The sequence below is a fragment of the Aquarana catesbeiana genome, linkage group LG10 (genome assembly GCF_042186555.1).
Source record: "Aquarana catesbeiana isolate 2022-GZ linkage group LG10, ASM4218655v1, whole genome shotgun sequence".
Taxonomy (NCBI): Eukaryota; Metazoa; Chordata; class Amphibia; order Anura; family Ranidae; genus Aquarana; species Aquarana catesbeiana.
In genome coordinates, this window is record NC_133333.1 from 29,924,524 (window position 1) to 29,996,612 (window position 72,089).

General features: G+C 43.6%; 2 protein-coding genes and 1 pseudogene across 3 annotated transcripts; all 3 read left to right on the forward strand.

Annotated features, from left to right (window-relative positions):
• Positions 1-4,791: 4,791 nt before the first annotated feature.
• Positions 4,792-31,805, forward strand: LOC141109981 (chemerin-like receptor 1). 2 transcript variants are annotated; one of them, XM_073601231.1, is made up of 3 exons: positions 4,793-5,013; positions 10,406-10,532; positions 30,288-31,805. In XM_073601231.1, exon 3 carries the CDS (start codon positions 30,315-30,317, stop codon positions 31,185-31,187), a length of 873 nt encoding a protein of 290 aa, XP_073457332.1. In that variant the 5' UTR covers positions 4,793-5,013; positions 10,406-10,532; positions 30,288-30,314; the 3' UTR covers positions 31,188-31,805. The 2 variants fall into 2 exon arrangements, with proteins under 2 accessions (XP_073457333.1, XP_073457332.1); XM_073601232.1 differs by lacking the exon at positions 10,406-10,532 and having other exon boundaries at positions 4,792-5,013.
• A 7,648-nt stretch (positions 31,806-39,453) lies between these two features.
• LOC141109982 (chemerin-like receptor 1) lies at positions 39,454-47,402 on the forward strand (annotated as a pseudogene).
• A 5,973-nt stretch (positions 47,403-53,375) lies between these two features.
• Positions 53,376-54,434, forward strand: LOC141109824 (C3a anaphylatoxin chemotactic receptor-like). Its single transcript, XM_073601088.1, has one exon. The coding sequence runs from the start codon at positions 53,376-53,378 to the stop codon at positions 54,432-54,434; it is 1,059 nt and encodes a 352-aa protein (XP_073457189.1).
• The last annotated feature ends 17,655 nt before the right edge of the window (positions 54,435-72,089 follow it).

Consider the following 72,089-nt stretch of genomic DNA (forward strand, 5'->3'; position numbering starts at 1 on the left):
GATTTCTGCCAGGTGGTGGCAGTAAAGTATAAAAAGTTAGGCTCTCTTGGGTTTGGGGCTCTGCCCCTTTCTGAAGTCTTTAGATATGTTTCTCTCTGACTTTTTCCTTTGCAAGAGTAAAAGTGATACTAAAGGTTCAGATATATACATTCACTGGCCACTTTATTGGGTACACTGTGCTAGTACCGGGTTGGACCCCCTTTAGCCTTCAGACCTGCCTTCATTCTTGGTGGCATAGATTTATCAAGATGTAGGAAACATTCCTCAGAGATCTTGGTCCATAGTGACATGATAGCATCAGGCAGTTGCTACAGATTTGTCGTGTGCACATCAATGATGCGAATCTCCTGTCCCACCACATCCCAAAGTTGCTTTATTGGATGAGATGTGGTGACTGCAGAGGCCATTGCAGTACAGGGACCTAATTGTCCAGTGGTGAGATGATTTGATCTTTTTGACATGGTGCATTATCCTGCTGGAAGGAGACATCAGAAGATGGGGACACTGTAGTCATAAAGGGATGGACATGGTCAGCAACAATACTCTGGAAGGCCGTGGAGTTTACACAATGCTTCTTTTGTCCAATTTTGATGAGAATTGTAGCTTCAGTTTCCTGTTCTTAGCTGACAGGAGTGGCAGCTAAGTGCTGCTGTAGTCTATCTGCTTCAAAGTTCGAGGTGTTGTGCATTCAGAGATGGTATTCTGCATACCTTGGATGTAACGAGTGGTTATTTGACTTACTGTTGCCTTTCTATCACCTGGAACCAGTCTGCCCATTCTTTTCTGATCTCTGACATCAATAAGGCATTTTCCTCCACACAACTGCAGCTCACTGGATATTTTCTATTTTCTGGACCATTCTCTGTAAACCCGAGAGATGGTTGTGTGTGAAAATCCCAGTAGATCAGCAGTTTTTGAAATACTCAGACCAGCCCGTTTGTCACCAACAACCATGCCACGTTCAAAGTCACTTAAATGCCCTTTCTTCTCCATTCTGATGCTCGGTTTGAACTTCAGCAAGTCGTCTTCACCACGTCTAGATGACTAACTGCATAGGAGTTGATTTACTAATGGCAAATAGACTGTGCACTTTGCAATGTGCAGTTGCTCCAGAGCTTAGTAAATGAGCAGACGTTCTGCTGAATTCCATCATCCAATCATATGCCAGCAAAAATGCATTTTTTAAAAATTTTCTTTGCAAATGATTGGGTATTCTTTGCAAAGTGAAGCTTTACCTCATTTACTAATCACTGGAGCAACTGCACTTTGCAAAGTACACAGTCTATTTGCCTTTAGTAAATCAACCCCATCGAGTTGCTGCCATGTGATTGGCTGATTAGCAATTTGTGTTACCAAGCAATTGAACAGGTGTACCTAATAAAGTGGCCGTGAGTGTATATATTTTTAAAATAACAAACATGTCATATTTGCAGATTCTGTGTAGTGGCTTTGTTCAGAGCAGCCCCGATCCTCCTCTTCTCTGGTCCCCTGCCAGTGCTCCTGGCTCCTCCCCCCTGCTGAGTGCCCTCCGGACCGAGCTGCTTGCTCTGGGGGCACTCGAGCGTGTTCGCTCCAGAGCCGCCTGTATGTGTCTATAAGACACACAAAGCAAAGCTTGACCCCACCCCCAGCTCTCTCCTCACTGGCTGTGTCTCAGCCAATAAGGAGGGAGAGACCCAGGAGAGCTGCTGCTCCCATGTACATCACTGGATCGGGATCAATCAATCTGTTGGCTAATCAAAAAATGCCTGAAGCTGTAAAACGCTTTAAAAAAGCTTGTAAAAAGCTGCAAAAAAGCTTAAGAAAACACCTGAAAAACACCAGTAAATGTATTTTTTTATGTGTAAATGGAGCCTTAAAGTGTTACTAAACCCCGGACCCTGCATTCACTATATCTGGTCTCCCACAGTACACAGAACATGAAATGCAATTATATTAATAAATATAAACTGCTAAATACATTTTCTCATCAGCAGTATGTAGCAGTCTTGTGACTTCTATCAGTGTCTGGTTAAAGCTTGTAAAAGGAGTTTTCATTCTACTCTGACTGTCCTATGAGGCTGCAGGACCCCTGACCCTCTGTCTGGACTGCGCTGATTGGCCCTGTGCTGATCACATGCACCCTCCCAAGAAAAAGAAAAACTCTCTAGCAATACACCAAACTGAGCATGTACAGAGTGACTCCAGTCACTCTGTCTCATCCAAGCATGTTATTTTATTTTATTTTTATTTATTTATTTCAGGTACTTATATAGCGCCGTCAATTTACGCAGCGCTTTACATATACCGTATTTATCGGCGTATAACACGCGCCGGCGTATAACACGCACCCCAAGTTTAGGAGGGAATTTTAAGGAAAAAAACTTTTAGGAGGGAAGTTTAAGGAAAAAAAACTTACATTTAAATGCCCATCAATGCAGCCTCATCAGTGTTCATCTGCAGCCTTTCCCCAGTGTCCAGTGCAGCCTTGTCAGTGCAGCTTTGCCCCAGTGCAGCCTTGTCCCCAGTGCAGCTTTGCCCCAGTTCAGCTTTGCCCCAGTTCAGCCTTGTCCCCAGTGGTCCGTGCAGCCTTGTCGCCGCCGACATACAAACGTTTAGTTTGTATTTTTAAACATGGCGCCGCGGAGTTCGGAGGGACTCGGGGGCGCTCGTTCAGCTGAACGAGCGCCGCCGAGGACACAGTGACTGGGCGGAGCCGAGATACACATATCCGAGGGTTCTCGGCTATTCTCGGCGCCGTTCACAGTCACGCCCAGTCCCTATGATTGACATAACACAGGTCCAATGGCGGGACTGGGCGTGACTGTGAACGGCGCCGAGAAAAGCCGAGAACCCTCGGCTATGTGTATCTCGGCTCCGCCCAGTCACTGTGTCCTCGGCGGCGCTCGTTCAGCTGAACGAGCGTCCCCGAGTCCCTCCGAACTCCGCAGCGCCATCTTTAAAAATACAAGCTATGTGAATGTCGGCGGCGATCGCGGCGATCGCTCCGACACATCACAAAATAGCGGGGATCGGCGTATAACACGCACCCACGATTTACCCCTTATTTTAAGGGGAAAAAAGTGCGTGTTATACGCCGATAAATACGGTACATTGTACATTCACATCAGTCCCTACACCCTCAAGGAGCTTACAATCTAAGGTCCCTAACTCACATTCATACATACTAGGGACAATTTAGACAGGATCCAATTAACCTACCAGCATGTCTTTGGAGTATGTTATGGGGACAATGCAAAAAGGAGAGGATCTGTGCATACAGGATCAAACAGCCTTTTTACACAATGCAGAGGATTAATGCAGAGGATTAAGCCCTTAAAGTGTTACTAAACCCAGAACCTGCATTTACTATATCTGGTCTCCAGGGCTGGGACAAGGGGGGGCAAGTGGGGCGGCTGCCCTGGGCACTGTGGTATCATGTGAGGTGTGGGGGCACCACAAGGAGGTTGGGGGGTGAGGGGATTTGTGTTGAGTAGGGAAGTTTGAGGAGCAGCAGGGGGTAAGAATTGTTCTAGGAGGGCAAATTTGGGGAGGTGTGCTAGGAGTGGTGATTTGGGGGGATTTGTGTTGGGAAGGAGGATGGGGGAAGAAGATTTGTGCAAGGAGGAGGGATTTGGGGGGGTTGTTCTATGAAACTAATGGTAGAGTGGGGATGATTGTGGGGTATTTGTGCTAGGAGGGGACATTTGTGGTGGGGGGGGGGGTTGGGGGGGAGAATTTATGCTGGAAGGGGGATTTGGGGGGGTTGTGCTTTAAAAGTAATATGGTATAGTGGAAATATTTTTTTTGGGGGGGGGAGTTGTGCTAGTAGGGATGATTGGAGGGTATTTGTTCTAGGAGGGGAAACTCATGGGGGGATGATTATGGGGGATTTGTGACAGCAGAGGTGTGGAGTTGGGGGGAGAGGATTTGTGCCTGGAGGGGAAAATTTGAGGAATATAGGATTTGTGCTAGGAGGGTGGAGTTTTTTTGGGGGGGTTGTGCTGGAGGCATATGGGAGAGATGATTTGAGCTGGGTGCTTATGGGATCAGCATGCAGATTAGTGTTTGATATTTTGGGGGTGGAGAGGGGATTTTCGCTGACATATAATGCTCATACATCTTGGGGGGGGCACAATTGGCAGGTTTGCCCTGGGCTCTAGATAACCTTGTCTTGGCACTGCTGGTCTCCCACAGTACACAGAACATGGAAATGCAAATATTTTAGTAACTATAAACTGCTAAATACCTTTTCTCATCAGCAGTATATAGCAGTCTTGTGACTTCTATCAGTTTCTAGCAAAGATTGTAGGAGGAGTTTTCATCCTCTCTTGACCCTCTGTCTGGACAGTGCTGATTGGCCCTGTGCTGACCCTCCCAGGAAAAAAAAAAAAAAACTCTCTAGCAATACACACCAAACTGAGCATGTGCAGCCTGTCCCCTGGCTCTGTAAAAATCATGTTATTTTTTGGGGACAGTAAAAGAAGACAGGATCAAACAGCCCTTTTTGCACCATGCAGAGGATTAACCCCTTCCACAGTGAGTATAGCAAGCACGCTTTACTGCATATACAGACTGATTTTACTGTCGTGGGTTTAGTAACACTTTAAGTGGTTAATGGTCATGCATTTTTCTTATGCTTTTTTTTAACACAAAAACAGAAGAAAAACTGATCAGTGTGAAAGCCACTTTAGCCTTCCGTTGTAGTTTGTGCATTTTTGTGTCATAAGTAACAAAATTATTGCTGAGTCGTCAGGCTCGGAGCTGAAAGCTTCTGGAGTTGAACTTGTTCAAGAAAGCTGTGTATGATGTCATCAGAGGAGTAGTAATGAAAGAAAGGCATCTGGAGGACAGGAAGAATTTGTGGGGGATTTCTGGTTATCATCATTTCCAGTGTCATATTACTGGGAATGCTGCCAGAGGAGACTGGGAGGAATACAAAGACTTCCTGTCCAGCAGCGAGGAGGTTCTGGGCGGTTTTATACTTAAGCTCAGTTTTATCTGCGTATCTCATGTGATGGTCATGAAAAGTTGGTGAGTCCTCGGGGGGGGCACTGGGGGGGGGGGGGGGGGGGGCATTACATTAATATCAATATTGCTTTGTGTAGATGAAATGTGTAATTAGATGAGAACTCTGTATCCATCAGAGAACATTATTACAGAATACAATGACAGAGGCTGATCTACTAAGAGGGTAAAGACTGCTAATGCTCACTGAGACATGATAAACAATCGCTCACTTTAACCACTTCCATACCGGGCCTATTCTGACACTCCTCTCCTACATGTAAAAATCATCATTTTTTTTGCTAGAAAATTACTCAGAATCCCCAAACATTATATATATATATATATATATATATATATATATATTTTTTAGCAGACACCCTAGGGAATAAAATGGCGGTCGTTTTTATCTTTTTATTTCGCACGGTATTTGCGCAACAATTTTTCAAACGCCTCTTTTTTTTTTTGGGAAAAAAAAAACAGTTTCCTGATTTAAAAAATAACAAAACAGTAAACCTAGCTAAATTTTTTGTATAATGTGAAAGATGATTTTACGCCGAGTAAATAGATACCCAACATGTCACGCTTTGGAAATGAAAATTTGGAATGACGGCAAACTTCGGTACTTAAAAATCTCCATAGGCGACGCATTAAATTTTTTTACAGAGGAAATAGGGAGTCCGCGCTAATGGGTGTAATTAGAAGCCTAGGTGGGAAGTATATTCCTAAATTGATAGACTGCTGCCCTCACATACGCTGACTCCACAGGGGGTGGAATGAGCGGAAAAAGTGAAAAAAGAAAAGTGTGTGAGTGTGGCGCTGTCCCAAAGTTGCAGAAGAAATGTCTGCATATATACAGTTTTATCAAACGTGTCACATGTGTATTCCTTTAAGTGAAATATGTATGGCAGTTATTACCACTCCTGTGGGTTAAAGTGACTGGTGATTTAAACATGAGAAGCATAATGAGTGCAATAAATCGCATCCAAGGTGTCTAGTGCTATATTCCCTCAAAAGGAAAAAACAGTATTAACCACTGCTAAGAGCATGAAGCGGTCTGTGTCTACACACTAGAAAACACAAAGTTGCAATAAATACATCACACGTGACATGCAAAAAATTCTAAAGTGTCTAGTGCTAAATAAATAAATATTAAAATGTTGTTCTACAAACGTTGCAAATAACAAAGTGACAAGTGCCCTATGAAGAGGTCACTCTGAAAAGTGCTAAACACACATGCCATGCAAATGGTTCTATGATAGTAAACAGTTCATATGGGTAAGTCCCCGGTGCACTATAAGTGAAAAAAGGCGTCCTTTGTGGGATTCCTCAAAGCATACAACAGGTGTTAATCCAGTGCTGGTGTCTCGCGTTGTGATTGTGCAGAGACTCACCAGCTGTATATCCCCTGCAGGGGTAACGAGTAGTCACAGTATGTGCCACTGTGCAGCAGTGCTTGGCAAGACCAGGACCAGGATGATATCATAAGGACATAAGAAGAAAGGATTCCATAGTGTGAAACCGTTTAAAACCACTATTTATTAGGTCAGATAAAAAGGGTACTCACATTGTAATGGAAAAAATGAGCGGTGTACAATGCTTACAAAGATGTTCCTAAGCGTCAGCTTTACAGGGAGATGTCAGCAAGGCATTCAGTCAAAGGCCACGCCCTACGTACGTTTCGTCACTCGGACTTCTACGGGAAGTCCGAGTGACGAAACGTACGTAGGGCGTGGCCTTTGACTGAATGCCTTGCTGACATCTCCCTGCAAAGCTGACGCTTAGGAACATCTTTGTAAGCATTGTACACCGCTCATTTTTTCCATTACAATGTGAGTACCCTTTTTATCTGACCTAATAAATAGTGGTTTTAAACGGTTTCACACTATGGAATCCTTTCTTCTTATGTCCTTATGATATCATCCTGGTCCTGGTCTTGCCAAGCACTGCTGCACAGTGGCACATACTGTGACTACTCGTTACCCCTGCAGGGGATATACAGCTGGTGAGTCTCTGCACAATCACAACGCGAGACACCAGCACTGGATTAACACCTGTTGTATGCTTTGAGGAATCCCACAAAGGACGCCTTTTTTCACTTATAGTGCACCGGGGACTTACCCATATGAACTGTTTACTATCATAGAACCATTTGCATGGCACGTGTGTTTAGCACTTTTCAGAGTGACCTCTTCATAGGGCACTTGTCACTTTGTTATTTGCAACGTTTGTAGAACAACATTTTAATATTTATTTATTTAGCACTAGACACTTTAGAATTTTTTGCATGTCACGTGTGATGTATTTATTGCAACTTTGTGTTTTCTAGTGTGTAGACACAGACCGCTTCATGCTCTTAGCAGTGGTTAATACTGTTTTTTCCTTTTGAGGGAATATAGCACTAGACACCTTGGATGCGATTTATTGCACTCATTATGCTTCTCATGTTTAAATCACCAGTCACTTTAACCCACAGGAGTGGTAATAACTGCCATACATATTTCACTTAAAGGAATACACATGTGACACGTTTGATAAAACTGTATATATGCAGACATTTCTTCTGCAACTTTGGGACAGCGCCACACTCACACACTTTTCTTTTTTCAAATTTTTTTACAGGTTACATGTTTGGAGCTACAGAGGAGGTCTAGTGCTAGAATTGTTGCTTGCGCTGTAACGCACGCGGCGATACCTCACATGTGTGGTTTGAACAGCGTTTACATATGTGGGCGGGACTTACATGTGCGTTCGCTTCTGAGCGTGAGCTACCGGGGACAGGGGCGTTTTAAATTATTTTTTTGATTTTTTTAATTTTACTTTATTTTTTTTTATTTTTACACTTTCTTTCACTTTTTTTTTTTTTTTTTGATCACTTTTATTTCTGTTACAAGGAATGTAAACATCCCTTGTAATAGGAATTGTTCATGACAGGTCCTCTTTATGGAGAGATGCGGGGTCAAAAAAACCCCACATCTCTCTTCCAGGCTGGAAAGCATGAGATCAGAAAAAAAATCCACGATCTCATGCTTACCAGCCGCGATCGCGGCTCTGTTTACATCCGTGACCTGGACGTGACGTCATAACGCCGCGCCCGGGCCTCCGACGGTCATAGAGATGACTGGTGACCATCTGGTCACCGGAAATCTCTATGGTCGTCATCCGGCGGCGGCCGATTCTTTCTCCGGGTCCCCGATGGCATGGCAGATGGCCCCCGATGACCTGTAAGAACGATCAAGTGGCGAAACTGCCGCTGTGATCGTTCTTATGGATGGTGCAAAGAATCACCGGCTGAAAACAAGGATATCTGAATGATGACTGTAGCTGCATCCATCATTCAGATATTCCCACTGAAAGTCAAGGACGTCATATGACGTCTTTGGGCGGGAAGTGGCTAAATTCTCAATTGTCAGCAAGAAGAATGAAAACAATATTAGGATGTTTTGTATCTTCAGCTGTGATGGTTACTTTATTTATTACAGTTGTTTATATATAGCGCCAACAATATGTACGCTTTCTATATATTGTACATATTGCACGTTTTTGTCACGTTTTTGCTCGACTTGCGCGTTTGAATGCAGCGTTTTTGGGCTTTGGCATTTTTTTATTAGCTGATAGAGAAAACGATTATTTGTTGCATCATTTGTTGCTAGATTTTTCAGCTATTTTTAGCTTTTCCATTAGCTTTTATTTCTTCTTTTATTATTATTATTCAATTATTATAATGGTTTTTTTTGTTAGAGTAAGGGGTTCGAGTTATTATTATTATTATTATTATTATACAATATTTATATAGCGCCAACAGTTTACGTAGCGCTTTACAACTTGAGGGTAGACAGTACAAATACAATACAATTTGATACAGTAGGAATCAGAGGGCCCTGCTCCTTAGAGCTTACAATCTAAGAGGGAAGGTCAAGAGATACAAGAGGTAATAACTGTGGGTGATGGGCTGATTGAGAAGATAAATGTACAGTTGTTAGGTGGGGGCCAGATAGGCTTCTCTGAAGAGATGAGTTTTCAGGGATCGTCTGAAAGTGGATAAGGTAGGAGAAAATCGGACGGAGTTCAGTTTAGGTTAGGGTTAGTATTAGGAGTTGGGGGTTAGGGTTATTTAGGATTATTTTATTTATTTCTATTTTATTTTATTTATTATTATTATAAAAATAAATACAATACATTAATACTAAGTAACAATAAATAAATAATTAACCCTTAACTTTAACCCTTACCCCTTAAAAAAAAAAAAAGAAAAAATAATAAATAACTAAACATCCTAACCCTAACACAAAATAAATTATTATTATTATTAAAGGGGTTGTAAACCCTCAAGGTTTTTCACCTTAAAACCTCCTATGCTGCAGCTGCCCCCACCCCCCGGGCTTTGGCATTTTTTTTTATTAGCCAATAGAGAAAATGATTATCTGTTGCATCATTTGTTGCTCGGTTTTTCAGCTATTTTTAGCTGTTCCATTAGCTTTTATTTCTTGCTTAATTATTAATCATTGTTATTATTATTTCAGGTACTTATACAGCGCCGTCAATTTACGCAGCGCTTTACATATACATTGTACATTCACATCGGTCTCTACTGTCAAGGAGCTTACAATCTAAGGTTTATTATAATGTTTTTTCGTTAGAGTAAGGGGTTCGAGTTCAATTTAGGTTAGGGTTAGGATTAGGAGTTGGGGGTTAGGGTTATTTAGGATAATTTTATTTAATTCTATTTTATTTATTATTATTATTATTATTATTATTATTATTATTATTAAAATAAATACAATAAATTAATACTATGTAAAAATAAATAAATAATTAACCCTTACCCCTTAAAAAAATAATAATAGTAAATAACTAAACATCCTAACCCTAAGGCTCGGTTCACACAGGGATGACTTGTCAGGCGACCTAGTCACCTGACAAGTCGCCTCCCGTTCTGTGCTATGGAACCGTTCTAAGGGGAGCGACGCAAGTCGCTCCGACTTAGAAAAAGGTTCCTGTACGACTTTGGGGGCAACTTGGGGCGACTTGCATAGACTTCTATACAGAAGTCGTTTTGCAAGTCGCACGGGCAGTCGGTGAGGCGACCTGCAAGTCGTGCCGCCTCTGGTATGAACCGAGGCTAACACAAAATAAATTATTATTATTATTATTATTATTATTATTATTTTTAAAGGGGTTGTAAACCCTTAAGGTTTTTCACCCTAATGCATTCTATGCATTAAGGTGAAAAACCTCCTGTGCTGAAGCAGCCCACCTCCCCCAGCCCCTATTTATTATTATTATTATTATAAAAATAAATACAATAAATTAATACTAAGTAACAATAAATAAATTATTAACCCTTACCCCTTAAAAAAATAATAAAAAAAAAATAACTAAACATCCTAACCCTTTTGACGTTGTTGCGTTGTCCTAGGAAGCGTACGATCAACCAGGAGGGCAGCAGGGCCGAGGACTTGCGGATGATTCTGTGACCCCAGGGATTGATCTGTATATGCCTAAGTTCATCACCTGTATGCACCAGGGCTAGTGCATTTTTAAATGTGAGTGGAACAGTTGTATGTTTTTTTTTAATTTTTTTATTATTAAACTACATTTACAGTACTACACTATGTTAATTCCTTCTTTACCCATATGTTGCCATCACCTATGAGAGACCATGCTTGCAGGAGCCCACTGATGGGAGCTTAAAAAGACACCTCTGATGGTGACCCCAAGAGGGGAAGGTGCTACTAAGCCTAATTGGGGGCCATTCTGGGGGGGGGGGGGGGAGCGCATAGTGTGACTGGTGGAGGGTCCACTTGATGTTTGCAACTTACTTGCTATCTGTCACTTACCTGTCATCTATTCATGGTTGAATACCTTGCGGATTAAACCTGTTTGTAAGAAGAATGCACTGATCATATGGACTTTGTTCTATTCATTTAAAGTTCTAAGTGTCATATTTATTACTCCCACTAGGGGCCACTGTTGTGCACTTATTGTTCATATTGCTAGGTAATCATTAGTACAGTGGAACCTTCTTTTACGAGTAACGCGGCTAACAAGCGTTTTGAAAGACAAGCAACTTTTTAAAAAGAATCCTGACTCAGTTTGCGAGTGTTGTCTCGCAAAACGAGCAGGATTCAAGCCAATGGGATGTGCAGTGCCGCATTTGGCCTGAGGTGCGAGGGCACCAGTGACACTCGGTTCGGAGCCGTTCAGAAATACGCGGAATCACTCGGAAATACTCGGAACCACTCGGAAATACTCGGAAACAATCAGAAATACTCCATTCCCGAGTGTTTCCGAGCCTCTCCGAGGGTTTCCGAGTTCAGCCGTGCTGTCCCTGAGTATTTACAAGGCTCTCCGGCGCCCCTCCCCCCACCTCTGGCCACATGCGGTATTGCATGCAATAGAAGTCAATGCGGAACTAATTATCTTCGTTTCCATTGACTTCTATGGGGAAACTCGCTATGATATGCGAGTGCTTTGGATTACAAGCATTCTCCTGGAGTGGATCATGTCCATAATCCAAGGTTCCACTGTATGTGTGTGATATAAAGTAGCGCTTCATCTTTTTAATTTTTTTTTTCACTTTTCCTGCTAATAACAGTTGGTGTCTAGTAGCAACTTTTAATTTAATTTAATCATACAGTTATTCATTAATAGTAGCAGAAGTACATTCTATTTATTTAATTATATGAATATATTATTTAATATACAGTGGGCCTGAATGTTGATGTGGCATCAGCTTCATGCAGTCCCTATACAGAAGAATTGGGAGAGAGAGAAGCAACACAAATAGCCACCAATCATTTGTATTGCGGTTTTCATGAGCTAGCAAAGAGCATGCTGATAGAAGGAGAGGGCAGAGTGATAGAGGAGAGATGCTGCTGTCATTCTGCTGCGTCTTCTTTCACTATCCATTAATAGACTGGGAGAAGGACACAGCCTGTAAGTGCTACTTGACTGTAGCAGAAAAAAAAAAAAAAAACACGTCTCCTGCCCTGCTAGACAGGGCTGTGCTGTGTGGCAGAGCTTTGTAAATCTCAGGCCTGGAGAAACATTTATTCCTCTGTGTATTTGGCTTATTTCTGAGAGTTCCGTTTTCAATTAAAAAAATGATGATGCAATGCTGGAACTTCTCCAATCTTGTTCTTGAGAAATAATTTCCATTTTAGGCAAAGCAGTAATGTCACTATGAGAAGCGCAGTGATGATGAGAAAATCATTGCATACAATTCATATACTGTACACAAAATACTGGCTTTTAGGACCCGGAGGACACAGATATGTTGGAGTTTCTCACTTTGCATTTTGATAATTTATGACATAACTCAGGGGCCCATTTTTTCCTGATATGGTAGACCCTGGGTTCTAACTTTATGACATTAAAAGCTGAACTCCAACAACATATAAAATCTTTTTAAAACCTCCCTTCCTTGCCCCCTTCAAAACCTCAAAAAGAAACTCCCACTCACTCTGCTCCTTCATTTAGATAACCATGGCTTTATACCAGGGGGCATCTAGACTTGATGGGAGGAGTCAGCAGGGCACCCTACACAACTTCCTGTGCCCTACAAGACTTGGTGGGAGGAGTCAGCAGGGCACCCTACACAACTTCCTGTGCCCTACAAGACTTGGTGGGAGGAGTCAGCAGGGCACCCTACATGACTTCCTGTGTCCTACAAGACTTGGTGGGAGGAGTCAGCATGGCACCCTACATGACTTCCTGTGCCCTACAAGACTTGGTGGGAGGAGTCAGCATGGCACCCTACATGACTTCCTGTGTCCTACAAGACTTGGTGGGAGGAGTCAGCATGGCACCCTACATGACTTCCTGTGCCCTACAAGACTTGGTGGGAGGAGTCAGCAGGGCACCCAACATGATTAATTGTGCCCTACTAGACTATGTGGGAGGAGTCAGCAGGGCACCCTATGTGGCTTCCTGTGCCCTATTACACTTGGTGGGAGAAGTCAGCAGGGCACCATATAGCTTCCTGTGCCCTACTAGACTTGGTGGGAGGAGTCAGCAGGACACACTATATGGCTTCCTGTGCCCTACTAGACTTGGTGGGAGGAGTAAGCAGGACACACTATATGGCTTCCTGTGCCCTACTAGACTTGGTGGGAGGAGTCAGCAGGGACCCTATATGGCTTCCTGTGTCCTACCAGACTTAGTGGGAGGAGTCAGCAGGGCACCCTATATGGCTTCTTTGACAACCAGACTAGGTGGGGGGGAGTCAGCAGGCCACCCTATGTGGCTTCCTGCGCCCTATCAGACTAGGTGGGAGGAGTCAGCAGGACACCCTATGTGGCTTCCTGTGCCCTATCAGACTAGGTGGGAGGAGTCATCAGGGCTCCCTATGTGGCTTCCTGTGCCCTATCAGACTAGGTGGGAGGAGTCAGTAGGACACCCTATGTGGCTTCCTGTGCCCTATCAGACTAGGTGGGAGGAGTCATCAGGACTCCCTATGTGGCTTCCTGTGGCCCTTTTTTCATGTAACACTGTTACTTTGTATCTTTCAACACATTCCCTCTCATAGCTTCTATTCCTTTACCTATATCTTTTTTTTACATTCACTGTATATCTATCTTGTATCTCTGTTCTCACACAACTTTATTTTGTATGTTTATATGAAGTGAGTTTGGATGGAAGCTGGTGATGGAGTGTTAGGCTGTCGGAGGCCTTTGAGAGTAGCCCCCTAGTCTGGCCTTGGGTGCAGAAGGGACCCCTCTTCATGATACATGGAGGGATCCTGACCAGGAGGTGTGGGAGCAAGGAGAGGACAGCAGGAGAACACTGCCAGGCAAATCTCCAGGGAGGAAGACAGCAAAGAGGGCTGGTGAGTGTTGCAGTCAGAAGACTGAGAGGCAGCCTTAGTGGACTGGATGCAAGCAGCCTGGGATGGATGCAAAGTCAGTCTGGGAGGTCTGTGGAGAAGTAGCCAGGAGGGTTAGTGAAAGGCGCAGCTGAAGCCAGGTGGGCTGGCAGTGCCTGAAGATGTGGTAGCAGTAGCCGCAGCAAAGGACAGCTAGCACCAAATACCTCTCTTTTTGCTACACTACCAATGGGGACCTCGGTCCCTGCCTGCAAAGGGCAATTGCTTTGGATCTGACTGAGTCAGTGTTGGATCACATTGTCAGGGGGAGATGTAGTTCTAAAAGCAAGTTAGTGCTGGAGGTAGAAGAGGAGAAGTGTATATACTGGATGTATATAGTTTGTGTCCCCGAAGATTTCTGTGCTGATCAAGCGGGCATCCCATAACAACCCTTACCCCAACCAAGTTCAATTCCCCTAATAAAAAAAACAAAAACAAAGCTGCATGGACTGCTTCTTGTCTACAGAGTGAGTGAAAAATTCATGTGCGGTGGGAGATACCCATATTCACGAGTGGCTTCTATGGGGGTAACACTACATTTATGCCTTTTATGACTAAGCCTATTTTTGACATTTGGTGTTTACAAGTTAAAATCCGTATTTTTTGCTAGAAAATTACTTAGAGCCCCAAAACATTATATATATATATTTTAGCAGAGAATCTAGAGAATAAAATGGCGATTGTTGAAATATTTTATATCACACAGTATTTGTGCAGCGGTGTTTTAACCACTTCAGCCCCGGAAGGATTTACCCTCTTCCTGACCAGAGCACTTTTTGCGATTCGGCACTGCGTTGCTTTAACTGACAATTGCGCGGTCGTGCGACGTGGTTCAGAAACAAAATTGACGTCCTTTTTTTCCCACAAATAGAGCTTTCTTTTGGTGGTATTTGATCACCTCTGTGATTTTTATTTTTTGCGCCATAAACAAAATAAGAGCGACAATTTTGAAAAAAAAACACATTATTGTTTACATTTTGCTATAATAATTATCCCCAAAAAATAAATAAAAAAACATTTTTTTTTCCTCAGTTTAGGCCGATCCGTATTCTTCTACATATTTTTGGTAAAAAAAAAATCGCAATAAGCGTTTATTGATTTGTTTGCGCAAAAGTTATAGCGTTTACAAAATAGGGGATAGTTTTATGGCATTTTTATTAATATTTTTTTTTTACTAGTAATGGCAGCGATCAGTGATTTTTATTGTGACTGCGACATTATGGCGGACATGTCGGACATTTTTGACACATTTTTTTGACCATTGCCATTTATACAGCAATCAGTGCTATAAAAATGCATTGATTCCTGTATAAATGACACTGGCATTGAAGGGGTTAACCACTAGGGGGCGGGGAGGGGTTAAGTGTGTCCTAGGGGAGTGATTTCTAACTGTCAGGGGGATGGGCTGGTGTGTGACGTCACTGATCTCTGCTCCAATGACAGGGAGCAGAGATCGAGTGACATGTGTCACTAGGCAGAACAGGGAGATGCTGTTTACAACGGCATCTCTCCATTTGTCCTCTCCATGAGGCGCTCGCGGGTATGCCCGCGGCGATGGAGTCCGTGAGACCCGCGACCTGACTCACGGAGATCGCGGCAGGCGCGCGTGCACACGGCGGCAAATTCAAAGTAACGTATGGGTACGTTACTTTGCGCAGCCCTGCCATTCTGCCGATGTAAATGTACAGGAGCCGGTCAGGAACCGGTTAAACGCAACTTTTTGGGAAAAGGGACACTTTCATGAATGAAAAAAAAAACAAACAGTAAAGTTAGCCCAATTTTTTTGTATAATGTGAAAGGTGATGTTACGCCGAGTAAATAGATACCAAACATGTCACACTTTATAATTGCACGCACTCGTGGAATGGCGACAAACTACAGTACCTAAAAATCTCCATAGGCGACGCTTTAAATTTTTTTACAGTTACCAGGTTAGAGTTACAGAGGAGGTCTAGTGCTAGAATTATTGCTCTCACTCTGACGATCGCGATGATACCTCACATGTGTAATTTGAACACCGTTTACATATGCGGGCGCGACTTCCGTATGCGTTTTCTTTGCTGCGCGAGCTCACGGGGACAGGGGCGCTTTAAATTTTTCTTTTCTTATTTATTTTATTTATTTTTATATTAATAAATTGTATTTAAAAAAAAAAAAAAAGATCACTTTTATTGCTGTCAAAAGGAATGTAAACATCCCTTGTGACAGTAATAGGTGGTGACAGGTACTCTTTATGGAGGGATCGGGGGTCTAAAAGACCCCCGATCCCTCCTTTGCACTTCAAAGTATTCAAATCGCCGATGGAACGGGAGGCTCAATAAGAGCGGCGGGAGGGGCCCGCTCCACCGGTATAACAGCCGAGCTGCTTTCAGCCGCATCGGTTGTTATACCAGGAAAGCTGATCTCTGGCTCTAAAAAAACAGTACAGGGATGATGCCTGCAGCTGTGGGCATCATCCCGGTATAACCCCGAAAGTCAAGTACACACATCTGCGTACGCTTGGCGGGAAGGGGTTATATTTATTTTTATTTTATAGTATATTATTATTATTTTAACTGTATAGGGCAGATGTCCAAAAACTGAGGCCCAGGGGCCAGATGTGGCCCTTTGCTTGCTTTTATCCGGCCCTTGAGGCATTATTCCCCCCCCCCCCCACTGTCAGCCTGGGGCATTGCTAGGTCAGCAAAAGATCTGGGGCTAGAGCCCATAGCAGCTGTCACCAATCTTTTTGCAGACCGGGGGGGAGGGGGGCAGAGGCGGCTCTAGGCTTTGTGAGGCCTTGGGCATAACTTAGACATGAGGCCCCACTCACGTCCATAAGGGAAAAAATAATTCAAGCAAAAAAAATTGAATTACATTAAGAGTACTGGTGTCAGTGCTGGCATGCTCTCAGTACTGGTGTTGGGGCACTCCATCTCAGTGCAGTGTGCTCTATCTCGGTGCTGGTGTCAGTGCTCTGTCTCTCTCGGTGCTGGTGTCAGTGCTCTGTCTCTCTCAGTGATGGTGTCAGTGCTCTGTCTCTCTCAGTGATGGTGTCAGCGCTCTGTCTCTCTCAGTGATGGTGTCAGCTCTCTGTCTCTCTCAATGCTGGTGTCAGTGCTCTGTCTCGGTGCTGGTGTCAGTGCTCTGTCTCTCTCAGTGCTGGTGTCAGTGCTCTGTCTCTCTCGGTGCTGGTGTCAGTGCTCTGTCTCTCTCGGTGCTGGTGTCAGTGCTCTGTCTCTCTCAGTGATAGTGTCAGTGCTCTGTCTCTCTCCTTGATGGTGTCAGTGCTCTGTCTCTCTCGGTGCTGGTGTCAGTGCTCTGTCTCTCTCGGTGCTGGTGTCAGTGCTCTGTCTCTCTCAGTGATAGTGTCAGTGCTCTGTCTCTCTCAGTGATGGTGTCAGTGCTCTGTCTCTCGGTGCTGGTGTCAGTGCTCTGTCTCTCTCGGTGCTGGTGTCAGTGCTCTGTCTCTCTCGGTGCTGGTGTCAGTGCTCTGTCTCTCTCGGTGCTGGTGTCAGTGCTCTGTCTCTCTCGGTGCTGGTGTCAGTGCTCTGTCTCTCTCAGTGATAGTGTCAGTGCTCTGTCTCTCTCATTGATGGTGTCAGTGCTCTGTCTCTCTCAGTGATAGTGTCAGTGCTCTGTCTCTCTCAGTGATGGTGTCAGTGCTCTGTCTCTCGGTGCTGGTGTCAGTGCTCTGTCTCTCTCGGTGCTGGTGTCAGTGCTCTGTCTCTCTCGGTGATGATGTCAGTGCTCTGTCTCTCTCGGTGATGATGTCAGTGCTCTGTCTCTCTCAGTGCTGGTGTCAGTGCTCTGTCTCTCTCAGTGATGGTGTTAGCTCTCTGTCTCTCTCAGTGATGGTGTCAGTGCTCTGTCTCTCTCGGTGATGGTGTCAGTGCTCTGTCTCTCTCGGTGATGGTGTCAGTGCTCTGTCTCTCGGTGATGGTGTCAGCTCTCTGTCTCTCTCAGTGCTGGTGTCAGTGCTCTGTCTCTCTCAGTGCTGGTGTCAGTGCTCTGTCTCTCTCGGTGCTGGTGTCAGTGCTCTGTCTCTCTCGGTGATGGTGTCAGTGCTCTGTCTCTCTCGGTGCTGGCGTCAGTGCTGGTGTCAGTGCTCTGTCTCTCTCAGTGCTGGTGTCAGTGCTCTGTCTCTCTCGGTGCTGGTGTCAGTGCTCTGTCTCTCTCAGTGATGATGTCAGTGCTCTGTCTCTCTCAGTGCTGGTGTCAGTGCTCTGTCTCTCTCGGTGATGGTGTCAGCTCTCTGTCTCTCGGTGCCGGTGTCAGTGCTCTGTCTCTCTTGGTGCTGGTGTCAGTGCTCTGTCTCTCTCGGTGCTGGTGTCAGTGCTGATGTCAGTGCCCTGTCTCTCTCAGTGCTGGTGTCAGTGCTCTGTCTCTCTCGGTGCTGGTGTCAGTGCTCTGTCTCTCTCGGTGCTGGTGTCAGTGCTCTGTCTCTCTCGGTGATGGTGTCAGTGCTCTGTCTCTCTCGCTGATGGTGTCAGTGCTCTGTCTCTCTCGCTGATGGTGTCAGTGCTCTGTCTCTCTCGGTGCTGGTGTCAGTGCTCTGTCTCTCGGTGCTGGTGTCAGTGCTCTGTCTCTCTCGGTGCTGGTGTCAGTGCTCTGTCTCTCTCGGTGCTGGTGTCAGTGCTCTGTCTCTCTCGGTGCTGGTGTCAGTGCTCTGTCTCTCTCGGTGCTGGTGTCAGTGCTCTGTCTCTCTCAGTGATAGTGTCAGTGCTCTGTCTCTCTCAGTGATGGTGTTAGCTCTCTGTCTCTCTCAGTGATGGTGTCAGTGCTCTGTCTCTCTCGGTGATGGTGTCAGTGCTCTGTCTCTCTCGGTGATGGTGTCAGTGCTCTGTCTCTCGGTGATGGTGTCAGCTCTCTGTCTCTCTCAGTGCTGGTGTCAGTGCTCTGTCTCTCTCAGTGCTGGTGTCCGTGCTCTGTCTCTCTCGGTGCTGGTGTCAGTGCTCTGTCTCTCTCGGTGATGGTGTCAGTGCTCTGTCTCTCTCGGTGCTGGCGTCAGTGCTGGTGTCAGTGCTCTGTCTCTCTCAGTGCTGGTGTCAGTGCTCTGTCTCTCTCGGTGCTGGTGTCAGTGCTCTGTCTCTCTCAGTGATGATGTCAGTGCTCTGTCTCTCTCAGTGCTGGTGTCAGTGCTCTGTCTCTCTCGGTGATGGTGTCAGCTCTCTGTCTCTCGGTGCCGGTGTCAGTGCTCTGTCTCTCTTGGTGCTGGTGTCAGTGCTCTGTCTCTCTCGGTGCTGGTGTCAGTGCTGATGTCAGTGCTCTGTCTCTCTCAGTGCTGGTGTCAGTGCTCTGTCTCTCTCGGTGCTGGTGTCAGTGCTCTGTCTCTCTCGGTGCTGGTGTCAGTGCTCTGTCTCTCTCGGTGATGGTGTCAGTGCTCTGTCTCTCTCGGTGATGGTGTCAGTGCTCTGTCTCTCTCGCTGATGGTGTCAGTGCTCGGTCTCTCGGTGCTGGTGTCAGTGCTCTGTCTCTCTCAGTGATGGTGTCAGTGCTCTGTCTCTCTCAGTGATGGTGTCAGTGCTCTGTCTCTCTCAGTGATGGTGTCAGTGCTCTGTCTCTCTCGGTGATGGTGTCAGTGCTCTGTCTCTCTCGGTGATGGTGTCAGTGCTCTGTCTCTCGGTGATGGTGTCAGCTCTCTGTCTCTCTCAGTGCTGGTGTCAGTGCTCTGTCTCTCTCAGTGCTGGTGTCAGTGCTCCGTCTCTCTCAGTGCTGGTGTCAGTGCTCTGTCTCTTAGTGATGGTGTCAGTGCTCTTTCTCTCTCAGTGATGGTGTCAGTGCTCTGTCTCTCTCAGTGATGGTGTCAGTGCTCTGTCTCTCGGTGCTGGTGTCAGTGCTCTGTCTCTCTCTGTGCTGGTGTCAGTGCTCTGTCTCTCTCGGTGCTGGTGTCAGTGCTCTGTCTCTCTCAGTGATGGTGTTAGCTCTCTGTCTCTCTCAGTGATGGTGTCAGTGCTCTGTCTCTCTCGGTGATGGTGTCAGTGCTCTGTCTCTCTCGGTGATGGTGTCAGTGCTCTGTCTTTCTCGGTGATGGTGTCAGCTCTCTGTCTCTCTCAGTGCTGGTGTCAGTGCTCTGTCTCTCTCAGTGCTGGTGTCAGTGCTCTGTCTCTCTCGGTGATGGTGTCAGTGCTCTGTCTCTCTCGGTGATGGTGTCAGTGCTCTGTCTCTCTCAGTGATGGTGTATGCTCTCTGTCTCTCTCAGTGATGGTGTCAGTGCTCTGTCTCTCTCGGTGCTGGTGTCAGTGCTCTGTCTCTCTCAGTGCTGGTGTCAGTGCTCTGTGTCTCTCAGTGATGGTGTCAGTGCTCTGTCTCTCTCGGTGATGGTGTCAGTGCTCTGTCTCTCTCAGTGATGGTGTCAGTGCTCTGTATCTCTCGGTGATGGTGTCAGTGCTCTGTCTCTCGGTGATGGTGTCAGCTCTCTGTCTCTCTCAGTGCTGGTGTCAGTGCTCTGTCTCTCTCAGTGCTGGTGTCAGTGCTCTGTCTCTCTCAGTGATGGTGTCAGTGCTCTGTCTCTCTCAGTGATGGTGTCAGTGCTCTGTTTCTTAGTGATGGTGTCAGTGCTCTGTCTCTCTCAGTGATGGTGTCAGTGCTCTGTCTCTCTCGGTGCTGGTGTCAGTGCTCTGTCTCTCTCAGTGATGGTGTATGCTCTCTGTCTCTCTCAGTGATGGTGTCAGTGCTCTGTCTCTCTCAGTGATGGTGTCAGTGCTCTGTCTCTCTCAGTGATGGTGTCAGTGCTCTGTCTCTCTCAGTGATGGTGTCAGTGCTCTGTTTCTCTGTGCTGGTGTCAGTGCTCTGTCTCTCTCGGTGCTGGTGTCAGTGCTCTGTCTCTCTCAGTGCTGGTGTTAGCTCTCTGTCTCTCTCAGTGCTGGTGTCAGCGCTCTGTCTCTCTCAGTGATGGTGTCAGTGCTCTGTCTCTCTCGGTGATGGTGTCAGTGCTCTGTCTCTCTCGGTGATGGTGTCAGTGCTCTGTCTCTCGGTGATGGTGTCAGTGCTCTGTCTCTCGGTGATGGTGTCAGTGCTCTGTCTCTCAGTGATGGTGTCAGTGCTCTGTCTCTCAGTGATGGTGTCAGTGCTCTGTCTCTCAGTGATGGTGTCAGTGCTCTGTCTCTCTCAGTGATGATGTCAGTGCTCTGTCTCTCTCAGTGCTGGTGTCAGTGCTCTGTCTCTCTCGGTGCTGGTGTCAGTGCTCTGTCTCTCTCGGTGATGGTGTCAGCTCTCTGTCTCTCGGTGCCGGTGTCAGTGCTCTGTCTCTCTTGGTGCTGGTGTCAGTGCTCTGTCTCTCTCGGTGCTGGTGTCAGTGCTGATGTCAGTGCTCTGTCTCTCTCAGTGCTGGTGTCAGTGCTCTGTCTCTCTCGGTGCTGGTGTCAGTGCTCTGTCTCTCTCGGTGCTGGTGTCAGTGCTCTGTCTCTCTCGGTGCTGGTGTCAGTGCTCTGTCTCTCTCGGTGATGGTGTCAGTGCTCTGTCTCTCTCGGTGATGGTGTCAGTGCTCGGTCTCTCGGTGCTGGTGTCAGTGCTCTGTCTCTCTCAGTGATGGTGTCAGTGCTCTGTCTCTCTCAGTGATGGTGTCAGTGCTCTGTCTCTCTCAGTGATGGTGTCAGTGCTCTGTCTCTCTCGGTGATGGTGTCAGTGCTCTGTCTCTCTCGGTGATGGTGTCAGTGCTCTGTCTCTCGGTGATGGTGTCAGCTCTCTGTCTCTCTCAGTGCTGGTGTCAGTGCTCTGTCTCTCTCAGTGCTGGTGTCAGTGCTCCGTCTCTCTCAGTGCTGGTGTCAGTGCTCTGTCTCTTAGTGATGGTGTCAGTGCTCTTTCTCTCTCAGTGATGGTGTCAGTGCTCTGTCTCTCTCAGTGATGGTGTCAGTGCTCTGTCTCTCGGTGCTGGTGTCAGTGCTCTGTCTCTCTCGGTGCTGGTGTCAGTGCTCTGTCTCTCTCGGTGCTGGTGTCAGTGCTCTGTCTCTCTCAGTGATGGTGTTAGCTCTCTGTCTCTCTCAGTGATGGTGTCAGTGCTCTGTCTCTCTCGGTGATGGTGTCAGTGCTCTGTCTCTCTCGGTGATGGTGTCAGTGCTCTGTCTCTCTCGGTGATGGTGTCAGCTCTCTGTCTCTCTCAGTGCTGGTGTCAGTGCTCTGTCTCTCTCAGTGCTGGTGTCAGTGCTCTGTCTCTCTCGGTGATGGTGTCAGTGCTCTGTCTCTCTCGGTGATGGTGTCAGTGCTCTGTCTCTCTCAGTGATGGTGTATGCTCTCTGTCTCTCTCAGTGATGGTGTCAGTGCTCTGTCTCTCTCGGTGCTGGTGTCAGTGCTCTGTCTCTCTCAGTGCTGGTGTCAGTGCTCTGTGTCTCTCAGTGATGGTGTCAGTGCTCTGTCTCTCTCGGTGATGGTGTCAGTGCTCTGTCTCTCTCAGTGATGGTGTCAGTGCTCTGTCTCTCTCGGTGATGGTGTCAGTGCTCTGTCTCTCGGTGATGGTGTCAGCTCTCTGTCTCTCTCAGTGCTGGTGTCAGTGCTCTGTCTCTCTCAGTGCTGGTGTCAGTGCTCTGTCTCTCTCAGTGATGGTGTCAGTGCTCTGTCTCTCTCAGTGATGGTGTCAGTGCTCTGTCTCTTAGTGATGGTGTCAGTGCTCTGTCTCTCTCAGTGATGGTGTCAGTGCTCTGTCTCTCTCGGTGCTGGTGTCAGTGCTCTGTCTCTCTCAGTGATGGTGTATGCTCTCTGTCTCTCTCAGTGATGGTGTCAGTGCACTGTCTCTCTCAGTGATGGTGTCAGTGCTCTGTCTCTCTCAGTGATGGTGTCAGTGCTCTGTCTCTCTCAGTGATGGTGTCAGTGCTCTGTCTCTCTCAGTGATGGTGTCAGTGCTCTGTCTCTCTCAGTGATGGTGTCAGTGCTCTGTCTCTCTCGGTGCTGGTGTCAGTGCTCTGTCTCTCTCAGTGATGGTGTTAGCTCTCTGTCTCTCTCAGTGCTGGTGTCAGCGCTCTGTCTCTCTCGGTGATGGTGTCAGTGCTCTGTCTCTCTCGGTGATGGTGTCAGTGCTCTGTCTCTCGGTGATGGTGTCAGTGCTCTGTCTCTCAGTGATGGTGTCAGTGCTCTGTCTCTCAGTGATGGTGTCAGTGCTCTGTCTCTCAGTGATGGTGTCAGTGCTCTGTCTCTCTCGGTGCTGGTGTCAGTGCTCTGTCTCTCTCAGTGATGGTGTATGCTCTCTGTCTCTCTCAGTGATGGTGTCAGTGCACTGTCTCTCTCAGTGATGGTGTCAGTGCTCTGTCTCTCTCAGTGATGGTGTCAGTGCTCTGTCTCTCTCAGTGATGGTGTCAGTGCTCTGTCTCTCTCAGTGATGGTGTCAGTGCTCTGTCTCTCTGTGCTGGTGTCAGTGCTCTGTCTCTCTCGGTGCTGGTGTCAGTGCTCTGTCTCTCTCAGTGATGGTGTTAGCTCTCTGTCTCTCTCAGTGCTGGTGTCAGTGCTCTGTCTCTCTCGGTGATGGTGTCAGTGCTCTGTCTCTCTCGGTGATGGTGTCAGTGCTCTGTCTCTCGGTGATGGTGTCAGTGCTCTGTCTCTCAGTGATGGTGTCAGTGCTCTGTCTCTCAGTGATGGTGTCAGTGCTCTGTCTCTCAGTGATGGTGTCAGTGCTCTGTCTCTCGGTGATGGTGTCAGTGCTCTGTCTCTCGGTGATGGTGTCAGCTCTCTGTCTCTCTCAGTGCTGGTGTCAGTGCTCTGTCTCTCTCAGTGATGGTGTCAGTGCTCTGTCTCTCTCGGTGCTGGTGTCAGTGCTCTGTCTCTCTCAGTGATGGTGTCAGTGCTCTGTCTCTCTCGGTGCTGGTGTCAGTGCTCTGTCTCTCAGTGCTGGTGTCAGTGCTCTGTCTCTCTCAGTGATGGTGTCAGTGCTCTGTCTCTCTCAGTGATGGTGTCAGTGCTCTGTCTCTCTCGGTGCTGTACTCACATAGAGCTTCTTGAACTCGGCCTCATAGAAGAGGAGGGGCTGTGCGAAAATTTCACCACCTCGGAGGTCTCATTATCCCTGTTGGGCAGCAGTAGGTTCCCTCGGACTCCTCATAGTGGAAGAGCTCCTCGTGGGAGATAGCCGCAGAGAAGCCGATCATGAGCAGTGCCAGCACAGAATGAAGAGCACCTTGCCCACCATGGCTGAGGAGCCCTGGGTGGCTGAAGATGAGGGTGGGTGGAGTCAGGTCAGGGGGACCCAGGTTGTCAATCACAGGCAGGCACACTGGGACACTGGCAGAGGACTGAGCAGACCTGACTGTAAACCCCAGTCACATGTACCCCCCAGTCACATTCGCACCCCCGTTGCATGCACACCCCTCTAGTCACATGCACACACACCCCCAGTCACATTCACACCCCCGTTGCATGCTCAACCCCTCGTCGCATATGCACACCCCCGTCGCATACACCCCCCCAGTCGCATGCACACACCCCCCTCAGTCACATGCACACACCCCCCTCAGTTACATGCACACACCCCCAGTCTCATGTACCCCCCCCAGTCACATACGCACCCCCCATCGGATGCACACACCCCCCTAGTCACATGCACACACCCCCCCAGTCACATGCACACACCCCCCTAGTCCCATACACACACACACCCCTAGTCCCATACACACGCACCCCCAGTCACATGCACACACCCCCCCAGTCACATGCACACACCTCCCCAGTCACATGCACACACCCCCCCAGTCACATGCACACACCCCCCCAGTCACATGCACACACCCCCAGTCACATGCACACACCCCCCTCAGTCACATGCACACACCCCCCTCAGTCACATGCACACACCCCCCTCAGTCACATGCACACACCCCCCTCAATCACATGCACACACCCCCCTCAGTCACATGTACCCCCCCAGTCACATACGCACCCCCATCGCATGCACACCACCCTAGTCACATGCACACACACCCCCAGTCACATGCACACACACCCCCGTCACATGCACACACACCCCCCGTTACATACGCACACACCCTCAGTCACATGCACACACCACCAGCCGCATGTACCCCCCCATCACATACGCACCCCCCATCGCATGCACACACCCCACTAATCACATGCACACACCCCTAGTCACATTCACACACCCCCCCAGTCACATTCACACACCCCCCGGTGACATGCACACCCCCCCAGTCACATGCACACATCCCCCCCAGTCATGCACACACCCCCCGGTGTCATGCGCACACACCCCCAGTCGCATTTACCCCCCTAGTCACATGCTCACACACCCCCAGTCACCAGCACACTCCCCCAATCACATGCACACCCCCCCAGTCACATGCACACCCCCCTGGTCACATGCACACCCCCCCGGTCACATGCACACCCCCCTGGTCACATGCACACACACCCCCAGTCGCATGTACCCCCCTAGTCACATGCACACACCACCAGTCGCATGTACCTCCCTACTCGCATGTACCCCCCCGTCACATGCACACACCACCCAGTCGCATGTACCCCCCCAGTCACATACACCCCCCCACTCGCATGTACCCCACCAGTCACATGCACACCCCCCAATCACATGTTCACTTCCCCTAGTGACATGCACACCCCCCAATCACATGTTCACTCCTCCTAATCACATGTTCACCCCCCCCAGTGACATGCACACCCCCCCAATCACATGTTCACCCCCCTAATCACATGCACACCCCCCTAGTGAAATGCACACCCCCCAATCACATGTTCACTCCCCCTAGTGACATGCACACCCCCCCTAGTGACATGCACACCCCCCCCCTAGTGACATGCACACCCCCCTAATCACACTTTCAACCCCCTAGTGACATGCACACACACCCCCAGTCACATGTACCTCACACATAGTGGCTCTGTCCCCTCACAGCTCAGTCAGCACATCCTCAGCTCAGCAGTCAGTAGGCTGCACACAGACAGGCTACAGCGAGTGAACTGGCATTGACTCCACCACAGAAGCCCCGACCTGGAAGGAGGGTGGACTCGCGATCCTACTGAGGTGCTAGGCTAGCTGTGCCCGGCCCTTGCAAAAGATATCGGCTCAAGGGACGGAGAGCATTTGCTGGTTGGGGGGTGAGGGGCAGGGCAGTTGTCATTCTCTGTGTGTGTCTCTGCCGGCTGTTCCAATGGACTTTTATTGACAGGAGTGGAAACTGGGCAGTGATCTGATGGGGCGTGGTGTTACAGAGCAGAGAGGAGGACTGTTTGTAAACTGAACAAGGGGGGCATGAAGCTCCGCTGCGCTGACTGTACTAGAATGATGCAGGAGGATAGCAGAGGCGGCTCTTTATGCAAACTAGACGACGGCGAGGCCCCTGAGAGGGCGAGGCCTTAGGCCATCGCCTAATTTGCCTAATTAGAGAGCCGCCTCTGGAGGGGGGCACGTGGGTGGTAATCTATTTTTTGCGGCAATGGCTGGCACCATGGTTGATATGGTGTCAGGCTGATTGAAGCACATTGTTTCTTTTGTTACATTGGTAATATATAATGAAGTGGTTCAACTCACCATAATGCTGAATTGGTGGGAGCCCTGGGCATGTCACTTGCCACATCTCCTGCCACCAGATGCAGCTTGTCACTTGCCACTTTCGCCTGGCACCAGATGTGGATTGTCACTTGCCACCAAATGTGGATTTGTCACTTGCCATGTCACCTGCCACCAGATGTGGATTGTCACTTGCCATATCTCCTGCCACCAGATGTGGATTGCCACTGTCACCTGGCACCAGATGTGGATTGTCACTTGCCATATCTCCTGCCACCAGATGTGGATTGCCACTGTCACCTGGCACCAGATGTGGATTGTCACTTGCCACGTCATCTGCCACCATTTGCAAATTGCTACGTCATCTGCCACCATTTGCGGATTTTCACGTCACCTGCCACCCGATGTGGATTGTCGCTTACCACGTCACCTGCCACCAGATGTGGATTGTCACTTGCCACATCACCTACCAACATTTGCAGATTGTCACTTGCCACCATCACCTCCCAACTGATGAGGGTTGTCGCTTGCTATGTCACCTGCCACCAGATGTGGATTATCACTTGTCATGTTAACAGCCACCAGATGTGGATTGTCACTTGCCGTGTCGCCTGCCATCAGATGTGGATTGTCACTTGCCACGTCACCCTTACCAGATGTGGATGATCGCTTGCCACATCGCCTGCCACTATTTGTGGATTGTCACTTGCCACCGTCACCTCCTATCTGATGCGGATTGTCGATTGCCACGTCACCTGCCACCAGATGTGGATTATCACTTGCCACATTACCTGCCACCAGATGTGGATTGTCACTTGCCATGCCAGCCAGTGTCACCAAATGTGCATTGTCGCTGCATTGGTGGCAGGCTAGCAGCACTGATCCATTTAGTTCATGAGAGCGGTGATGTGGGCCAGACAGTGAGGAATGCTGCTCCCTGCCGCACCTCAGACAGTGAAGAGGCCTGCGCTGTGAGGGCGGAAGAGCAGTGATGCAGGGCAGGCAGTGAGAGATGATGTCATCTCTGCTCGTCCGCCCATTCTCTTCTCTCATTCACCTGCCCGGCTCTCTTATGCAGCCCGCCTGCCGCACCCACAGCCTTGCTGCAGAGAGGCCATGGCCCGCTGGTTAGGCGACAAGAGACTCAGGGCTATGGGCCCTAGATTCAGGGCTATAGCCCCAATAGCCACCACCTAGCAATGCCACTGCTGTCAGCAACAGTAGGGCATAGTTCCTGCCACTGACACTGACAATTGGGCACTATTCCTCCCATTTATACCAGTGATGAAGCACTATTCCTCCCACTGACACAAACAATATGGCATTTTTCCTCCCACTGATACCAATGATGGGGCACTATTCCTCCTATTAATACCAATGATGGGGCACTATTCCTCTTATTAATACCAATGATGGGGCACTATTCCTCCCATTTATACCAATGATGGGGCAATATTCCTCCCATTGACACCAATGATGGGGCACCTATACTCCCCCTAATACCAATGATAGAGCATTATTTTCTTACACTGACAACAGGACATTTTCTTCTCCCTCTGGCCACAACCCGGCTCCCTAGGGTTTGAAGAACAGCAATCTGGCCCTTTATTTATAAAGTTTGGAGACCCCTGGTTTAGGGTATAGTTTATTATAATTAACCACTTGTTGACCACCTGCCATCATTATATGGCAGCTGTTTGAAGAGGAATACCGTTGTTATGACAGCAGATAGCTGCCATAACCCCGGCATCCTCTTCTTCAGCGGGCGGTCGGCTTTCAGATAAAAGTGGTCTCTGCAAGATTACTCTTATTGGGAGACGATCGGGTCCTTTCTCCTCAACAGCCTGAAGCCAAGTGTGGGAAATATGGCCCCCACTCGGCTCCATAGCATTGGAGGGCAGAAGCAATGTCAAACGTCACTTCCACCTAATTCTCTTAAAGGGGAATTACATTTATTTATTTTTTTACTGCATTTTAGTGTAAATATGAGATCTGACGTCTTTTTGACCCCAGGTCTCACATTTAAGAGGTCCTGTCATGCTTTTTTTCTATTACAAGTGATGTTTTCATTCCTTGTAATAGGAATAAAAGTGACCCAAGTGACAGCATTAAAAAAAAAAGTTAAATCAATAAGGAAAAAAAATTTAAAATTTAATGTGCTCCGTCCCGCTGAGCTCGCGTGCAGAAGTGAACGCATACGTAAGTCGCGCCCACATCTGAAAAGGGTGTTCAAACTACACATGTGAGGTAGTGCCGCAGTTGTTAGAGCGAGAGCAATAATTCTAGCACTAGACCTCCTCTGTAAGTCAACTGGTAACCTGTAGTAATTTTTAAACGTCACCTATGGAGATTTTTAAGGGTCAAAGTTTGTCGCCATTTGACGAGCGGGCGCAATTTGGAAGTGTCACAAGTTGGGTATCAATTTACTCGGCGTAACATTATCTTTCATAATATAAACAAAATTGGGCTAACTTTACTGTTGTCTTATTTCTGTATTCAAAAAAGTGTATTTTTTCCCAAAAAATTGCGTTTGTGAGACCGCTGCGCAAATACGGTGTGGCATAAAGTATTGCAATGACCGCTATTTTATTCTCTAGGGTGTCTGAAAAAAAAAATATATTGTTTGGGGGTTTTCATTAATTTTCTAGCAACACCAAAAAACACCAAATCTCAAAACGAGGCTCGATTCTTAAGTGGTTAATATATATAATTTCAAGGTCCCAGCAGTACTGCTGGGACCAGGGGCAGCCCGTCAATTAAGGGCGCACGGGCGCCGCCCCCCCATCCCTGCCGCCACCCCCCATATCCATGCGTCTGTACCCTTGCAGGACGGACCTATGGATTCCAATGGGTGGGTGTTTTTTTAAAGCACTGATTAGAGCCAGGGGCTCTAATAGGCTTCAAAATAGGGTGGGCTCAGGGCACAGAGAATGCAGAGGAGTGTTTCAATAGTGAATGAATATTCACTATTGTAACACTGATCCTTCTCCCAAGCCAATCAGGAAGTGGGTCTGAAAACCGTCACCTGAAAGGACAGGCAATCCTAATGGACACCTGGGGGAGCCGATGCCTGATGCCCGATGTCCTCTGCCTGATGCCCGATGCTGCTGTCCACTGCCTAGATATGGTAAGTGCTGGAACTACCGGCAGACAACGTGTGGGTGGGAAGGGTTGAGATGTCGCCGGGGGGGGATGAATGTTTGCCACCCCCCCAAAAAAAAAAAAAACACCAGCCACCACTGCCTGGGACCATGAAGAAGGGGACATACCCGGAAAGTTTGTCCTGAAAAATTGTATGTTAGTGCAAAAAAAAGTATCATGAACAGTACTCAATTGTTTCTGTCGCAAGTGCACTAATAAGGCTACAATCACCTCAAGCTTACAGTTCCTTGCAAAAGTATTCACCCCCCTTGGCAATTTTCAGGTTTTGTTGCCTCACAACCTGGAATTAACATGGATTGTTTGAGGATTTGCATCATTTAATTTACAGAACGTGCCCACAACTTCGAAGAAACGCCCTTGAGATACAAGAATGTTAGATATTAAAATTAATCTTCAGTGCCTCCATAGCAATTGCCTTGCTTTGGGGGCACTAGGCAAGGGGGAGGAGTCCAGAGCGCCGGCGGGGGACCCGAGAAGAAGAAGATCTTGGCTGCTCTGTGCAAAACCATTACACAGAGCAGGTAAGTATAACATGTTTGTTATGTTTTTTTAAAAAAAATCCTTTAAATCCTGGTGAAGGGCTTATTAAAAAAAATTAATAAGGCCAATAAAACTCAGTTGGCTCTCTCACTTCTTTCTTGGCAAAAGTAGGACAGGAGATGTGTTTTACTTCTATGACAACAATTTCTAATACCCATCTTTACAGGTGGGTTGCAAAGTTTTTCGAGTTGCTTAAAAAGTTCATTTTATGTATTGAACGACTGATATTGAACCTGGGATCCTATCCATTTTTATTAATGAATAAAATATTTCTTCCTTTTTTAGAGCAAGTTGACGGTTCATGCAGAGATAATGGACAACATCTCGATTTCCAGCCTGACTTCCCTCATCAGTTCTAGTGATGGCTACCAAGGACATTGCATCAACATCTCCAAAGAAGATAGCCGCATTGCCCAAAACATTAACATTTCCTCAGCCACCATCTGCTCTTTGATATTACTAATTGGAACAATAGCCAATGGATATGTTATCTGGCTAAAAGTCTTCAGATTGGAGAAGACTTTCCGTTCAGTGTTGTCTCTTAATATTTACATCTCTGGATTTGCTTGGTCAATATTTTTGCTTCTAAACATTGTCTATTTTGCCCGCGGAGACAACTGGCCTTTTGGATCTTTTGTGTGTCAGCTGAACAAATTTTTGTTCCATTTCTACATGTTCATTCACGCTTTTATTCTTACCTTGTATAGCATTGACTATTTCTTAGTTGTGATCTACCCATTTCAGTACAATTACTACAGAAAACCCAAGTTGGCCTCCGTAGAATCCCTAGTTTCCTGCTGTATTGCTTTCGCTATCAGTGTACTTAACTTACAAAAGCCCATAGGTATGGCAACATTCTTTATAGGGTACTGCATTCCACTCCTAATCATGCTTTTGAGTTTCATCATTACGGCTGTCGTATATCACTGGAAAAAGACATCAAAATATTCCCCATCCTCAAAACTTATTTTTACCTTCCAGGTGTTGTTTGGGGTTTTCTGGTTGCCATATCACGTGTTCTCCTTAATACAATTATCCTTGCCCATTTCTGGAGGGAAAAACCTGGAAGGGATTGCAGAAATGGTGCAGCCAATTACAATAAGCGTGGCTTCTCTGAGTTGCTGTGTCAATCCTATTATTTTTCTTTTGACATCTCCAGATCTTAAAAAAGACAATGTACTTTAGTGCTTTTACAATTATTTGTTTTAACCTAATGCCCTTTGTATCAGTATTTATACTCACCTGTTCTTGATCTGACAAGATCTTGGCTGTACAACCTCTTTAGGGCTCTTTCACATGGGTGGCTGGGGGGGGGCAGTAAAACAGATGGGTTACCTGTTGTATTTTCTGCCCCCAGGCTGCCCATCTGAACTGCAACAATCAGTAGCGTAGCATTGGGGGGCTGTCAGTGCGGTTGCCCTTAGCACAACATTTAGAGGGGCCCAGAGAGGGGTGGCGCCACCATAAGGCAGCCCAGGAAGCAGGCAAACTAAGACCCTTATGCTGCGGCCTGTAGGAGAGAGGGCGAAGCGTCAAGGTTTTAGTTTAACAATAAAGTAAAAAGTGTACTAAAGCGCTGATATGAACTAGTCCCCTCTTGGGGGATCAGGAAGGAATTTTTTACCCTGCTGTAGCAAATTGGAACATGCTCTGCTGGGGTTTTTTGCCTTCCTCTGGATCAACTGTGGGTATAGTATTGGGTATATTGGATTGTACATTTGGACTTGTGTCTTTTTTCGACCTGACTAACTATGTAACTATGTAAATAAATAAATAAGTGACAAATACTAGAAGATGACCAAATGATATAGCTGCAATTATTGTGTATGTGAACTGATATCACACAAAAAGTGTTGTATATATTCAGAATGTATAATGCACTAATATTAACCTCCCAATATAACACGGTGTGATCTCCTAATGGTTAATCAGTGAATCACGTGCAAAATAATCAAATGGAGTCTATTATAAATAACATAACATCCTTCACCATAACAAAATCCTATAATTAAATATCAATGTGATAATAAATTATTGAACACAATAAAAAAAGAGAAAAAGAAAGATGAGATATATTAATGTGATGAGCCACAGTGCACAGATATCTCAATAGGACAGCATACTGCTGTGAAGAAATATAACGTCTTTGGTGATTGATGAATATAAACAGGTTTCAGTGAGTAATCCCCAGTGATAGATGGATTGCTCATATATTCAGCTGCTCATTGGCATGGGCTGGCTTCTGGCTTTCAAAGAACTTCCGCAGTATGAAACAACAAAAAAAGAGACCATTGCGCAGGTAGTGTAATATGTAATCCCTATAAACTAAGGATAAAACTTCACTCACACTTTTCAGCAGAGTAAATTGCATATGGTAAGGTCAGTTGCATACAGCTAACAGCTGGGATCTCCTCACACGTCAACAGTGTACACACAGCACTGCTCGTCACTGGCTCCTCTCGGGAGGAGCCAGTAATGAGCAGTGCTGTGTGTACAGTGTAGGCGTGTGAGGAGATCCCAGTTGTTAGCTGTATGCAACTGACCTTATCATATGCAATTTATCTAGGCTGGGCCTAGAGCTGGAGTGGCAGGCAGCACATGTGGGGTATCTGGAGATGTAATCAGGGTGGAGGGATAGGGGGATCTGGGGGTGTGGTCAGAGTGGGGGGGTATCTGGGGGCGTGATCAGAGTGGAGGGATTGGGGAGGTCCAGGGGTTTGATCAGAGTAGGGGGTATCTAGGGGTGTGATCAGAGTGGAGGTATCTGGTGGGGTATCTGGAGATGTAAACAGGGTGGAGGGATCTGGGGGGGTCTGGAGGTGTGATCAGAGTGGAGGGATAGGGGGATCTGGGGGTGTGGTCAGAGTGGGGGGGTATCTGGGGGCGTGATCAGAGTGGAGGGATTGGGGAGGTCCAGGGGTTTGATCAGAGTAGGGGGGTATCTGGGGGTGTGATCAGAGTGGAGATATCTGGTGGGGTATCTGGAGATGTAAACAGGGTGGAGGGATCTGGGGGGATCTGGAGGTGTGATCAGAGTGGAGGGATAGGGGGATCTGGGGGTGTGGTCAGAGTGGGGGGGTATCTGGGGGCATGATCAGAGTGGAGGGATTGGGGGGGTCCAGGGGTTTGATCAGAGTGGGGAGATTTGGTGGGGGATCTGGGGTGTAATCAAAATGGGGGGGGGTTCTGGGGGTGTGATCAGGATGGGGTTATCTAAAAGTCCACGGATTAGGAGGTGCAAATTTGCCTCGCCTCCAACCCCCCCCCCCGGGCACTGACAACCTATACTATGTCACTGGTAACAATACAACTGTACAAGGCAGTACACATGCTTTGCTTCATGGCCACAGCATTTTTAACATCGACTGTCAAACTTCCCCATTGAGTACAGTAAGGCCACTAAGTACTCATAGTTGTGCCATGGTCCAGCAAGATATAATTGCTTTTCACTGATTAAAAAATAAAATAATTGCTTTTCAGAGGGTGGTAAGCTTACCGCAAATGTGAAAGAAGTGCTGTGACTGTCAAAACCTACTAAACCAAACTTACGCAGTCTTCATTTAATCCACTGAATAGTTTGCCCTATTTGTTCAGATTTCTAAGATACAAACCTGGTACCGTTCTTAAATAAAGAAAAAAAATTGAGCAACTATCATGGGATGTACAAAATGAACCACACTATCTTTTAATTTTGCAAGTCATTTACTTACAAAGATTTATGGTTTGGGAGTTCTTTTGCAAACTTTGAAGGCAGTAACGTGTTTATGAAAAAAATTACCTCATTGTTCGTTTGTTCCAAAGTTTATTTTACACAATGTTCAGAACTGAATAAAAGTAAGTAAAGTGCAGCTTAGTATTCTTATTTTTATTATTGTGCCTTAAATTTTGTATACGCATATTAAATCCTTATTATGTTTTGGAAAATACCTATAATTTTTTAATCAATCTTAGAAAAAATGTAACAGCATATCAAGTATTGGCAATCCCTCTGAGTCTTGAATAATTTTGTACTTGAATACATTTCTTCTTAGGGCTCATTTAGGCTTGGTTCACACCTAATACTGATGTGGCTCCCAGGAGGGGTCCGGTGGGTCCAGGACCCACCGGTTCAGGTCCGATTTCAGTCCAAATTTTTGGCTGAATTCGGACCTGAAACGGACCAAAAGATGCACAGAGCTCCTGTGCAAATTCGCACCGGAGCCGCAGCGAAGATCTATGAGCTGGTCAAAATCTCTTGCTATGGCGAATTGGATGCGGGGAAGCATCCAATTCACAATGGTGTGAACTCATCCTTATGCCCCGTACACACGGTCGGATTTTCCGACGGAAAATGTGTGATAGGACCTTGTTGTCGGAAATTCTGACCGTGTGTGGGCTCCATCACACATTTTCCATCGGATTTTCCGACACACGATGTTTGAGAGCAGGCTATAAAATTTTCCGACAACAAAATCCGTTGTCGGAATTTCCGATCGTGTGTACACAAATCCGACGGACAAAGTGCCATGCATGCTCAGAATAAATAAAGAGATGAAAGCTATTGGCTACTGCCCCGTTTATAGTCCCGACGTACGTGTTTTACGTCACCGCGTTCAGAATGATCGGATTTTCCGACAACTTTGTGTGACCGTGTGTATGCAAGACAAGTTTGAGCCAACATCCGTCGGAAAAAATCCTAGGATTTTGTTGTCGGAATGTCCGATCAATGTCCGATTGCATAAAACTTGCTTCGACTTTAACACAAATTAAATAGTGTACCACTTCAACATGCTTTTTGATGTGTTTTTGATGCTTCTGTGATGCTTTTTGAAGCTTTAATGAAGCTTGACAAATGTCCTGCGTGCATTGATTTTAAACTTGCTTTAAAGGGGCTCAGTAGAACCCGGCTTAGCAATACCACCAGGTCATTGGTACCTCCATTGAGCAGATTCTTAGAGTATTAGTACCCCTGCTCAGCAGCAGATCCCCATCTTTTCTGATGCCCCACTCAGTAGTCACTTCAAGCTTTTCTGATCCCTTACTCATTAGTGGCTCCAACTCTGCTGATCTCCCATTAAGTAGTACCCCCAGCTCTGCTGATCCCCCACTCAGTATTAACCCCCAGCTCTGCTGATCCCCCACTCAGTATTAACCCCAAGCTCTGGTGATCCCCCACTCAGTATTAACCCCAAGCTCTGGTGATCCCCCACTCAGTAGTAACTTCAAGCTCTGCTGATCCTCTGGTTAGCTAATTCTTCTCTCTATCCAGTCCCAGCTCACCTCCCCTTATTTTGTTCCCATTCATTTTTTTTAAAGTCAGATCCCAGTTCCAATACTTAGAACAAGTGTTCAGATCAATACAGGCAGAAACCCCTAACTGCATACTTTGTTCTACTCAGTATGAAATATTGACTCGTTTGTTTAATGTAATTGCAGCTTCCTATCTGGTTATTAATTAATAGGCAGAAGGTTTTTTTACCCTAATGCATTCTAAGCATTAAGGTAAAGAAACCTTCTGCATGCAGCTCTTTCTCTTACCCCCCCCCCCCGTCTCCTCTAATACTTACCTGAGGCTGATCTCAATCTGCACAAGAACAGCAGCTCTCTCGGCTCTCTCTTTCGTCATTGGACAGAGAGACAGAAGTGGCTCCTGCTGCTATCAATCACAGCCAGTAAGGAGAGGGAGGAGGGTGGGGCCAAGCAGCTCTTTGTGGGTCTTACGGACAAGCAGAGCAGGGTTTGGGAGTGAGCCACTTGCTATGGGGGCACTCAGCAGAAGGGAGGGGCCAGAAGTGCTGATGGGGGGGCATGAAAAGGGGAGGATCGAGGCTGCTCTGTGCAAAACCATTGCACAGAGCAGGTAAGCATAACATGTTTGTTATCTTTAAAAAAAATTAAAAACCTCCCATTACAATCACTGTAATGAGGTGCTTTTGTCATATGTATGTGAGATTTCCCTCTGGCTTTTACTATCTCTATGACCCTTGGAGGCCGAAAGCGACGTCATGACGTCACTTCCGGCTCTGGCACATGTAAACACTGCCATTATTTTTGGGTTGGAAAGCCTGAGATCATTTTTTTTTTTTTTTATCTCAGGCTTTCCAGCATAGAGGAGAGATGTGGGGACTTATAGAACCCAGATCTCTCAGTAAAGAGGACCTGTCATGCCCTATTTCTTTTACAAGGTAAGTTTACATTCCTTGTAGAAGGAATAAAAGTGATCCAAAAATAAAGGGAAAGTGTAAAAATAAAAATAAAATAAACAATGTAAAAAGAAAAAATTTAAGAGCCCCATCTACTTGTGCTCGCTTGCAGAAATAAACGCATACGTAAGTCTCACCCGCATATGTAAATATTGTTCAAACCACACACGTGAGGTATCATTAGATCAATCTAATGATCATTAGAGTGAGAGCAATAATTCTAGTGCTAGACCTCCTCTGTAACTCTAAACTAGCAATCTGTAAAGATGTTTAAATATGTCGCCTATGGAGATTTTTAAGTACTGTAATTTGGCACCATTCTACAAGTGAGCGCAATTTTAAAGCGTGACATGTTTGGTATCTATTTACTCGGCGTAACATCATCTTTCACATTATACAAAAAATTGGGGATAAATATTGCATTTTGGTTTTTTTTAACCACCCTGGTGGTATGATTATGTCAGATTTTTGCGACTCAAAGCGGTACAATTGTTTTGCATAGAAATATGGCGTTTTATGTTGTAAGCCTGTAATTCTTAGTAATAACGCACTTAAATCTGTTCAAACAAGAGTCTAGTAGACATCCCGGGTTTGATAAAGTTTGAAACACGAAATCATAAATTATAATATAAAAAATAACTATAAATAATTATAAAAAATAATAATATAATAATAATAAAATGAATTTTCCCACAATTCACTATCGCTCAATTCTGCAAGTGTTCTAATTTACTATTGCTGTTTTCTAGCTGGTCTAAAACCATTTTTGATGTAAAGGGACACTTTTTGGTTGCCATTGACAATCTCAAGTTTCCAGGCAGAAAGAACAGTATATATAATATAAAAGTGCAGGCAGGGCACTTGACAAAGCACTGGGGACAAAAGGGATGTGAAATGATTTCATACAGTACTGTAATCTGTAAGATTAGAGTGTACTGCATGTATTATGAATGTTGTAAATTTTTAATTTGCCTCCGGGCTCCACCCCCGTGCGTCACAGCGCTCGCAGGGAACAGAGCCTGGCACACAGAGGCATCGGGCTGAGGACAGAGCCCGCAGACACCGCAGGGGGACATCGCAGGATCCTGGAGACAAGGTAAGTACACTGCACCAGGATCCTGAGATGCAATGGCTCGAGTTTACCGCTAATGGTACTGAAATTTAACCCCGAGTCACCAGGGAGGTTAATTCATAAAAGTGTTTTTTTTTCTTCCAAAAAACGCATTTTAAAAATTCGCTGCGCAAATAATGTGTGACATAACAATATCAACGACTGCCATTTTTATTACCTAGGGTCTTTGCTAAAATATATATATACCGTGTATATATATATATATATATATATATATATATATATACACCATATATATATATATATATATATATATATATATATATATATATATATATACACCGTGTATATATATAAGTGAGACGTGGAACCTCTGTCTCACTTCTCGACTTCTCTGGTGGGGTGAAGAAACATCAGGAAGGGCCGCCAACTGGATATCAGCCAATAGACCTCAAGGATGTGTTCCAAGGAGAAGCCGGGGACAGATTTGATCCAGACCCCGTGATGGAAGTAGGGCTACTGGAAGGCAGTTTCTTGCATCGGGATAATATGCAAATAAAAAATAAAAAGCTTCTGCATAGTGCAGGTAAACCAGGGATTTTTATTTCTAAAAATACCATACAAAAAATGGATAAAAGTGATCACAATTAAAATAAAATCTAAGCAGCGTAAGGAAGGGGAGATCGTCCGACGCGTTTCAACGAAGGGGGTCTTCAACAGGGGCATCTGATCCTTGAGGTCTATTGGCTGATATCCTTCCTGATGTTTCTTCACCCCACCAGAGAAGTCGAGAAGTGAGACAGAGGTTCCACCATTCCGGATATCGTTTTCCAGCCTAGGTTTGGCTCCATGCACCATTGACTCCATGTCATATGACAGTGGAGTCCACGTCATCTGGGCTTTCTGTCAATAAACGGGATTACGCTATGTGCACTTTTCTCTCCGTTCCTTGATTTAATATGAGCCCTGAAAATCTGTGACCCTGCATGAAGTGATGTTGACAACTGCTGGCAAAGAGTGATTATTCCCGAATGCTTTATTACTCCCCATTTCTGGTTAGTTTAACCCCCTAGGGCGAGAGTGTTTTGCACCGGGTGGAGTTCGTAGTGATCGGTGGAAGGTGCATGCGGAGGATTGATTTCATGATCACCTGATTTTTTATGTTTTGAACTACACCCTGAACTTTACATCACTACCCTATATAAGGGACTTTCTCCTAAGGGACTTTTCTGTTATATGATTTTCCTTTGCATGTGTTGTTGGCCACATATTTCAATTGCTCAACATTAGCGCTGTCTAGTGCGATGATTTAGTCCTATTTTGGATTACTTTATAACACAGTTTTTTACTTTGACGTATTTGATTTGAGACAGCTGCTTTGCACTTTCTTTCAGGTCTCCTCTCTGCTTAACAGGCAAAGTGGAGTTTAATTTCATTTATGTGTATATGAATGATTTTATAGTCGCATATCAATGTTTATTCACATGTATGCATTTTTGAATGTTCAATAAGATTTTTATATATATCTTTATTTATATCTACATTTTTGGATCAGTATAGTGACCTGGCGCTGAGTAGTGTTTCTGCAGGTCTGGTGAAACACTTCTATTTTTAGAATAATTTATGTAGTGCATTATAATATTAGGTTTGTACAATATATAATTATAATTACAAAATAATTACATTCGAATTTAGAAAGCTTAAAATAAATCAAGAAATATCTATCAAATGCCACACTAGTAAATCCAAAACATCAGAGAAAGCACCAGTACTGCAAAAAAAAATATATATATATAGTCTCACCTAAGTCATTTGATCCTAAAGAATTAATAAACAAACAAAAAAATTAAGAAATTTTGCAAATTTTAGCAAATAAGGTGAAGTGGTGTTCACTTTAAATACCTGATCATTTAAAGCGAAAAAAAATGGATTTTTGCTTCACTTGATTGGCACTCCACACACAGCTTTACCTTATTCACTTACATTGACTTTGTAAGTTGAAAAGTATCTATTGCTTTAGTATATCGACCCGTCAAAGCAGCTTTCAGTATAGTTAGTCGCAAAAAAAGAAAAATCTCTGGAGATTGCAAGATTACATTTTTAGTTCATATCTAATGTTATCAAACATAATGGAATTTAAAGATAGGCGTTTTACAGGAAATTCATCATCACCAAAATATCAGTAAAATGAACTTGTGATTCGGGAACTAGAAATCATCTTAACCGGTTGCAAAATTGCACAGCAACACAGAAGTGAAGATGAAGAAATAAAGAAAACAAAGTAAACGACAAGTAAGTGACTGACTTTTACAAATGCATAAACAAAAGAGTATATATATATATATATCTAACAAAAGTCTTACAATAATGACTACATATCATTGCTCTTCATCAATTGCAGCTTATCCACTTCAGCCTCCGGAAGGATTTTCACCCTTAATGACCAGGCCATTTTTTGCGATACGGCACTGCGTCCTTTTTTTCCTCACAAATAGAGCTTTCTTTTGGTGGTATTTGATCACCTCTGCGTTTTTTATTTTTTGCGCTATAAACAAAAAAAAAGCGACGATTTTGAAAAAAAAAAAAAAAAAACACACAATATTTTTTACTTTCTTTTTACTTTCTGGTATAATAAATATCCTAAAAAAAAAAAAAAAAAAATCTTCATCATTTTAGGCTGATATGTATTCTTCTACATATTTTTCGTAAAAAAAAATTGCAATGAGCGTATATTGATTGGTTTGCACAAAAGTTATAGTGTCTGTAAAATAGGGAATAGATTTATGGCATTTTTTTTTTAACTTTACCCATAGCTCCCAACTGTCCCTGATTTCAATGGACTGTCCCTGATTTGGAGCTATTTCCCTCTGTCCCTCATTCCTCCTCATTTGTCCCTCATTTTGGTCTGATTTATATAGATGTATATAAAATGCACTTTTTATCTATCAAAAAGTGTTTTCCAGTGCTAAACCTTTCATCTGATTTCTAAATTGCTGCATTTGTAAATTCCAAAAGCCAATATAAAGGAATAGTAGTGGTAAAAAAAAAGCACTTGTGGGTTTAACCAATTTTTTTACAATTCTCCTTTAAGGGGGCGTGGCAAGGGGTGTGTGTTATGCCTGCATACTTTTGCTGATAGGTGTCCCTCATTCCCATCTCAAAAAGTTGGGAGGTATGCTTTAGCTATACCTTAAGAAAAATCTTCCCATTGGGGCACAGATAGCACAAAAAAATTAAAAATAAAAATTGAAAAAAAAAATGTACAGGGTTTTATACCATTGCCTGCTTTATCCAATATTTAAAAAAAGGTTGGACTTTAGATATACTTTAACTCATTTTTTTTTTAAGTTTTTATTCAAGGATTTATAATCACAGCAGGCATAATGTCAGGCAAGGAAGGTTTTTACACATAATCAAGGTTCAATAGAACGGTGGCCTGGAAATAGACATACCATGACCACAATCCATCTTCACAATAGTCTCCGGTGAGAAATCTCATAAAACATCTTGATTGTGCTATAATGGCCAATTTGGAAAGGAACGATTTAAGAGAAGTGAAGAAAGGAAAGGGGGTAGACTGGGAAGGTAAACTAGGTAGAAGGTAGAGAAGGGAATGATAAATCCACCAGGGTGGACATAGATTGTTCTTTACCCGGGCAATGTCACCATACTAGCTCAAAAAAGCAGTCAGATAATCAAGAGAAAATGGTCAAAGTCCCTAAGTAAATAATGTTCATTTCAGGGGTTCCAAACTCATTCAAATTAATGTAACTTGTCCTTAAAGGAAAAGTTCATTAAAATAAATAAATGCACATTTTTTTTTTTTTTTGCAGGTAAAAAAATGTGCATTTATTATTTTTGTTGCAGGAGCCTGTAAAGCATTGCACCAGCAATCAGCAGACCTCTGATGCCATGATGCCATGCAGGTCTCCTGAGATCGGGTGGAGCATGAAACATGTTCCTAAAGGTGAACTTATCCTTTAATGCCGCGTACACACACGATCGGTAATTCGGCCAGCAAAAGACCGATGAGAGCTTTTGGTCAGGAAAATGCGATCACGTGTATGCTCCATCGGACTTTTGCTGACGGAATTCCCGCCAGCAAAAGATTGAGAGCAGGTTCTCAATTTTTCGATCGGAAAAAGTTCCTATCCGAAAATGCGATCGTCTGTACAAATTCCTACGCATGCTCGGAAACGATTTGGCGCATGCTCGGAAGCATTGAACTTCATTTTCTCGGCTCATCGTAGTGTTGTATGTCACCGCGTTCTTGGCGGTCGAAAGTTCAGAGAACGTTTGTGTGACCGTGTGTATGCAAGGCAAACGTGAGCGGAATTCCGTCGGAAAAACCATCCAAGTTTTTTCCGACGGAAAATCCGCTCATGTGTAGGCGGCATAAGTGTCATAGATTCCTTTTTATTCAGGAGGTACCATGCCATTTTACTCGTCACCTGTGTAGCTGTAAATTGGTAGTTTAGTGCTCTGCATTTTCTTCATATTGGGGTCCCCCAGGTGGGTTATGCCATAATGTACTAGTATGCCCAGCAGTGGCGGCTGGTGCTCAAATTTTTTGGGGGGGGCGCAAAAAAATTTGAAAAAAAATCATCAATTGCAGCCACTGTGCCATCAAACGCAACCACTATGCCCTCAGAAGCTGCCACTGTGCCCATCAAACGCTGCCACTGTGCCCTCAAATGCTGCCAGTGTGCCCATCAAACGCTGCCACTGTGTCATTAAACGCTGCCACTGTGCACATCAAACGCTGCCACTGTGCTATCAAACGCTAGCGCTGTGCCATCAAATGCTGCCACTGTGCCCATCAAACGCTGTCACTGTGTCATCAAACCCTGCCACTGTGCCCATTAAACACTGCCACTGTGCCATCAAACACTGCCACTGTGCCATCAAGCGGTGCCACTGTGCCCTCAAATGCTGCCACTGTGCCATCAATTGCAGCCACTGTGCCCAAATGCTGCCAGTGTGCCCATCAAATGCTGCCAGTGTCCCTCCCGGGACACCCCGCTCACACTCCCCCCCACAGATAGATCACGGGACACCCTACTCACACCCCCCACGCGTGTGGATCGCGGAACACCCCGTGCAGGAGGACCAGCGCTTACCGGGTGTCCTCTTCTCCAGCGTCTCCTCTCCAGTGAGCTTCCTCCGCTTCCGCCAAAGCGCTGAGCATCCGATAAGGATGCCTGGCGCTTTGGCCAATCAGGAAACAGGTCTCACTGACCTGCCTCCAGATTGGTGGGGAGGCAATGCGGTGTGAAAATAGTGAATATTCATTCGCTATGGTCACACAATTGGCTGGGATCAGGGCGCATTCTCTGCGTGCCGAGCCCACCCTTTTTTGAAGCCTATCAGCGCCTCTGACTCTTATCAGGTGCTTACATCCCCTCCTGTTCCCACCATAGGAGTCCATGCATCCGGCGGCCTGATAGGGGCCGGGCGCATGGATAGGGAGGCGGCAGCAGGAATGGGGGGGCAGCGCCCATGTGCCCACAATGCACGGGCCGCCACTGATGCGCAGCATATTAGCATATTATAAAATAAAATAAAACCGCTGCGCCAACTCCAAAAAATTCAAGGAGAGAGAGACCTGTTGGAATGCTGCACATGTGCTGGGAGCTGCCAAACAATCTGAGTTGGACTGGGCTAACCTTGGGTGAGCGACATCCGGTAGAGTATTCTGGGCGACTACGGGATTCCTTCCGGAAGGACGCGGCCCGATCCAGGAGAGTTCAGAGTGGTGGGATACATCTCAGCCACCCCCAAGAGAGGAGACATCTCGATACCGTTTATACGGTAAAAGCCTGCATGACTCACCGCCAACGGCCTGTGAGTCCACCAGTTCCGGTAAGGGCATTTTATGCACATCTCGCAGATTTGAATACAAGAGGAACCTCCATGTTTTTGAATATGTATCCAACAAGATGAGAGCCACACACATGTGTTTGAGATCACCTTGACATTTTATTGAATGGTTATAACCTGAGAGACTGATTCAATGATTTCTTTGTTTCCTACCCTTATATGAGGATAGTTGGATCCCATCCATGTTTATTGGTCACTTTTACATTAGAATAATTTATGAGGATACAAAGTTTTTGAGATTGTCACATCAGATCACAATAGCACATTTATACTAAGTCTATTTTGTTCACTTTTTTAAGAGTTGTCACTTACATGGATATACTCTCACATAGAGATACTTGTATGTTATATTTGTATATATATAAGCATTTTCTATTGTAAATATAGCGCTGCACTTTTTCACTTTTGATATTAGCATATTATGTCACACTTACCTGTCAAACCGAGCCCTCCAGCGATGTGCTGGGATCCATCCGGTGGCTCCTGGGGGCTCCCATCTTCTCCCTTTCTTCCTGTCCATGTTTTATGCCTTCGGCCGCTTGAATCGCTGGGCCACAATGATTTCACTCCCGCGCATGCGCACAGGAGTCACATCGCAGCGGCATGAATCGGGGGGCCTGGAAATTTTTGCTGACCTGCTTCCACAGGCGATCAAAGAGATAATACTCTTTGATTGACTCAATGGCCTTGGAGAACCGGAATGCGTTATGCATCACTTCCAGTCCAAGGGGGAAGTAAATCTTTTTTTTTTTTTTAAAGCGAAAGGATCAAAAATGTTTTATTTTGATCCTTTGCTTTTACAGCTAAAGAAGAGATTTGGGGTCTTTTTGACCCCAGATCACTCCATTTCTATTACAAGGGGTGTATACATTCCTTGTAATAGGAATAAAAGCGATCAACAAAAATTTAAAGGGACAGTGAAAAAATAAAAAGTAAACTAAATAAGTAAAAAAAAATGAAAGTGCCCCCATCCCTCCGTGCTTGCGCACAGAAGATAATGCATACATAAGTCGCACACTAATATGTAAACGGTACTTTCAACACGCATGTGAGGTATCGCCGTGAACGTTAGAGCAAGAGCAATAATACTAGTGCTAGACCTCCTCTGTAATGCTAAACAGGCAACCTGCAAAGGCATTTCAATCATCACCTATGGAGATTTTTAAGTACCATAGTTTGATGTCATTGCATGAGCGTGCACTATTTTAAAGCGTGACATGTTAGGTATCTTTTTACTCGGCATAACATAATTTTTCACAATATACAAACAAATTGGGGTAAATATTGTGTTGTGTTTTTTTTTTTTTTTAATTCATTAATCTGTATTTTTTTTTTTTAAATTGTGTTTGCAAAACCGCTGTGCAAATACCATGTGACAAATTGCAATAATCTCCATTTTATTCCCTAGGGTCTCTGCTAAAAAAAAAAATTATAATGTTTGGGGGTTACAAGTAATTTTCTAGTAAAATATATTGATTTAAACTTGTAGACAAATAGTGTCAGAAAATGGCTGGTCTGCAAGTGGCTTTCTTGGGATCAGTCAGGATACCTTTCCCCATTTATTTTCCTTCTAAACAAACATAAAGTGATTTTGTCTAGTTGGCTATGCTATCATTTCTGCTTGTCCTTCTTTCAAAATTGTACTGTAAATGTTTAGTTCAGTGCAGAGTGAGCAAAGTAAAAATTAGTTTAGATGCCATTTCTACTTTTTGGATTATTTAGAATAATAAACCTTGCTTATATTACATGTGATACAATACAATTATTATTATTATTTTTGCAGGGCATCGGAACTTTATATCTAATCCCTGACAACATGCCTTCGTATTATTCTGTTTATGTCAGTTATATTTTTCACATGGTGGCTCTTTCTTTGATATCTCTATTGGGAACAATTGGAAATGGTTTGGTCATCTGGTTCGCTGCCTTCAGGATGAAGAAGACGGTCAACTCAATTTGGCTTTTAAGTTTAGCTGTTGCCGATTTTACCTTCAGCTTATTCCTACCCTTAACCATCACATATTTGGCCCTTAACTATCAGTGGCCATTTGGAACCTTCATGTGCCACCTAAACCATCTTGTTTTATTCATCAATCTGTCTGCCAGTGTCCTACAACTCACCGTCATCAGCATTGATCGCTGCATCGCCACGGTTTTCCCCGTTTGGTGCCAGAACCATCGCACCGTGAGACTGGCTGTGAAAGTCGTTGTTGCAGTTTGAATTCTGTCTCTTATATTTAGCATACCTTACAGCATAGACACAAACTCAGCAGGCTTAACTTCACTTTTGATTTGCTATATACCCGAAAGTGATGCAAGTTTTATATACAAAGGTCAAGTCATCGTACGTTTCATTGGCTTTTTTCTTATACCTTTTCTGATCATTCTCTCGTGTTACACTGTGATCTTTTGGCGCATCCACAGAAATCGTATAGCCACATCCACCAAGCCCTTCAAAGTCATTGCAGCTGTTATATCATCCTTCTTTATTTGTTGGTTTCCTTATCACCTCTTTTCCATATGGATGCTCGTCGCACCAAATGATTTTGAACTCCATGTTAAGCTCCATGTTGGAACGGTAATATCTACCTGCTTGGCTTATGCAAACAGTTGTGTCAATCCAGTCCTCTATGTCTTCATGGGTCGAGACTTCAAAGAGACATTCTGGAGGTCCATCCAGTCTACTCTCGAGAAAGCATTCGGTGAGGAGGTCAACCAAGTCAAGACAAATAGAAATGTTGGTGACTATACATCCTCAGATACTTGTGCAATAAGCCAGTTATGAAAATTATTTACTAAATTATGGCATTACATCTAGGTCTGGAACCCAAATGCTTGGATTCAAAGGATATGCAGGCTGTCATTGCTGACTTTCTAATGGAAATCTTAGTTGGCTTCAGGACTTTCTAAGTCTTCAGCTTAGAACAATTATGCAGATCAGAATAGTCAAAGTGAAGTCATCGGCTATAACAGATTAGCTTTTGGTATTTTTTGGTGAAGGCTTCTTACTGGTCATTGCAACAACCCCTTTATTTTAACTCTGTCTGTCACCCCCCCAATCCTAAATGTAATACTCATTGTAACTAGAGTTGGGTCGAACACCCCACCCCCGGTTTGGTTCGTGTCAGAACTCTCGAACATCACAAAAGTTTGGACCCGAACTGCGAACCCTATTAACGTCTATAGGACCTGAACTTGAAAAAGTGCCCATTTTGAGGGCTTATATGCAAGTAATTGGCCATAAAAAAAGGTATGGGGATATGTATAAATGCATGCAGTGATTGTAATAATGCTTAAAGGGAAACTATAAAAATGAAAAATTATTTTAAATATAGTGACTGGGAGGTCCCCTTAGTCTACCTGTAAAGTGGCACATCTGTATCATGTATAGAACCTGCTGCAGCAAAGCTGACAAAAATAAAGAAAAAAAATGGCATTTATATTGCCGGCAACACAATACCATTGTGGGCAATACAAAAATGATAAAAAAAAGCGTCCCCCCCCAATCCAAACCAGGCCCTTTGGGTCTTCTTAAAATACTGAAAATATTGCTTAAAAACTGCTAAAATAAAATTAAGTGTAAGACAGACCCCATGGCGAGATATTGTCCTCAGTTAGTCCAAGCAGTCCTTTACTTGTACTAGATATATCACAGCAGGGAAATCACTGATAAACTGGAATGCGTTATGTTAAACGTTAAGCAACCTCCATCTACCAGTGAAAGGAAATCTACCCAAACTGACCAAGAGTCTGACCCTTCACCACTTCCACCATCTATTTTCTGGACTGAGATATGGTCCCATGATAGATTCACAGATTTATGTAAATCCTGGTAACTGTTCTTTTCTGTGCTCACAAATCTCTTACACAAATCAGCTGCAGCTTCTCAGTTTCTGACTTTTGACAAAGTTACATTGTTGCAGTCTAATTGCTGGTGGAGAGGTGAGGAAATGCTTTCTCCTTCCTGGTGGAGACTTAAAACCTTTTTAGCATCATTGCAATCATTGAGGAAAGGTGTAGGTTTTTTTCGTGGTACTGTCGCTGTACGTATATTGTCGGGAATACAGTAGATTCATGCAAATTGTTAAGCTATTGTAAGAACTAATTACTTACTTACTACTTTGCTTTTACTGCATATGAGCTACTATTAACTACTGAAAGTTTTTTTTTTTTTTTTTACTAAAATAGTGAATATAAAATGTTACAAATTATATAACATGTGCATTGTGTACAACCTAAATAAATTAAAATAAATCATTGTCCAAGGCGCCATCCTGAATGTTTTATAAATATATTTACTAGACATGAGTATCTAGAATAATGAACACAATAAACACAATATTTTTAACAAAATTTGTTTCATAAATAAAAAAAGAATTGTTTTATAAAAAATAATGCCATTTTAGTCTTATTATTTAAAGCTCAGCTCCAACATTTTTTTTTTTTGGATCCAGTGGGAAGGGAGGTGGAGGAGTTAGACCTTTAAGCAGAAATGTATTGTTCTCTGTAACATCAACAGGGGAAATGTAGACTCTCTTTGTGTACCGATGACACCCCAAGACACAAAATGGGAAACTTGAGTTCTCTGGGACATAATTACAATCTTATAGAAGTTCTAACCTTTTCCAGCTGTGCTAGAAATGTGTTGCTGTTGGTGTTTCTGGATTGATCAAAAATAATTTTCTTAACTTCCAGCCCTGGTCTCTTCTGTCATTGGAACAGGAAATGAGGAAAAAAACATCCTAATAGGGACACAGACAGCTAAAAAGGAACAGATTCTAACCCTTCGCTGTACCATTAAAAAAAGAAAAAAATTAAATTATTTGGGAAATAACAAAAAATAAATAATAATTATTGTGATAAACTGTAAATATAATATATTTGTTAAAGAATAGACATTTTATTTGTAGCATTGGTTTTTAGTATTATTCTTTAGTTGCTGTTAGACATGTGCAGAACAAAAAAAATTGTTTCATTTTGTTTTGATTCATTATTTACATAAATTTGTTTAGTTCAATTTGTTTAATTCGTTTTTGGAATTCGTTTCATTTATAAGTTTTCAAATCAATTTCGAAAGTTTTCGAACTCGAATAGTCTTCCAATTTCCAAAAACAATACAATAGAATAGAAAATAAAGTAATAGAGTAGAAAAATAAATAAATGTTTTGTTTTTTTTTTCGCTTCTATTCCTTTATTTTCTATTCTATTTTCTTCTCTTTGTAAATTGGAAAACTATTTGAATTTGAAAAGTTTTCTAATTAGAATTTGAAAACAATTCGAATTTGAAAAGTATTCAAAAACTATTGGAAAATTATTCAAATTTGAATTTCTGTCGATTTTTTTTTTTTATTGTAATTCGGAAATTTGTATACATCCGAATTTCAGAATAACGAAAATTCGTCTGAATTTTAATTCGGAACGAAAGGAACCACACATGACTAGTTGCAGTCTTTAAAATATATTTGAACCCTCATCTTGTAAAACAACCCATTCAGTTTAAAATAGAAATAAAAGGCAAAACACTTGTGCATTAAAAAAATGATAAATGCTTTTTTTCTTGTTTTATAAGTAATCACATACCCTCTGCTCTCAGCTGAATATGGGACTTAGAGAGGTGGGGATGAAGAAACATCAGCACACTGATCTTCCCAGTAAAGTGAATGGCTGTGCAGGGGGGCATGTCAGTACAAGTCTAACCATTGGTGGACAGGCAGGCTGTTCTCCCAGCACAGCTAGAAAACTGACCACACTGGGATGGATGTACTCTCATGCCTAGGTTAACATGGTCTGTTTGAAATAGGAAAGCAGAGGGACTGGCAGTAATTTCACACAATACAAGCAATACAAGTAATGCAATTAGAACAGGAAACTTTTTCATACAAGTACATGGTACAGCAGGCACATATCAGAAATATGAAATGTTGGGGTAACATATTCTTTAATATACTATATCAGGGACTCTCAACCAGAGTTCCATGGAATCCTGGGGTTCCTCCAGATGTTGCTAGGGGTTCCTTGAGCAATGAGAAATTTCTATCTCTCAGATAAGTTCCCAGTGACACCATTGATCTTTTTAGCTATCTGTAAGTGGGTAATTCTTCCCAATCACTACAAGTGTATGGAGCGTTCTTCCAACTGACCATCACAAGAATGTATCATGAGTTGTAGATATAGTCATTTTTAGCAGAGGTTCCCTGAGACCAGAAAGTTATTTTAAGTGTTCCTCTGTGTTGAAAAGGTTGAGAAAGGCTGTACTATATTATATACTATATATATATATATATATATATATATATATATATATATATATATATATATATATATATATATATATATATATATATATATATATATATACATACATTGTATATTGCAATTCACTTTCTATGTAACCTTTTTTTTTTTTTTTAATGACAGAACCACAGTAAATTTTTTTTTTTTTTTTTTTTACATTTTCTCTTAATTTTTTCTTATTTTTTTTTCTTCTGTAAATTAAACTCTGGCTGAAAGAAAAAGAAAATTTACTTTCTCTTTACTTAAATCTGAACATAAAAAAAAAATATACAAACCGATGCGCTCATCCTTTAGCACCAAAAATATAATAATTCCAATAACTCTAAAAGCTCTGTAGAAAACAGATACTTTATCTTATCACACAAAGATCACACAAAGTTCTAACCGTATTTCATTTTTCAAATGCTCAGTTTTAGAAGTCTCATTCTTATCTCCTTATCTTCATGAGAAATAATTTTTTCAAAGTGTCAGAGTCAACTCTTAGTCAGTCCCAAAAAAGAGGAGCAACATAACTGATCCAGGATATCTGCTGAATGGTCCGGAGCTTAAGACTCAGAGAAAATTTCCCAGAAATAAACTGATTTCAGGTAAGGGATGCCAAATCATAAAATGAATAATGGGCATAAAATAATTCAATGAATATAACATCACATTGATTGCTGACTGCTATTTTGGTAGTATAGTGGGGAAAGGTAAAGGTAACTTTTTGCAGCAATATGCAAAGGAGGGTACCGCGCTAGAAAGAAATCAATTGAATGGATAGACTTATAGACCAGCAGCAGCATACAGTGAGATAACACAGAAAGTCCAATAAAATTTAAAAAACTGCGCTAGGACATTGGCTGTATATGTCTACAAAAATGATATGGGAACAAGAAAGATCCTTAAAAATGATTGTATCCTTAATATCACCGCAGTTCTCACACACAAATGTAAAAAGTGCCCGACCACCGTAGCTGTAGATTCTGCTTACCAGACAGCAAGCTTAAAAGGCAGATGGCTATAACCCAGCCTAGGCCTCCAAGCTTGCAGATGAACACAATAGGGATGGTGATTCAAATGGTACAGATCGCTCCCTCTGCCCCGCTATAGTGTTCGTTCACTCAATTGGGTACTTTTAAACAGCCTAACATCCAGATGGCCACACAGCAATGCTCAGAATGAGACTGAACTTTTTGCAGCACTTCATTGTGTGATATGGGGAATGTTACAGTATTACACAGTACAATATATAAACATATAAATAATAATAATGAATATACTCTCTCTTTCTCTCTCTCTCATATATATATATATATATATATATATATATATATATATATATATATATATAAAATGTATTAAACTGCATATACAGTATATCAATGAGTGGACTGCACTCCTATATATAGGGTGCTGAGGACAGGCAGGCTCCAATCTGCCAATACTATACTGTTCAAATGAGTCACCGCACCGCCAAAAGATTCTAACTCAATAATCACTTCCTTTATTTATAGTAATCATCTTTCGACATGCACAACAGTTCCAAGCCTCCTAGCTCTTCATCAGGTACACTGGAATGGTATATGTATATACTATTCCAGTGCACCTGATGCACCAGTATATATCTATATATCTATATATACTGTATTCATTGGCATATAACACACACGTTTTCACCCTGAAAATTGGGTGCAAATAGTGTGTGCGTGTTATACGCCGATACTGCAATTTGGGCTGCTTAGGAGGGAACGGGGAGGGGGGTGGGACGAGCGCCGTCCGAATTACATACAACGAGAATCTCCTGTTTACTCGGCGGCCTCTTTAATAGGAAGTCCCGTCTCCTGCATTGGACCAGTGTTCTGTCTATCATAGAATTCGGTCCAGGAGGCGGCACTTTGTATTAAAGAGGCCGCCGAGTAAACAGGAGATTCTTGCTGTATGTAATCTTATGGCGCTTGTCCCGCCCCCCACCCTGTCCCCTCCAAGTCAGCAGTAATCTGAGGTGAGGCTGCAGATGGGCACTGATCAGGCTGCATTCATAGCAATGGTGAGGCTGCATATTGACATCGATCAGGCTGCATTGATGGGCAATTGTGAGGCTGCAGATGGGCACTGATCAAGCTGCATTGATGGGCAATTGTGAGGCTGCAGATGGGCACTGATCAAGCTGCATTGATGGGCAATTGTGAGGCTGCAGATGACATTGATCAGGCTGCAGATGGGTAATGGTGAGGTTGCAGAAGGGCAATGATGAGGATGCATTGATGGGCACTGACCCTTATTTTGCTTCAAAGTTCTTTATTTAAAATTTGAGTTTTTTTCTGAAACTTCCCTCCTAAAATGAAGGAGTGTGTTATATGCCAATAAATATGGTATGTATTATTTATTATATTTGAACTGAGCTACTGAGCACATATTCTATATATATATATATATATATATATATATATATACAGTATCTCACAAAAGTGAGTATACCCCTCACATTTTTGTAAATATTTTATTATATCTTTTCATGTGACAACACTGAAGAAATTATACTCTGCTACAATGTAAAGTAGTGAGTGTACAGCTTGTATAACAGTGTAAATTTGATGTCCCCTCAAAATAACTCAACACAGCCATTAATGTCTAAACCGCTGGCAACAAAAGTGAGTAGACCCCTAAGTGAAAATGTCCAATTTGGGCCCAATTAGCCATTTTCCCTCCCCGGTGTCATGTGACTTATTAGTGTTACAAGATCTAAAGTGTGAATGGGGAGCAGGTGTGTTAAATGTGGTGTTTTTGCTCTCACTCTCTCATACTGGTCACTGGAAGTTCAACATGCCACCTCATGGCAAAGAACTCTCCGAGGATCTGAAAAAACAATTGTTGCTCTACATAAAGATGGCCTAGGCTTTTAAGAAGATTGCCAAGACCCTAAAACTGACCTGCAGCACACTGCATCAAATTGGTCTCCATGGCTGTCATCCCAGAAGGAAGCCTCTTCTAAAGATGATGCACAAGAAAGCCCGCAAACAGTTAGAGGAAGACAAGCAGACTAAGGACATGGATTACTGGAACCATGTACTGTGGTCTGATGAGACAAAGATAAACGTATTTGGTTCCGATGATGTCACCCGTGTGTGGCTGCAACCAGGTGAGGAGTACAAAGACAAGTGCGTCTTGCCTATAGTCAAGCATGTTGGTGGGAGTGTCTTGGTCTGGGGCTACATGAGTGCTGCTGGCACTGGGGAGCTACAGTTCATTGAGGGAACCATGAATGCCAACATGTATTGTGACATACTGAAGCAGAGCATGACCCCCTCCCTTCGGAGACTGGGCCGCAGGGCAGTATTCCAATATGATAACAACCCCAAACATACCTCCAAGACCACCACTGCCTTGCTAAAGAAGCTGAGGGTAAACGAAATGGACTGGTCAAGCATGTCTCCAGACCTAAACCCTATTGAGCATTTGTGGGGCATTCTCAAATGGAAGGTGGAGGAGCGCAAGGTCTCCAACATCCACTAGCTCTGTGATGTCATCATGGAGGAATGGAAGAGGACTCCAGTGGCAACCTGTGAATCTTTGGTGAACTCCATGCCCAAGAGGGTTAAGGCTGTGCTGGACAATAATGGTGGCCACACAAAATATTGACACTTTTGGTCCAAATTTGGACATTTTCACTTAGGGGTGTACTCACTTTTGTTGCTAGTGGTTTAGACATTAATGGCGTGTGTTGAGATATTTTGAGGGGACAGCAAATTTACACTGTTATACAAGCTGTACACTCACTACCTTACATTGTAGCAAAGTGTCATTTCTTCAATGTTGTCACATGAAAAGATAGAATAAAATATTTACAAAAATGTGAGGGGTGTACTCACTTTTGTGAAATACTGTATATGGGTTTGCAATCACTTCAATACCCATTCCTTTAGTCTATCCTATTAATTTTAGGTTTTCTTTTTACAGAAAAACATGGAAGTGGCAACGTTTAATCAATCTTTGGACAATGATACCACATGGAACCATTATTATTTCAATCAACCCACAGATAATGACACTGCATGGGACCATCACACTTTATTCTATGTTTCGCCAAATCTTTTTCCATTTCTTAAAGCTTTCTGCATTCTTTGCTACAGTATCACCTTTATTGTCGGAATTGTAGGAAATTCCTTAGTCATCTGGATTGCTGGTTTCAAGATGAAGACTGTCAATGCGTTGTGGTTCCTCAACCTGGCAATGGCTGACTTGATGTGTTCTTCTTTTCTACCTGTTCGGATTGCAGAATGGGCTTTGTTCAAAATATTTCATTATCCCCAGGAGCTGTGTCTTGTTAGCTCCATTGTATTGGTTCTTAGCATGTGCAGCAGTGTCTACTTCCTAACAGTCATCAGTGTTGATCGTTGTGTGTCTGCAATGTGGCCAATATGGACAAGAGTACACAGAACACTCAACATGGCCCGTGTGGTATCAGTTATTACTTGGGTGGTTGCTTTTATTCTGAGCACTCCCATTGGTATTTACTATTTTGAAATAGATTTTTCAGACTGTGCTCCAAAGGATGCTCAAATGGCTTATGCTACTAATCGCCTCGTAAAAAGTATACGGTTTATCAGACTTGCTTTTATGTTTGTGTTACCTTTTGCTATCATTCTTATTTCTTATGGTCTAATTTTTTATAAGATGAAGAAACTGATAAAAAGAAGATCTCGTCAGTCTTATCGCATGGTGATCACTGTTGTGGTCTGTTTCTTCATCTGTTGGTTTCCGTATTATACTTGGCCATTCATCTACATTGGTCATGGTAACTCCCAATTAGATAATCTGATAAATGAAATTGCTATATGTCTGGCTTACTTTAACAGTTGCATCAACCCTGTTCTTTATGTGTTGTTTTCCCAAGACTTTAAGGACAACTTTTTTAAGTCCATTCCAGTTAGGATGGAGACAGCCTTTTCTGATAGGTGCGAACCTCAGTGTGGTGAAGATATTGGTTCAGAAACTGTTCAAATTGATCTAAGAAGCTTATGAACAACAAAATGGTTTGTTGTAGTATTAAACCCTCAGCATTTTTTAGCCTAAAGTGACATTAAAGACTAATTAAAAAAAAAAAAGAACAAAACAAAACAAACATGTTATACTTACCTATTCTACGTAATAGTTTTGCACAGAGCAGCCTCCATTCTCCTCTTTTTGGGCCTCCGCTAGCGCTCCTGGCTTCTCCTCTTCAGCCAGTACCACCAATAGCAAGCTGCTCGCTCTGTGGGCACTGGTGTGTGGTTGCTCCTAAGCCCCATGCTATGTGTCCATAAGACACATAGAGCCCTTGGCCCCACCTCCACTCTCTCCATATTGGTTCACTGGCTGTGATTGATAGTAGCAGGAGCCAATGGCTCCCGCTGCAATCTCAGCCAATGTGGAAAAAGAGACCCAGGAGAAGCTCAGCTTTCCTGCACTAGATCAAGAGAGAGAGCTCAGGTGAGCATAAGGGGAATGGGGGGGTGCTGCACTCAGAAGGTTTCTTCTTGATTTGAAAGCATGAAGGTATAAAATCTTGAGCCTTTAAAACTACTTTTAAGTTAAACTGCGGCAGGTTGGCTCCCCTGCGTGAATCAGCAGCAATAGCTATTGCGGGTGCGCGTCCACCGAAGGCCAGCGCGTGCACCCGCCGGGAGCTCCCGGGAGTTGGCAGGAGCGTTCGTGGGAAAGAGAGGCAGAACAGGGATCTGCCAGTGTAAAAAAGGAAGATTCCCGTTCCGACAGGAGGAGAGAGAGATCAGCTGTTCCTAGTGATCAGGAACAGCGATCTCTCTCTTCTCCGTCAGCTCGTCCCCCATACAGTTAGAAACACCTCCCTAGGGAAGACGAAACCCCTTGATCGCCCCTTAGTATTAGCCCCTTCCCTGCCAGTGCCATTTATACAGTAATCAGTGCATTTTTATAGCACTGATCACTGTATTGGTGTCACTTAGGGTCACATTTGTCCCGCTGCAATGTCGCAGTCCCACTAAAAATCGCAGATCGCCGCCATTGCTAGTAAAAACAATAAAAAAATTAAAAGTCCCTAAATCTTTCCCCTTTTTTGTAGACGCTATAACTTTTGCGCAAACCAATCAATATACGCTTATTGCGATTTTTTTTACCAAAAATATGTAGAAGATTATATATTGGCCTAAACTGATGAATACATTTGTTTTTTTATTATTTTATTTTTTTTGGATATGTAATGTAGCAGAAAGTAAAAAATTTTGTTTTTTTTCCAAAATAGCGCAAAAAATAAAAACCGCAGAGGTGATCAACTACCACAAAAAGAAATCTCTATTTGTGGGAAAAAAAGGACGTCAATTTTGTTTGGGTACAGCATCGCACGACCACGCAATTGTCAGTTAAAACGACGCAGTGCCGTATCGCAAAAAATGGCCTGGTCATTAAGGGTTAAATCCTTCCGGGGCTGAAGTGGTTAACACATTGGGGATGATTTACTAAAACTGGAGAATGCAAAATGTGGTGCAGCTGTGCATGGTAGCCAATCAGCTTCTAACTTCAGCCTGTTTAAAGCGGAGTTCCGGCAAAAACAGTTTTTTTTTAATTGATCGTAGAATTATTTTTAATTTAATAAAAAAAGGAGTATACAATGATCGTGATCGATTTCGGTAAAATTTAAATTTCTTACTGTAATATTCTCTTCCTCAATGTGTGGCCATTGCCATCATGAATGTGGGCATGTGAAACCCAATCCAGATCGCTTCCTGGATTAGCTTTGGAGAGGTGCATGCTGGGTACCCAGCATGCACCTCTCGATCTCACGCATGCGCGATTCACCGGCGGCCGTAGTGATTTTTAATCACAGTACTGTCCACAGACTCCTGGGAAATTATGTGTCATCATTTCCCAGGAGCATAGGTGAGGGAGGAAGTCACGAAGAGCTCCGCGGACCAGGAAGTGGAAGATTACGAGGACTACATAGCAACAGGGCATTTAGGGTAAGTATATAAAAAAAAATTCCTCCAAATGTTTGTTTATTAGGTTAAAAGGAGTCATTTAATGCAAACATTTTTTTTCAGGGTGGAACTCCGCTTTAATTAAGCTTTGACAAAAAAAAAATGTTTTAGTAAATAAACCCCATTGAGTGCAATAAAATAAACATAGCTAAGTAAACTAAATGTTAAAAATCTCACCCATGAACTTGCAGTTTTCAACTTCCAGCGCTGCTTCCCTGAACTTCCAGTCTTCACAAAGTTAACAGCGAACCGAGAAACCTGTTAGTTTGGAGAAGGGAGGAGCAAGGGTGAACCTTCCCATCCTAGACTATGTGGCTGTGGGATTCTATAGATGTACACAGTGTAGGGAGAAACAACGGAAGTCCCTGCATTTAAGGGTGGCTCCATAGAATGCTGCAAGAGAAAGGAGCCATCCTGAAACAGGAAATTTTGGGCTGCAGTCATGGCATCAGCTTAAAGGGAAAGAAAAGGTACAGCCTAACTAACGCATGGGACGCCGCTCTGTTGACCCAATGATTGAGATGATATGAATGGCCTCAGCCAGCCACGCCCCCTGCCACCTTTCGACCCGTCCACCGGGGCTTAGACTAAGTCTTAGTGGGAGGAGTGAAATGCATCAGGGGGCGTGGCAAGCAGAGTAGCACTGGCTGAGACCAGAGGGGAGCCATCACAAGGAACAATGCCCGCCTTATCAATACTGTTTATATTAATAAATAGCATATTTTTAACTCCAAAAAACAGATTGAATAGCTTGTAATGTTAGTACTTTTGTATTTGTGTAGAAGATATATATTTGTGCAGATCTTTACTTATGTAATTTGTGAGCTTAATTTCTTTTTCATGTAAATAAGCAACATTTCTGCAGATTATAAAGTCTTCACACTGAAGGAATTTTGCTGATAATTAAAATATTTAATAAAAGGTGATACAATTACAACCGTTATCGTTTTAAATGTATAATTAAAAATGTTTACTCTTTATTGTAAACACTAAAATGATTTTGGTTTATCTTATGTCATCCTAACACATAATGAATGAAGTGATTTTGCTTAAAGAGAAATCCTGGGATGTAAATATTAAAATAAATGCATATATGATAAAAAAATATATGCAAAATATGTCGATAGTTTAAAGCAATAGGATTTGAAATTTCTCTCTAACTTCATTAATCAGTAAACAAATAATGTTTATCTAATACAGACAGCTACTTTATCTATAGCATATTAGACATGTGCAATTCGTTTTGTTCCAAATTTTCAAAGTTTCTTAACAAATTTTGACAAGTTTGTTAATTCGGAAACATTTGAATAAACAAAAACCTGTTTAGTTAATTTTTTCCAAATAATCGTAAATTCGAATATTCATAAATTGTAAATTCTAAAATCCAAAAATTTGAAAATCTGAAATAATAACTAACTATTAAATTATAGGTATTGGAATTTCCTTTCAAATTTGGCTGTTATCTGAAAAATAACGAATGCTGTATCTAAACGAATGGAACGTAACAAATTAATAATAATAAACAATAATAAATAACAAAAACTTTTTATTATTATTAATTATTAATTTGTTCCGTTCCATTTGTTTAAATGCAGCATTCATTATTTTGGGTTAATTTGTAACTTCCGATAAATTTGTATTTGTTACGTTCACTAACAGCCAAATTTGAAAGGAAATTCCAATACCTATCATTTAAAAGTTAGTTATTATTAGTAATTAGTTAGTTAATAATTATTTAGAATTTTCTGATTTTCTTTCTTATTTTCGGATTTTACGAATTTACAAATTTACAAATTGTGATCATAACTAATGACCTGAAAAATGAAAAAATAAATAAACAAATGAAATGAAAATGAACAAATTTTTCGGCAGTGCACATGTCTATAGCATATCTACTCATATCATGTTCTAAAAAGCCCAGTGGGAAGGCTGCCCAACCGGGGACACTCACAGTTTCCAGTAATGTGAAGAGAGCAGGTATCAGCTAAACTGACTGCATCTGTAAAGAGATCAAAGTGCGGCCTGATCGTCTCATGCTCAAGGAGAAAAATTTCCAAGAAGTAGCGACCCATTGCTTTCCCTCCTCATCAGGAACCTTTCCCTTACTTAGTACTGTCCCCATCATGCGGAGTACCTGTCTCTGCTTGCAAAATGTGTGACACCAATGATGGGGCACAATTCCTCCCACTGACAGCAAAGGTGGGACATTGTTTTTCCCACTGATGTCAGGGCCTTTTCTACTCCCAATTTCCACAATCTGACCCCCCTAAAGTCTGAAGGACAGTAAACTTGCCCTTTGTTTAGAAAGTTTGTAGAGCCCTGGTGTAGAGATTAATATTTAAAATGTATTCTGTACCATGTGGTAGTAGACTGCGGTGGGAAGTAATTTATTTGGGAGATGCTATATCAGGCAATTGGACTCCACTGGAAATAACTAATGCTTTTTTAAAAAAAAAAAAAGTATCCTTATTCTGGTTCACCTCGGGAACTCAGCCTAATAAGTCTACTGTAATAAATAAGAAAACAGATACATATTCCTAAGAAACAGAAACGTTGCGGCAAACAGACATGTTGAAACATCCTTCTTACTTTATTATCGTGTGTGTAGAAAGGAAGACATAAACACGAAGGTTAAAGGCTTCCATTAGATAACTCCAATTCATACCATCTCTTCTCTGCATGAAAAGGTAATCAGGTAAAATATCATCAACTGTTTTTTATTTGTATAGATAAATAGAAGGTTGGCATTGCTAATATCTTTGTTCACAATGGTCTTCTATCAGAAATTATTTTATTTTTTAGTAGTTTGTCCACATACAAGATTTGATATGCTGGCCAGTGCTACATATAAATAATGCTTTCTTTCTTTATCTCTTTCTTTTTCTCTCTCTCTTTCTTCCTCGCTTCTTTTTCTCTCTCTTTCTTCCTCGCTCTTTTTTCTCTCTCTTTCTTTCTTGCTCTTTCTTTTTCTTTCTTTCTCTTTCTTTCCTTTTGCATTTGATTTGCAAGTCATATGTTTGCGTCACGTTCAAATTCGCTTGTCAGACACCCCACACTTGTCTGCTGTCAGAAATAATGCTTTCTTTCTTTATCGCTCTTTCTTTCTCTCTCTCTTTATATCTTTATTTCTTTTTTCCCTCTCTTTCTTTTTCTCTCTCTCTCTCTTTTCTATTGTATGAATTTTTGTTATTTTTTTATTATCTCGGCTAGTAACACTTTCTAAACACATCTCACACGGGCTGTAAACACCATAGGGGCGTTGGTAATGCAATTGGCAGCGTGTTTATATTGACATCAGTGGAAGCATTTGGGGAGCTGCAAACCCTGGCAAACAACACGATAGGTACATTTTGACGTGAAGCAACATGATCCGACGCTGACACAACCATGTAAACAGCATTGGGGGTCATTTACTATAGTGCCAAAAAATTATCCTGCAGTGCCAAAAAAATAACACTCAAATAAGGCCAAAAAGACTTCAACTCTCAGAAACTGAGCGCTAATGCAAATGGAAAGCAGCGCTATTGCCAGTCGGATCACATATGCTGGAATAGTGGAAGTCAATGGGGCTCGAACCTGCAAAATCCAAAGTTCTCACTGAAGGCTTATATGCAAGTTCTTTGCCATAAAAAGTGTATGGGGACCTGGGTCCTGCACCAAGGGGACATGTATCAATTGGAAAAAATGTTTTTAAAACGGCCATTTTTTCGGGAGCAGTGATTTAAATAATGCTTAAAGTGAAACAATAAAAATTAAAAATTCCTTTGAATATCATGCCTGGGGGGTGTCTATAGTATGCCTGTAGTGTAGAGCACCTTTCCCGTGTTTATTACTGTACTGCAGCAAAATGACATTTCTAAAGGAAAAATTGGCATCTAAAATTGCTTGCGGCTGTAATGAATTGCCGTTTCCCAGCAATATAGAGTAAAAATCCCCCCCAAAAAACGGCGTAGGTTCCCCCCACCAGTCCATACCAGGTCCCAGGTCCCAGGTCCTTCGAGTCTGGTATGGACATTAGGGGAATTCCACACCAAAATCTAAAAAAAAAAAAAAAATTGGCGTAGCCCCCCCCCCCCCAAAATGTATACCAGACCCTTCAGGTCTGGTATGGATATTAGGGGGAACCGTGCGCCAAAATTTAAAAAAACAATGGCGTTAATTAAGGGGAACTCCACGCCAATTTTTTATTTATTTATTTATTTTTTTAAACTGGCATGGGTTCCCCCTTCAAGAGCATACAGGGCCCTTCGGTCTGGTATGGATTTTAAGGGGAACCCCCACACTGAAAAAATGGCATGGGCGTCCCCCCAAAATCCATACCAGACCCTTATCCGAGCACGCAGCCCGGTAGGTCAGGAAAGGGGGTGGGGACGAGCGAGCACCCCCCTCCTAAACTGGCCCCTTCCCAACAACCCTGGCCATTGGTTGTCAGGGTCTGCAGGCGGGGGGCTTATTGGAATCTGGGAGCCCCCTTTAATAAGGTTGCCCCCAGATCCCAATGACACCCCAAATAAGTTCGCAGATTGAACTGCAAATTCAGACAACACACATGCGATCCGATTCTGCTGTGGAATAAAAAAAGGGTCCTGTGCGGTTTGGTCCAAAATGCGATGCAAAATCAACCATACAATCTGTATGGCTGAGTTTGCATTACACAGACATCGCATGTGATTTGCAGTGTGGGGCAAATCACATCTGATGTCGGCCAGCACAGCAGTGTGAACCGGCCCTAAGGCCCCTTTCCCACTTGTGCGACTTTTCCTGTGACTCCTGCGTCCATAGACCTCAAGAGTACACTGGCATTGCTTCAAATCAGATCACATTTGTGGCAAAAAGCGCTGCAAAATAGCTGGTCTTTTAGATCGCACAAGTGTGAAAGGGACCTCAAGTTGTAGGAAAAGTCGGCCAAGTGTGAAAGGAACCTAATGAAATTCATTGACAAAACCTTTGAATTAGGCCCCATTTGCACTTGTGCGACCAATGCCTGGGTAATCTTGCGGTATATGGACCTCAAGTCACATCAAAGTCAAACCAATGTAGTGCAGGGACAAATTCAACCCACTTGCAGGATGCACAAGTGAGAATAGTGCCGAATGCAAAGGTATTATCCATTAATCTCATTCACACTGCTGCGACCTGAAAGTCACATTATTTTGCTGCCACTTTGCTACTGCAACTTGGCCCCAACTTCTGAGAATGCTTGTGTAATATTGCCCCCCATGTACCACAAGTCACATGAAAGTCACACCAAAGTAGTACAGGGACTACTTTGAAGTTGCTGCATTTTGAAGTAGCACAGATGTGAATGGTTATTGAGAATCATGGGGTACAACTTGTCAAGCAACTCGGAGGTCCAAAGTTGCCCAACTGTGAAACAAGTCATATATATTTTAATAGAAAGGAGCTCTCATTTATACTTGCATAGTCCTTACTGATTTACATCAGCAGAACAAATGCAGGAAGTGATGTGTGCACATGGGCCAGAAGCATATGTGTGGGGATGCCAAACAAATCAATGAACCCCACCCACACCAAATCTAACTACCACATCCACCCCCACATTGAGTAAGCACAAGTGCATATCCTACACTTACCCGGCAAATGAGCAGCACCTTCTCTTTGCTAAAGAGGGACCTCTCCATGTCCACCTAGATGGAGATCCTGACCAGCACAGGAACTTCCGGGTGATTACAATGACTTATTTCTGAGTCAGAAGGCGAAACCACGCTCTTTTGATCGCTGCTGTGAATATTTGATCGCAACCACGATTAGAATTTTATTATTTTTGTTTATTTGCAGATATGCAAATTTGTATTTCTACTTATGATATTTAAAGGCGTTCGATAAGAAATGGTGTCCCTGGGTTAGCAGCAGGTGAATGACAAAAACAAAAGGCCCAGTTTGAGCCCTGGTTCACACTGACAGAGGGAGGAAATCGTTCAGCTGAACTCCCACAATTTCATTCCCCCATGTCAGTCCCGACTGCAGGGGGAATTTCGGAGACATCTGTGCAGGTCTCTGCACTGATATCAATACAAATTGCACCCCAAAGTCACACCAATTAAAACGGTGCAATTGCCACAGATTTGACATGTCAAATCGCACCAATGTGAACCAAAGCTGACACATACAACACTGCCTATCCACCACCTGAAGTCATTACCTGCAATTCTCCACAGCTGTTATATATAAAGATTCCACCTTTATCATTTACTTGCAGGTGTGCTGAAGCCTAGGTTTATATTGGAACGATTTGTCATGCGATTTGAGGGATCAAATCACATGACTATTGCCAGCAAGGGCACTGTTCCAAACAATGCAACACCAATTTTGTGGCGCCACACCAATTTGCAAAAGTAGTTCCCGCACTAGTTTTGCCGATTTCAGGTGTGACTTCATTAGACATCTGTGTATGAAGCCACACAGATGTCTATCAAGTAGCACCTGAAATCGCGCTGACCTTGCTACTTTGAAATTGTGCTACTTCAAAAGAAGTAGCGCGATTTCAAAGTAGCATCAAGGTGAACCAGGGCAAAGAGATTATTTTTTTGGTGCACAAATACATATAGAAATAAGATATAAAAGATATTGCACTTTTCCAAAACCACCACCCACAAAAACTAAAGAGAAAAAAAAAAAAAAAAAATGTACATTCATTTACTAGCTTCAAAAAAATTGGACAGGATACATGGTCCTACATTTAGCAATTGGAATTTAAGGGCCCTGCTCACAGGAGCTTACAATCTTAAATTTGACAAAACCTTAGAGTGGACACAGCTTTACTTTAAGTGTATAACAGGCAACACATCACATTTTTATCTGCAAGATTATAGAAACATACATAACAGTCATTATTCTCACAAAGCATTCCAACATAATAACAAAAAAGACACTTATGCAAAACACCCACCACCAGCCCACAATCCACACATACATACATTGGTGACCATGTTCTGCTGGAAGCTGCATTTCTCTGTACATGATTAAGCAATGAGATCAAAGAGTAGAAGGTCAGCAGATGCTCCAAAACCATGTTTGCATGGTCAGACAGGAACAATACACACACAACATTGACAGCATGGCCACATAAACCCACTTTTGATTGAAAAAATGCACAAGAATTTCAGCAAATATCCCTAGTTGGGCATTTGTTAATAGGCACAATATCATTCCTTTTCCCCCACAAATCACAGCAAAAAACCTGACCTTCTTAGACCAAACGAACCCCCCTACTGTAGCGCTTTATATAAGAGAGGTTGTATTGTTAGCACACTGACACACCCAATAGAAGTACACGCCCACCAGTATCTTTCAATCTATCTCTTCATGTATGCCTAAAGTGATTGCACCTGATGGGCAGGAACACATAATACTATTTGCAACTGTGTTAGCCCTTGGCTATGTGCATCAAATCTCCAACTACAGGCCAAAGATCGAAGTCCATTTGCATCCACATAAACAAAGCATCAGTTTTCTTAGCATATGTACCTGTGCAGTGTAAACCCTAAAATTTTAAATGTCCAAGTCCCTGGGCATTAATAGTGCAAACAAACATTGACATCAGTCCCTGGCTGCAATGAGCTTCCAATATAAAGTCCAAACTAACTTTGTTACATTAGAGACTATTTTGACAGGAGACAAATAAAATGCCAGCATGTCTTTGGATTATGGTGAGAAACCCACACAGGAAGAACATATAAACTTCAACACAAGCATTAGCATGTTGGTGAATTGAACCAGCAACCCCAGTGCTGCTAGACGGAACTGCTACCCACTTTGCCACCAGGCAGCCTCTCACATGTTCTCTGCATTTCTGTGGTGTGAACCAGCCCTAAGTCCATAGGCATGCTCAGTTTCACAAGCAATATACAATATATTTGCCTAAGTATTGAGACACCTGCCTTTAAACGCACATGAACTGCAATGGCATCCAAGTCTTAGTCCGTAGGATTCAATATTGAGTTCAGTGGCATCACTAGGGTTGGTGTCACCTGGTGCGGTATAATATGGTGTCACCCCCCCAATAATTTTTTTCTCCCTAATAACACTGCATATATTGGCAGCGGTGTGTGTACTGCTTCTCCACCGCTCCTGCCTATTGAAATAAAAGGGCACTGCGGCTATACCGCTGGAAAAGCGCTGCTGCAGCGGCGCTTTGCGGGTGATTTTAACCCTGTTTCAGCCACTAGTGGGGGTTAAAAGCTCCCCACTAGCGGCCGAATAGCGCAGTGAAATTGACGGTAAAGCGCGGCTAAAAATGGCGGCGCTTTACCGCTGACGCACCCACCTCCCCAGTGTGAAAGGGGCCTAACCGAGGGCTCCAACATGATGAGTGACATCATCGCAGCTCTGCCCCACACTTTTCATTATCTGCTGTCCCCAGGGAGAGATCCGATCCAGAGATCCCACTGTATGGTGATCTCTGGATCGGATCTGTCCCCGGGGACAGCAGATAATGGCATCATTGGCATCGATGATTTGATTTGCATTTTGGAACTGACATGCTGACATGGTGTGTTGCTTGCTGGACCGGATTGATGGCCGCAGGGAAGATGGCAAGATGCTGTGACCTGCTGGCGACAAGGTGTTGCTTGCTGGAGCGGATCTGATGGCCGCAGGGAAAATGGCAAGATGCTACTGTGACCTTCTGCTTGCTGGATGGATTTGATGTGGGTGTGGGTCACTGTCTGTCTACACCTGTGCTGTGGTCTGTGGACACCCCCCCCTTATCAGACCAGCTTACGGCGGCTCCGCTCAGCTACCTGGTGACTGTGGACACAGCACCCCCCCTCCCATGAGACCAACTCACTCAGGGTGGGTGGGTGTGTCACTCAGCTACTGTGCCTATATCTAATATAATATATCTGTGTCCAGCAGCACCCCCCCCATCATCATCATCAGACCAGCTCAGGGTGGAGGTGGCTCAGCAGCTAATATAATATAGTGAGTGTTGTCTGTCTGATAAGGGGGGTGCTGCTGGACACAGATATATTATATTAGATATAATAGGCACAGTAGCTGAGTGAGCTGGTCTGGTGGGGGGAGGGGGGCGGCTGGACCAGCTATATTACACAATATATATATATTAACTATAGCTGTGTCTAGCAGACCACCTTGCACCCCCCCTTCCTTATCATACTTGCACAGCAAGTTTAATAAGGGGGCCCCCAGATCCCGGCCCCCCACCCTATGTGAATGAGCATGGGGCACATCGTACCCCTACCCATTCACCTGGGGAAAAAAGTGTCAAAAAAAAAAAACACTCCACAGGTTTTTAAAGTAGTTTATTAGTCAGCTCCGGGGGTCTCTTCCGATTTTAGGGGTCTCTTCTTTCTTCTCTGCAATCTCCGGCCATTTCTACCAGTCTCCGGTTCTTCTGCCGCTCTCCGGTTCTTCTGCCGGGCTCCTCCGCTATCTTCTGCTTTTTTGCCGCTCTTTTGCTAGCAGTGGCTCTGTCTTCTCCGTCGTCTTCTTCCCTCCAGTCTTCTTCCGATGTTGACACGACGCTCTCTCCCGCTGTAATGCCGGGTGAGTGGTGCGCAACGACTTATATTGGCATGGGGTGTGGTCACTGGGTGATGTAATTCGGTGACCCAGCCACTTATGACGTCACAGTCCCGTTGCATGATGGGAGTGCTGGTGGTGGGTGTTTTGAATACGTTTTTTAATACTATGTTGGAATGCTTTGTAAGAATAATGACTGTTAAGTATGTTTCTATAATCTTGCAGATAAAAATGTGATGTGTTGCCCATTATACACTGACAGTAAAGCTGTGTCCACTCTAAGGTTTTATCAAATTTTAGATTGTAAGCTCCTATGAGCAGGGCCCTTAAAATCCAATTGCTAAATGTAGCACCATATATCCTGTCCAAATTTTTTTAAGCTAGTAAATGAATGTACATTTTTTTTTCTGCTGGTAAAATAAAAGTACATTATTGCTCTTTGTTGTGGTGCTGTTTTTTTCTTTTTTTTTTTCTTTCTTTAGTTTTTGTGGAGGTGGTGATTTTGGGAAAGTGCAATATCTCTTCTTATTTCTATATGTATCTGTGCACCAAAAAACGAATCTCTTCACCCTGGTTCCCACTGAAGTAGCACGATTTCAAAGTAGCAAGGTCAGGTGCTACTTGATAGACATCTGTGTGGCTTCATACACAGATGTCTATTGAAGTCGCACCTGAAATCCGCAAAAGTAGTGCAGGAACTACTTTAGCAAATTGGTGCGGTGCCACAAAATCAGTGTCGCATCGATTGGAACAGTGCCATTGCTGCCAATAGTCATGCGATTTGATCTCTCAAATCGCATGACAAGTCGCTCCAATGTAAACCTAGGCTTCTGTACACCTGCAAGTAAATGATAAAGGTGGAATCTTTATATATAACAGCTGTGGAGAATTGCAGGTAATGACTTCAGCTGGTGGATAGGCAGTGTTGTATGTGTCAGCTTTAGTTCACATTGGTGCAATTTGACATGTCAAATCGGTGGCAATTGCACCGTTTTAATTGGTGCGACTTTGGGGTGCAATTTGTATTGATATCAGTGCAGAGACCTGCACAGATGTCTCTGAAATTCCCCCTGCTGTCGAGACTGACATGCGGGAATGAAATTGTGGGAGTTCAGCTGAACGATTTTCTCCCTCTGTCAGTGTGAACCAGGGCTCAAACTGGGCCTTTTGTTTTTGTCATTCACCTGCTGCTATCCCAGGGACACCATTTCTTATTGAAATATCATAAGTAGAAATACAAATTTGCATATCTGCAAATAAACAAAAATAATAAAATTCTAATCGTGGTTGCAATCAAATATTTGCAGCAGCGATCAAAAGCGCATGGTTTCGCCTTCTGACCCAGAAATAAGTCATTGTAATCACCCGGAAGTTCCTGTACTGGTCAGGATCTACATCTAGGTCAGTGATGGCGAACCTTGGCACCCCAGATGTTTTGGAACTACATTTCCCATGATGCTCATCTACACTGCACAGTGCCTGAGCATCATGGGAAATGTAGTTCCAAAACATCTGGGGTGCCAAGGTTCGCCATCACTGATCTAAGTGGGCATGGCAAGGTCTCTCTTTAGCAAAGAGGAGGTGCTGCTCATTTTCTGGATAATGGTATGATATGTACTTGTGCTTAATCAATGTGGGGTGGATGTGGTAGTTAGATTTGGTGTGGGTGGGGCTCATTGATTTGTTTGGCATCCCCACACATTTGCTTCTGGCCCATGTGCACACATCACTTCCTGCATTTGTTCTGCTGATGTAAATGCAAGTATAAATGAGAGCTCCTTTCTATTAAAATATATATGGCTTGTTTCACAGTTGGGCGACTTTGGATTTTGAAGTTGCTTGACAAGTTGTACCCCATGATTCTCAATGGTAACTAGGGATGGGCCGAACACCCCCCTGCTCGGTTTGCAAAAAAACAGGCAAAAAATTTCTTCAAACGCACGAACACCGTTAAAGTCTATGAGACACGAACATGAATAATCAAAAGTGCTAATTTTAAAAGTTAATATGCAAGTTATTGTCATAAAATGTGTTTGGGGACCTGGGTCCTGCCCCAAGGGACATGGATCAATGCAAAAAAAGTTTTAAAAACAGTCGTTTTTTTGGGAGCAGTGATTTTAATAATGCTTAAAGTGAAACAATAAAAGTGTAATATTCCTTTAAATTTCGTACCTGGGGGTGTCTATAGTATGCCTGTAAAGTAGCGCATGTTTCCCGTGTTTAGAACAGTCCGAGAGCAAAATGACATTTCTAAAGGAAAAAAAAGTAATTTAAAAATGCTAACACTAGTGCTGGCTATTAATGAATTGTCGGTCCCGACAATACACATAAAAGTTTATTGATAAAAACTGCCTGGGATTCCCCCACAGTCCATTACCAGGCCCTCTGGGTCTGGTATGAATATTAAGGGGAACCCCGAAAAAATTTTTTAAAAAAAAGCGTGGGGTCCCCCCAAATTCCATACCGGGCCCTTCAGGTCTGGTATGGATATTGAGGGGAACCCTGTGCCAAAATTTTAAAAAAATGGTGTGGGTGCAACGGGGAGATACCGCGGGTTTACCCAGTGACATGTACAGGTGACTCCGCCCCCTCTGACGCTACAGGGGTTTCTGTGGTGTCTGAGGGGGGCGGGGTCACCCATACATGTCACTGGGTAACCCCGCGGTGTTTCCCCGTTGCATCAGAGGGGGGTGGGGTCACCCATGCACGTCACGGGTGGCCCCTCTCTCAGCTTAATTAAGAACTGTCATTGCAGGTCTAGCGTCATTCAGCGGGTTCCTCCCATGGAGGCAGATCGTGTCGTGGTGGCGTCTTTCTCCATATCCTGGGACGAGGAAGGATTACAACGCTGGAATTTCTTTTTTTCTTTTTTAATAAAGGAATTGTCCCATGCTGTGTCTGTTTTTTACAATTTTTGACACTTTTTTTGTGAAATGGTAGGAGTACAATGTACCATTTCACACAGGGGGGCCGGGATCTGGGGGTCCCCTTGTTAAAGGGGGCTTCCACATTCTGATAAGCCCCCCGCCCGCAGACCCCCACAACCACCGGGTAAGGATTGTGGGGATGAGGCCCTTGTCCTCATCAATATGGGGACATTCTCCCAATGTTGAGAGCATATGGCCTGGTACGGTTCAGGAGGGGGGGCGCTCTCTCATCCCCCCTCTTTTCCTGCGGTCTGCCAGGTTGCATGCTCAGATAAGGGTCTGGTATGGATTTTTAGGGTAACCCCACGCCATTTTTTTTACATTTTGGTGCGGGGTTCCCCTTAAAAACCATACCAGACCTGAAGGGCCTGGTATGGAATTTGGGGGGACCCCACACCATTTTTTTTATTTTGGTTCGGGGTTCCCCTAATATTCATACCAGACCCAAAGGGCCTGGTAATGCACTGTGGGGGATCCCAGGCCATTTTTGTCAATGAACTTTTATGTGTATTGTAGGGGCCTTCCGGAGTGAGGACGATAATCACACTCTACCCCCCCTCCCCCCAGGTGCGTATCCATTGCATATTACTAAAAGGTACCACTACTCCATTATTCTCCTCCCAGCCCGGCAAGGCCGGAGGAGGGAGGTCCAGTTTACTGCAAAAGTCTGGGAGATCTTCAGGAAATCTCAGAACTGCACTTGGACCGTCCCTTTTCCCTTTGAGACAAGCTAGGAATCCCCATTTGTATGGTACATTTAATGCCCGCATTTGTTCTGTTAATGGTTTAAGGAGTCTTCTTCTTGCCAACGTTTCTCCCGATAAATCTGAGAATACTTGCAGTTCAGTTCCTTCATACGAGATTCCAGCCATCTTCCGGATATTTTCCATAATTTTAGCTTTCTCTTCATAATAGTGGAACCATACTATTATGTCTCGTGGATTGTCTTCCGCCTTGGGTTGATATCTTGTGATCCTATGGACTCTGTCCAGCTTCAATGTTTCAACTTCCTCTCTCCCTAGCATGGGGTTAAACAAATCCTGCATCACTTTACTTAATTCATCATTTTTATATTTCTCTGCTATTCATCTTATCCTCAAGTTTTTTTCTTCGGCTTCTATTTTCCTGGTCCTCGATTTTATATAGAAGCAACCTATTTGTTTTTTGGAGGGATTCCATTTGCACATTTATTTCCACCAGTTTTTGGTCATATTTATCCATTCTCTCCTCTATTTCTTCTACTCGACCGAGAACCTGCCCAATATCTGCTCTCACTGCTGCTATATCCGCTTTCAATTATATTTCAACTTTAAATAGTGTTTCGGTCAGCATCTCTTTAATTTGACTTAGATTTGCTTGGGCCACGTCTGGCCCTAGGTCCTCTTCAATCCCAGGGGACGTCCCTCCTTTCCTCTTCTGGTCCCCATTAGGTGTATTAGCGCCTCCTTGGGAGCTTTCCCCCGCATTTCTTGACCGTGTGACAGACGTGTCATTAGATTTACCCACTTTAGTCTCTTCAGCTGTCACTTTGGGTTTACCAGCCCCGGCCCGTGTTGCAGTTGCCTGCCTGGGGCTACTGTGCTCATTCTCCACCAGGCTCGTATCTACAGTCATAAGGCGCTGAATACCCCCTGGGCTGACAGCAGGTGGGCCCCTTTTGCTGTTTTGCTAGATTTCACCCTCATTGTGATTAGCTCTACCTTGACAAAATTCCTGTTAAGATAGGGGTTGGGATTTCTCCACCGAGGTCCCTTCACTGAATAATTAACGGTAGGTGGTGTTTATCCACATATATTATCCATTGGCCATTATGCTTTTAAGATCCTTGGTAGCAGAGGCGACTCACCCCCCCCACAGTGCTGCCAGCTTCCCTCCTCTTCTCTCTCTATATGAGAGGGGTGTGGAGTGTATGGCGGGGGGTAGTATGACATAAGAGGGATGCGAAGTGTATGGTGGGGGGGTAGTATGACATGAGAGGGGTGTGGAGTGTATGATGGGGGGTAGTATTACATGAGAGGAGTGCGGAGTATATGACGGTGGGTAGTATGACATGAGAGGGGTGCAGATGGTATAAAAGTGGTATATGGTGTGAATGAGCCCTAATTCATTGCTCCATCACTGCAGAGGCCACTTTGCAGGGGCATGCATAGAGCAACTGAAGTTAGGAGTACGGCACCAGGACTGGCCTCCCACCCTGCTGCAGACTCTGCTCTCACCACCCCCTCCCCCATCTCAAGCCCCTTCCTTCAGTCTCTGCACACAAGTCTCACATATTTCCAAAAAGCTGCCAAATTACCTATCTGCACACCCCCAGAAGAATGAACATCTGCATGTGCATGCATTCCACCTGGCAGGTTCAGCAGCAGTCAGAAGATCCACCTCCTCCTCAATTATTGGTCTGAAAAGAAAGAAAAAAAGAGCGCACCAGCCTAGTGCATTATCCTTGACAGATTTATTGATTAAAAACAAGATAAAGATCTACTCACAAAGGTAGAAGAAAAAATCACATTTGTATATGGCACAGCGGCGATTAGTCCAATGGTAGCAGTTTTCCAGGTCCCAGGAAGGAGGCGTACGGACTACTGCTGGCTAACGCGTTTCGAAGGTTACCCTTCTTCATCAGAGCCTTAGTAGTGTTAGTCTCCTGCTGGTTTTTATACATGTGTCCATCCAAACAAGGCTGGTCAGGTTGGTTCTAAGGCTCCTCCCTTAATTGGTGGGCGGTTCTCTGAGAGGGGTGGGTCTAGGCTATGTTGTTATTAATATAAGGCTATAGTGAAAAAACTTTTTACGTTTAGTATGATTTTAGTCTGATTTGATCTTAATTGTAGTTTCTAGTTACTAATTCTAGCTCTGGTATTTTAATTTTAATTTTAAATTTAAAATTCTTGATATATAATTAATGTTTAGATCAGCGGCCGTACATATATTCGGGAGTGCAAACATCTAACAACAAATAGACTAAAATAGTCCTGCCAATACTGTTACATAAGTGAGCCAAAGCATAACAAATGTTCCTTGTAGCTCCTCTCCCCTCTTATCTATAGATTACAGACATCAGGGGACACTGACCAGAGGTTAAAAATCCAAAATCAGAGATAGAGTAGCATACCTTATGGTGTGCATGTCTGATGACAGCTCTTTTACTCAATTTACAATTATTGGTCTGCAGGCAGCGCTGGAGGAGGACACTGAAAGGGGGCGCAGACTTCAGGTTGGTGCGGCGGCGCTGTTGATATAGCAGCGCTGCATAT

What these genes read in the sequence shown, in the direction of transcription:
- LOC141109981 (XM_073601232.1), top strand. Translation starts at nt 30,315, where the DNA reads ATGGACAACATCTCGATTTCCAGCCTGACTTCCCTCATCAGTTCTAGT.
- LOC141109824 (XM_073601088.1), top strand. Translation starts at nt 53,376, where the DNA reads ATGGAAGTGGCAACGTTTAATCAATCTTTGGACAATGATACCACATGG.